General features: G+C 47.6%; 1 long non-coding RNA gene across 1 annotated transcript; it reads right to left on the bottom strand.

Moving 5' to 3' along the window:
- Window positions 1-442: 442 nt before the first annotated feature.
- Window positions 443-32,736, bottom strand: LOC144888331 (uncharacterized). The gene is made up of 3 exons (XR_013620927.1): window positions 32,603-32,736; window positions 32,313-32,445; window positions 443-656 (listed from the first exon to the last, which is right to left on the bottom strand). It is a non-coding gene; the product is annotated as an uncharacterized LOC144888331 (long non-coding RNA).
- Between the last annotated feature and the right edge of the window lie 28,212 nt (window positions 32,737-60,948).

Genomic DNA, 60,948 nt, shown 5'->3' with positions numbered 1-60,948 from the left:
GTGAAATATCTCATAAAATGCCCTTACTACAAGTTATCTTTTGTTTTCTTTGTGTAGCCCCCACCTCGAGTGGCCTTCTGGCTTTGTGGCAGGCAATATACCATAAAAAAGGCTTTTTATCTAATATGACCTCTGACCTTTGACCTCAAAATAGAATCAGTTTATCTTTACCTCATTATACATTTACCTGCCCAAAATTTGACTAAGATCCCTTCAGCTGTTCTCAAGTTAAAACCTATCACGGACGGACAGCCGGACGGACAACAGAGGCATAAAAACTACAACATAATACGACTCCCCAACAGGATATAGATCAACTTGTAACTTTATTTTGCAATTTATTAAACTCTAACTTCCTGCCAGTCTTCATGTGTATATAATGAGCATTTCTGAGGTTTCACTTTATTGCGACACCTCTTGTTTCCCCTTTTCCTTTCGTGTTTCTGGTAAAAAAAAATGAATGCCTCGAATGACGTGTTTTAACATGGCAGTCAACCAGTAAAACATAGTTATTAAAACATCGACAATGGCAAACGTGACACTAGCTAAGAAAAGCCAGACAGAGCATTCCAGTTTCTCTGGAAAACCCTCCCACTTCAACATTTTCTTTTCCGGCACATCCTCGAAGAACAGCAAATCATCTTCCTGGTCCAATTCTAGAGATCAGTTGTGGGGTGAGTGACAAACAAAGACAAAATAAATATAAAATGAACACGTGATACTGCTGAATACGCTGCTCAAACTATCGTATTTGTCATATAAATATGTAACAGTATGTTGATGAATCGATCCATAACAGCAGGTGAGTCCTCAAAACGTGTTTATTTCGCAAAATCAGCCAAAAAGGTACGGCACACATAACTCAAGACCCATCCCCTTATAATACAGGATGTTTTGAAATTAACAATGCACTTTATAAAATGCTTAAGTTTGATGTTTGTTGATCTTAAAATTAAAATGTACTAGCAACGGTACCCGCCCTACGGCGGGGCTTGAATTGGGAGGCCCAAATGAAAAGGAAAAAATATCAGAAATTGAAGGCTTTTTTATTTTTAACGATTTATATAAACATATCACACGCAAATCATCAAAATATAAACAGTATTTGTAGAATTTCAATAAAAGCCACATCACTGTTCATATCGGCAAATATTATTCCATCGTGTTTGGAAAAACTGGAAAATTGGGAAAACAATACAGCCTATTTTACTCCAGGTGGTCCCAGGATTACCCACCCAAAATTTCGTTGCGATCGGTTCAGCCGTTTTTGCGGTACCTGGGAACGGACGGACAGACAGACAGACGGACATTTGGTGAATTATAGTGAGATGCTTGTTTACTTGCAAGTATCATTGACTCGCTCAAGTAATATATTCACCATGCCTTTGTTGTATTTGACAATAAATACTCTTCTCTGAAAGACTTGTCTTTTTGCACAAGAGATGTGAAGTTTCTACTGCACTACTTCTTGGGAAACACCATGTATATATACCATATTTTTTGGCGTATAAGTCGATACTTGTTTTGCTTAAAGTCACTGCCTCGATTTATACTCAGAATTGACTAATCTATGTTTTAAGACATCGAATTGCATCAGTGAAAAAAAAAATTGCAGTGTTGTATTTTCTGAAATAAATTGTATAATTGTTAATTTAAAACACACCATAGCAAGTGTGTCATGGACACGTCCCTAGAAAGTGCAACGTTAAGTAGACGAGATATTCCCATGTGCGCAATATTATAATAGGGGGAGAGGGGTGTGTTACCAAGGCACATTTTCGGTCACCCTAACATACTGCAGCTTTAACCTCACTTAACTACATATTGGAGACGATTATTAAACAGATCAATAAAGAACAAAGTAAACAAGTACAGATACAACACCAGTCAAAAGTTTTAGAACACCTCAATTTTTCCAGTTTTTATTGAAATTTAAGCAATTCAATTCCAGTGAACAACCTGAAATGGTACAAAGGTAAGCAGTAAACTGCTCGAGGTAAAAAAAAAAAGTTTAGGTTAGCAAAAACGGGAAAACAATGTAAATTGCACAGTTATATTGTTAAAAAAAGGCCTACTTCAGGGAACAAGTAATGGTTTAATGGGTTAACAACTTACAGCTGTTCTGCAGCAATGTAAGTAAATTAAGCCTTGAAAGTTGATGCAAACAATTCCTACAAGTGTCCCAACCTCTGCTGATTACTTGATTACAAACCCCCTGTCTGTATAAAAGCACTATTGGAACAGACTGTTATTACACCCTCCGAAGCATTATTTGAACAATATTGCACTGCAGGAAGTAGTATATTGGAAAATGGAGGAAACTCTGACAGGAAGAGGTCTGGAAGACCCAAAGCTACAACAGAATCAGAAGACAAGTTTCTGAGAGTCAACAGCTTGCATGATAGGCGGCTCACAGGACAACAGCTTCAAGCACAGCTTAACACTGGTCGAAGTAAGCAAGTCTCAGTTTCAACTGTGAAGAGAAGACTTCGAGCTGAAGGTTTGACAGGTCGAGTGGCAGTAAGAAAGCCATTGCTAAGATGGCAAAATGAGAAAAAGAGGCTTGCCTGGGCCATGAAGCACCGCCAGTGGACTACTGAAGACTGGAAGAAGATTTTATGGACCGATGAATCAAAATTTGAAATCTTTGGTTCATCACGCAGGGTTTTTGTACGCCGTCGAGTAGGCGAAAGGATGGTTCCTCAGTGTGTAACATCAACTGTCAAACATGGAGGAGGAAGCATGATGGTCTGGGGCTCTTTTGCTGGATCCAGATTCGGCGACTTGCACAGAGTGACTGGCACGCTGAACCAAAAGGGCGACAACAACATTTTGCAGCGCCATGCAATACCCTCTGGTATACGCCCAGTTGGACAGGGGTTCATCCTACAGCAAGATAATGACCCTAAACACACATCCAGGCTATGTCAAGACTACCTTCGAGGAAAAGCACAAGATGGTAGACTTCAAATCATGGAATGGCCAGCACAGTCTCCAGACTTAAACCCCATCGAGCTGGTTTGGGATGAACTGGACAGAAGGGTGAAAGCAAAGCAACCTACAAGTGCAACACATTTGTGGGAACTTCTGCAACAGTGTTGGGCAGAACTTTCCGAACAATATTTGATTTCCATTGTAGAAAGAATGCCACGAGTGTGTTCGGCGGTTATATCTACAAAAGGTGGCTACTTTGCTGGGTCAAAAAATTAAATTAAATTTTGTTAAGCAAAATGATTCCATGATTTCTTTTTTATCTCCAATTGTTTATTTGTTCTATGCTTAATTTCAGAGTACATCGAGACATTAAACTATGTAAATTTCAATAAAAACTGGAAAAATTGAGGTGTTCTAAAACTTTTGACCAGTAGTGTACATTCACAGTACCACCGCCCCCATGCCAAATAAATGAATATCCTCCAGCGCCCGGCGATACCGCCGTGCAGCACATAAAGACGGTATTGGGAGGGAGAGTTTTATAATAATTGATTGATTAATTGCATATGTTACGTGCTCCTCCCCAGACCCCAGTCACGGTGTACCTCCGAGCCCCGAGAGGAGTCACGGCAGAAAGATGTGTTATTCTGTCAAAGATCAATGGTGAAACCACACCAATTGTTACCAACAAACAAATATTGTATTAAGGTCACACAAGAATAACAACACAACAACAATAGTAATCAATTGTACAACCAATATATATCTCTTATGATGGTACCATCAGGTTCGTACAATATAACTCACTGTGCTCCAAGTGAGCGAAAAGAAGAACATTCCCAATGTCTCTAATCCCCGGCTTCAAGCCAAAGTTGGTTCCGGTTTCAAGCCAAAGTCGATCCGCTCCAGCGATCGTCAAAACGATGTCCAATCGAGACCAGAATCCCGTTGGATTGGCAGTTACAGTCCCGCTGCCAAAGCTGCGCAAAGGCGACCGGGAAATCACACCATCGGGTATGGACGTTCCACGGCTCACAGTCGGCGAACCGCAAATTAACCTTCAAAATCCACGTTACACACACACACACCAGATAAACGTCTGAATGTGGTGAAAATGGTTTGAAGCGAAGTGCAAAACCTTGAACGATGCGCAAAGCGCGCGAGTCAAAATGGCCGACAGCCCATTCTCGAGGCGTAACGGCACGACGATGATTCTCCTCGGAATCGACCGCCAAAACCTGACACGCAGGTTGATCTGTCACAGCGATAACAACTCTGTCGCAAGAATCTATTTCCCGGGAAACCCGAAGTTCGCTAGTGACCTCCGTTCGTCAACGTTTGCTCCAGACCTCGAAGCAGCTAGGCTTCTTCCCCGACTCACTCGCTCCGCCTTCTTCTCCTCCTCTTCCTCTTCGTCGTCGTCCGGTTCCGGTTTCATTTAAAACATTGACTTTTTTACCTTTTGAAAATAGTAACCTCTATCTCCCTTAAACGACAACAATAATAGTACATGGAATCAAAAATGTTTACAGTAGATGAAAACCACAACAACGGAAGTGACGAATCCGTAACACTCCCCCCCCCCCCCCCCCCCTCAAGAAAGAAAGTTTGAACATAGTGAAAACTTTCTTTGCAGGCAAAAACTCTTTTAACAAACAAAAGTAAAACTCACACCCAAATCATCAATTCCCGTGAGCAACGACAATTAATATTACCCAAAATAAAGCAACAAAACTTCCAAACAACCTACAGAAATTTCCAAAGTTAGTTCACTCTGGACAAAGCATCAGCAATGACATTGTTCCTGCCCTTTACATGCTCAATTTCCAAGTTGAACTCCTGCAAAGCCAAACTCCATCTCATCAACCTCTGATTTTTATTTTTCATTTTTTGAATGACGGTTAAGGAGTTGTGATCAAAAATCCAAAGCAAAGCAAATCAATAGCACTTTTTGAAGGAGGCCGAGCTGAGAGCCAGGTTTCATGGTGGTTAGGTGGTGAGGCCTGGAAGTATTCACTGCATGGACGCATTTAGGAACATGGAGTTCACGAGTTAATCCGTGTAGGAATCTTGGCTCGGCTGCTCCTGAGCACTCAGTGCTTCCAACTCTTCTCTTGATCATAAAAATCATAATCACAGTTGTAGAGTCGGGTGCTGTAGTCCCGTGAGTAGCGGTCCCCATCTCGGCTACCACCGTAATAGTCATCCCGTCGAGAGTTGCCAAAACTGCGCTGCTGCTGATGGGAGCCTCCGTAGTAATCACGACTGCGGCCGCCACCAAAACTACTACTCCCACCCCAGGAGCCATAGCCACCCCTGAAACTACCTCCACGTTTTCCTCCTCTGTAGCCCACTCGACGCCCATGGTCTGCCTTCTCTACTGTTATGGTCCGACCATCCAAATCCTTGCCATTCAAATCCTTTTCTGCATCTTTGGCGTCCTTTGTGTTTTCAAACGTGACAAAGCCAAACCCTCTCGACTTTTGCGTCTCCCTGTCTTTTATCAGCAGCACTTCCAAGAGTGGTCCATATTTGCCAAAGATAGAGTCCAGAACATCTTCACTTGTATCAAAGTTCAGTCCACCTACAAAGAGCTTGCCAACATTGCCTCCATCCATGACTTGTGTGTGCTGACACTTAGTTTCAGACTTTCAGGGTACTCGACAAGAAGTGCCTGTGCAAAGCGTGATGTCAGTACCTTCTCCTTCTCTTCAGAGCACTTCCTACCCAAAGCACGAGCCGCGGCACAGGATGGAAAGATACCCGGAATCTCCTGCTCTAACTGTGCGGTGTTATTTTCCATACTGGGCTTTTCAACAAACATCGGATTACCAGAAACTTGACCACCGACCAAATCATTTCCGATAACAAAAGAAATTCCCTTTACAGGAAGAGTGGCTTGAAAACCTACGGTGACCGGTCCTGACACCAAATCAGACTTCAAATGGATGACATGAAGTGGAGCTTCAACATAGCCACCAACCCCCTGTAAAAGAACACTAACACCAGTTGCCGTCTTCTCTGACAATGGCAAAATGCCTTCAAGCATCAAAGATTGATGTGCTCCTGTGTCCCTCAATACCCTAACAGGTCTCCGATTCGTTAGGTCTCCATCCAGTGACACAAACCCCTCTGAGATAAAAGGTTTGTAACCCTCTTGAACAAGGTCGTTCTGTGATGCCGTAACTTTGGCATGGGAACCTTCACAAGGCACTGTCCTCCATGGACGATTTCTCGCATTTGCCAATGCATTCGGAGTTGTACTAGTCTGACTCCGCTCCTGATTTTTCCTTTTCAGGGCGTAACATTGAGACATCAAATGCCCATGTTTCTTGCAAAAAGCGCAAGTAGGCCCGGAGGAAAAACTCGTGGTCTGCCTCGGGCCCCCCGGAAGATAAGTCTGTCTTGGAACTGTAGTCTTCTGATCCCTAAAAATCGCGGAATCAGATTTGTCCCCATAGTCATCTCTAGGCCGCCTCCATGAATATTTGTTCTCCGCACCTGATTTACCATAACTCCCCTCGCCAACTCTAGGCGGGAAGTTAGGTTTGTGGAACCCCATCCTGTGTGTCAAGGCATCGTGATCTGCCACGGTTGCTGCCTCATACAACTCTGGTACTTTCTTTTCATCCAGATGTACTTCAATGTCCGTGTGGACACACTGCTTGAATTCCTCCACCAAGATCAATTGTCGTAGCAGGTTGAAGTCTTTCCCAATCCCCTTCGAGTCACACCACCAATCAAACATGGTTTCCTTCATTCTGGCAAACTCCACATGGGTCTCACTCTCCCTCATCCTGGCATTCCTGAATTTTTGCCGGTAAGCTTCAGGGACCAATTCATAGGCTTTGAGAATGGTTTTCTTCACTATCTCATAATCTGCACATTGGTCAATCGGTAAAGCCGAATAGATATCTTGAGCTTTACCCATCAGAACAATTTGCACTAACATAGTCTAGGACCCCACAGGCCATTTTAGCATTTGAGCCACTTTTTCAAAGTGTAAAAAAAACTTGGCAACCTCCTTTTCATTGAATGGTGGAACTAGCCTCACATGCCAACCAACATCCCAAGTGTTCTGACTAGTTGTCGAACTGGCCAGCATGGGTACTACTTCTCTCCGTTCTCCCATTAATTCCAGCTCCTTGAGTTTAAGTTCCTTCTGATACTCCATGTCACGTTCCTTTAACTCCCTCTTGGCTCTCCTTTCCTCTGCTCTTCTTTCTTCTTCAGCTCTCCTTTCCTCTGCTCTTCTCTCCTCGAGTTCTCGTTCCTGTTCCACTCTTCTTTCCTCAAGTTCCCTTTCAGCTCTCCTTTCCTCGGCTCTTCTCTCCTCGAGTTCTCGTTCCTGTTCTGCTCTTTCCTTTTCTGCTTTCCTTTCCTCTGCTTTTAACCTTTCCTGGCTCTGTAGTTGCATCTCCATTTTCCAGAGCTCCACATTTTCTTTTTCCTCGGGTAACCAATCCAAGGCTACCTCTTTCCATGTTCCTTGTCTCACCAGAGATTCTACCACCAATGTCTGCATCTCTGCTTTCTTCATATGAACTCGGACCTCCAAGTTAAAATATTTGGCCAATATCAAGAGTTCCGATCTTTTTAACGCTTGGAACTGTGCCTCATTAGGGGACGCCGCAAACTTTTCTGCATCAAACACCATGGTGACTATCAGTTAACACCTGTTAACCTTCACACAAAAAATTTCAATTTTTTTTTTTGAAAAATTTGGGAATGTTAGAAAAATTCCAAATTTGGGAATTTTGGGAATGTTAGGGAATTCTATCCCAGATGAGGATGTTAGGGAATTCTATCCTGGATGAGGATGTTAGGGAATTCTATCCCGGAAGAGATTTTTGTCAGCAAAGACGAACCCCCAATTTCTCCAATTTGGGCCCCAATCCCGGACGAGATTTAGGGAATTTAATCAGCAAAAACGAGCCCCCAAATTCTCAGACGAGCCCCCAATTTCTATTTAGGCCAATTTTTGACGAGCCCCCAATTTCTGTTACGTGCTTCTCCCCAGACCCCGGTCACGGTGTACCTCCGAGCCCCGAGAGGAGTCACGGCAGAAAGATGTGTTGTTCTGTGTCAAAGATCAATGGTGAAACCACACCAATTGTTACCAACAAACAAATATTGTATTAAGGTCACACAAGAATAACAACACAACAACAATAGTAATCAATTGTACAACCAATATATATCTCCTATGACGGTACCATCAGGTTCGTACAATATAACTCACTGTGCTCCAAGTGAGCAAAAAGAAGAACATTCCCAATGTCTCTAATCCCCGGCTTCAAGCCAAAGTTGGTTCCGGTTTCAAGCCAAAGTCGATCCGCTCCAGCGATCGTCAGAACGATGTCCAATCGAGACCAGAATCCCGTTGGGTTGGCAGTTACAGTCCCGCTGCAAAAGCTGCGCAAAGGCGCCCTCAAGGCGACCGGGAAATCACACCCTCAGTATGGACATTCCACGGCTCACAGTCGGCGAACCGCAAATTAACCTTCAAAATCCACGTTACACACACACACACCAGATAAACGTCTGAATGTGGTGAAAATGGTTTGAAGCGAAGTGAAAAACCTTGAACGATGCGCAAAGCGAGTGAGTCAAAATGGCCGACGGCCCGTTCTCGAGGCGTAACGGCACGACGATGATTCTCCTCGGAATCAACCGCCAAAACCTGACACACAGGTTGATCTGTCACAGCGAGAACAACTCTGTCGCAAGAATCCATTTCCCGGGAAACCCGAAGTTCGCTAGTGACCTCCGTTCGTCAACGTTTGCTCCAGACCTCGAAGCAGCTAGGCTTCTTCCCCGACTCACTCGCTCCGCCTTCTTCTCCTCCTCTTCCTCTTCGTCGTCGTCCGGTTCCGGTTTCATTTAAAACATTGACTTTTTTACATTTTGAAAATAGTAACCTCTATCTCCCTTAAACGACAACAATAACAGTACAAGGAATCAAAAATGTTTACAGTGGATGAAAACCACAACAACGGAAGTGACGAATCCGTAACACAATTAAAATCAACAAATAGTAATCGTAAAATAATTTCTTAACCAATTGGCTAATAGCACTTTTTGAAAATTAAATAAAGCATTAATCGAGAATTTTATTTTTTATTGATTAATCAATAAATTATAAATCAAATAATTGATTAATCAATAAATCAAAAATATCCTTTATAGCCACATCACTTGGTCACTGTCATGTCCAAATATCAGCTTCCTAGCTCAAATGGTGCCTGAGATATTGCCCAGATGAGAAAGAAAATAAATGTGATTAATAATGAAAATAAATAAATAATAATGGTAAAATAATTAAATTAGTAATCAATTTGGCTAATATAATACCTTTTCCACCATCGTTTCATCCGAATCTGTAACTAAAAAAATAAAAATTAAGGCATTAGTCAAATAATTAAATAATTAATCGATTAATCAATTAATCAATAACTCAAAAATACGATTTTTGTCAAAGCACGTGCTCACTACTGTGCTGAAATTTCAGTTTCCTAGCTCAAAGGATGGCTGAGATATCGCCCGGACAAACAAGAAAGAAAAAAGAAAACAAGGTTTTTGTTTTTGAACATTTTTTTTCTTTGATCCAATATGGCTGCCAGACCACCTGAGTGAAAACTGAGTAAAACTAGATGGTATTACCCTGCGCAGTCAGCTTGTTGCGAACCAACTCTTCTGTTTTTGAACATTTTTTTTCTTTGATCCAATATGGCTACCAGACCACGTAAGCGATGACATCATAAATTTATATTCTCTAATAAAATTGTTGCATAGATCACGCTCAATACATTTCAAACTGATCAGACTAAGCGTTGTCCCTGTCGAATTATGACATCATAATTATGGAACCAATGACGTTATTTTTAACAAACATATTCCCCATATGGAGTTCTTTACAATGAGCCATATTTCAATTTTTTCCATGCAGCGGTTTTGGAGATATAGAGGTGCAACATTTTTCGGTTTTTCCAAGATGGCGCCTGTACCACATGACCGATGACTTCATGATTATCATTAAAATATCCAAAAGGGGGAGGCGTTCCCTTGGTGAAAATTTCGTGTCCATCAGACCAACAGTTGCTGAAAAAATAATAAGAATGATCGGATGAATAAGTGTTGTATTTGTCGAGTTATGACGTCATAACAAAGGCACCGATGACATCATCATTAACACATCTTATTCCCCATGGGGAGTAGTTGACAATGAGCCAGGTCTCAATTTTTTTCCATGGAGTGATTTCAGAGATATAGAGGTGCGAAGTTTTTCCAAGATGGTGCCTGTACCACATGATCATGACGTCATAATGATCATTAAAATATTCGACAGGAGGAGGCCCTCTTATGGTGAAAATGTCCTGTCAATCGGACCAACGGTTGCCGAGAAAATTTATTTTTAAAATGCAGACACGTACGGCACACGGCACAAGTATGTACCTGAATGCTTAACCCCGCTTTTCGCTTCGCGAGCTCAGGGTAATAATTTCTTAATCAATTGGCTAATAGCATACCTCAACCAACCACCAGTGTTTCATTTGAAGCTGTAACTTTTTGAAAATTAATTACATAAGTAATTGATCGAAAAATAATTAATTCATTGAATAATCAATAAATAATAAATCGATTAATTAATTCATCAATAAATCAAAAATACCATTTACAGCCAAATCACTTGGTCATTGTCATGTGCAAATATCAGCTTCCTAGCTCAAAATGTGCCTGAGATATTGCCCAAGTGACAAAGGAAATAAATACAGTCACGTGAAAAAGTAAGTACACCCCATGTAAAGTTGACTTTTTCAACATATTTCAACATACAGCTATTTGATCTTCATTTCAACAATATTGATAGATAAAGGTGATGTAATATAACAAATATCATGAAACATTTACATTTTGTAGTCCATTGTATATTGTATAATTTAAATAAACATAAATGCAAATTTCACGTGTGGAAAAAGTAAGTATACCCCGACATTTATCACTACTTCAAATACCTAAAATTAGAATCAGGTGCACCAGCTCGGGTGCAAATGATTAGAACATCGTCAGAGAGGATCTTGGAGGAACCTGTCTAATTTAAACCTCAGACATTTAGTTTGGTTTGCTCTTTGTTTGTTTAGTTCTGGTGTTGGGCTAGCGGCTAGGGTGCCAGCTTAGGATACCTAGGATCCTGGGTTCGAATCCTGGTCGATCGCTGAATTAACGCCAGGGGGGTTGACTCAGCCTGTCATCCTTCCGAGGTCGGCTAATTGAGTACCAGTTCACTGGTAATTCCCTGTGTGTCGTAAAAAGGTGACAAACAGGGTTGGCGGCAGGAAGGGCATCCGGCCGTAAAACATTGCTTCAAAAAGGGGACCAAAAAACAACAACAACCACGGTCCCTGAAAAAGGCCAAACCCCGCTTGCGGGGAAAAATGGCCTCTGAAGGTGGTTTTTTTTTTGGTTTTTTTTTGTTGTTGAAGTGTGCAGCGTCACCATGCCTAGATCAAAAGAGCTCTCTGAGGCCTTCAGAAAGAAGGTTATAGATGCCAACGAGTCTGGGAAGGGATTTAAAAACATCTCCAAACAATTTGAAATCAATCAGTCGACTGTCCGGAAGATCATCTACAAGTGGAGAAGATTCCCAACAACTGCCAACTTGTTCAGGCCAGGCCGCCCCAGCAAGTTCAGCCCGAGAGTAGACCGCAAGATGCTGAAAGAAGTCTCTAAGAACCCCAGAATGTCATCACGGGACCTACAGGTAGCTCTTGCCACTGTTGATGTCAAAGTGCACGAGTCTACCATTAGAAAGAGGCTGCACAAATTTGATCTACGTGGGAGGTGTGCCAGGAGGAAACCTTTGCTGTCCAGAAAGAACATCAGGGCAAGACTAAAGTTTGCCAATGAACACCTAGGCAAAGACCAGCACTTCTGGAACAATGTGCTCTGGACAGATGAGTCAAAGGTAGAGCTATTTGGCCACAATACCAGAAGACATGTTTGGCGAAAACCAAAGACAGCATTTGACCACAAGAACCTGATACCAACTGTAAAGCATGGTGGTGGAAATATTATGGTTTGGGGCAGCTTTGCTGCATCAGGGCCTGGGCAGCTCACCATCATAGAATCCACTATGAATTCTTCATTGTACCGGAGGGTGCTTGAGGATAATGTGAGGCCATCTGTCGGAAAGTTGAAGCTCAACCGAAGGTGGACCTTGCAACATGACAATGACCCTAAACACACCAGTAAATCCACCAAGGAATGGCTGAAAAGAAAGAAATGGAGGGTTCTGGAATGGCCAAGTCAAAGCCCGGATCTAAATCCCATCGAGATGTTGTGGGGGGATTTGAAACGAGCTGTGCATGCAAGAAACCCCTCGAACATTGCACAGCTGAAAGAATTCTGCATGGAGGAGTGGGCAAAAATTTCTCCCAGTCGATGTCAGAGACTGGTAGACAGTTATAAGAACCGCCTACTTGAGGTTGTTTCTGCCAAAGGGGGCAATACCACCTATTAGAGCCAAGGGTGTACTTACTTTTTCCACATGCGAAATTTGCATTTATGTTTATTTAAATGATACAATGGACTACAAAATGTAAATGTTTCATGATATTTGTTATATTATATCACCTTTATCTATCAATATTGTTGAAATGAAGATCAAATAGCTGTATGTTGAAATATGTTGAAAAAGTCAAAACTTTACATGGGGTGTACTTACTTTTTCACGTGACTGTAAGTACTTAATTGATCGATAATAATTAAGTAACTAATCAATTAATTGATTAATCAAAAAACAAAAAATATCGTTTTTGTCAAAGCACTTGCTATTTCAGATTCCTAGCTCAAAGGATGGCTGAGATATCGCCAGACAAACAAACAAGAAACAACAGGCATTTTAAGGCCATTTTCCCTGCAAGAGCGGGGGTTAGCCTTGCAGTCCCCATGACAATCTTCTCCATCTTGCCCTATTTTCTGCATCTCTCCTTGTTAACCCCCTTGCCCGCATTTCTTCTTCCACCATCTTTAGCCAAGTCTTTCTCGGTCTTCCCCGTCCTCTACTTCCTTCTACATTCATTTCCATCACTTCTCAACCAGTCACTTTCATCCTTCCTCAACACATGACCAAACCATCTCAACCTGTTCCTCTTCACAGCATCAATCACAGGCTCTATTCCCATCATCTTTTGCAATTCATCATTTGTCTTCCTCTCTCTCAACGATACTCCGCACATCCACTGAACCATTCGCATTTCCACCCTTTTCACCCTTTCCACAACAAGGGAATGATAAAAGAAAATAAATTGTTAGTTGGCCGGCACTCAGCTTGCTCAACAAGATCGTTGAATACAGAGCGGCCAAGTCCAACGCTTCCCACGCCTGAGCGCCCAATATGGCGCCGAGCCGAAGAAGGTGATGCGCACAGAGCCATTGAGCGAGCTGTGAAGACGGCCCTCTTTTTGCTCTATCTATCTCCATCTGAAGCGCCAAGAGCCCTGCAAACCGCCGCCTTATTACTCCTCTTCACGATCGCAAAAGTGCCATAAAAGCTCCGAAAAGTTCTCTTCACAAGCGCACCCGAGACAAGAGCGACCGCCAGGGACAAAAGCCAGTCCGAGAGAGAGATGTCTCTTTCGCGTCCACAGTACATGACACTACTATACAATCTGATATACTACTATACCACAGTCCACATGATACTACTACCTCCACTATGGTAATTCATCATCTACCCCCACAAACGTCACAATAGTTATACAACAACAACACACAACAGGCATTTTAAGGCAATTTTCCCTGCTAGAGCAGGGGTTAGCGAAAAATAGTTATACAGTACAAGTTAATACAGGGTGTTCCAAAAAGATCCGGACAATTTTGGTTATTCATATATTTAGAACCACAAACGATACAACGATACCCTTTGGTTTTTATGATACAGAAACACAAAGTTTTGTGCACATCATCAATGCACTTCAAAGTGAGCTCTGTTTGTCACGCGCAAGACATCAAGGCGATACACGAGTTCATGCTATGTTCAGCTCAGCATGTTTGTGTCCACCAGTGTGCATGCAGCTGTGATCCGAGACCGAAAATCCTGCAGGTTTGCCACCTTGGTGTTGTCAACAACATCTTTGACAAATCCTCACAGAAAAAAAAATCAAGGAAGGTTATGTCTGTTGATCGTGGGGGCCAGGCAGTTGGTCTGTCTCGGCCAATAGAGCATCCTATAAATTTTTCATTCAGGACGGCTTGAACGACTAAGGCCTAATGACGGGCAGCACCATCCTGTTGAAAAATGATATCGGGTTGCAGGTTTTCAATCTGTGGGAAGGCAAATCCTTCCAACATGTTCATACAAATTGTTGAGGTCATTGTATCCTGCGCAAAGAAAAACGGACCCACCAAGTGGTCATGGAGAAGGCCACACCACACATTGACCTTTAGACTGTCGTGTATGTGTTCAATGACCACGTGGGAGTTTTCAGAGCCCCAGATCCTTAGGCTCCTGTCACACATAGGCGGATATTTTGGCGACTACTTGCGACTGCCGGCGATCAAGATTTTTCGGCGACTACTGGCGATTTTGGGCGGTCAAATATGGTCAGGCGGCAGTATGGCAACTGCAGGCGGCCACATTGCGACTGCATTGCGATGAAGCACTGACCTCGCCCCGAGTGGGATGGCGACTGTTGAAGATCGACTACGACTGCATTGCGGATGCACGGCGACAGCGTGGCGACAGTCTGGCGGCTAGATTACGACTGATGGCGGATCGCGGCGACTGCATTGGGCCCGGATGGCGGTTTACTCTGACGTCCGCAAGACTGCAATAAGACCGCCGGCGATTGGAGATGATTCACACATGATGATTGTGTGATCACACACAATCATTCACACATGATTCACACATCAAGAGACGATGTCTACACCGAACCTGCCACCAGCTGACGATGATGATGACTCTGGCAGTCAGGATTATTGACACATTAGTGATTACTTGTGGATATTTGTGCTATTGGATACTTGTGCTATGAACATTGTGATTCATTATTGGATACTTGTGCTATGAACAAATTTGTATTTAATATGAACAAATAAATTTGTTTGTATTAAATATAAATTTCAAAAATCACTGTTTCGACCTCGCTACAGGCACTCATCAGACGGCTAAAGCTACCGTTACAGTGTTTCTATTTTGCTTTTTTTTTTTTTTTAATCTTTATTTCTCTTTTACATTTCACTTTATTCATTTCAAAGATGTATGACATGAAGCATAAAGATGTTTGATGTACAATAAGAAAGTTAATAAAGATGTATCATTGTAATGTAATAATCAAACTTTTCTGCAGGGAAGAGAATGGAAATAAAGTCCAACAAATTATTTCCACTGGTCCCAAGTCCCATAAATAAAGTTTCCAAAGGGCCAAAGTCCCAAAAATAAAGTTCCCAAAAGTCCCAAGTCCAAACAATAAAGCCATATCCTTGTCGGCACCACAGGACCTCACTCCACGGAGACCCTCACACCATCCTGTCTTGCCATGGAATGGAGCCGGCAGGGGAGTTGTAGTAGGTCTTGAGGTAGTTCCTCTGGTCCTTGGCTACACGGGTGTGCACGTTCCCTCTAACCCCCCGTTCTTCCATGTCGGCCAGCTGCGTACCTTCCCTCCAGGAGCCTGGGATGACGTTGTGGTCATTGTCTTCATGGTCCATCACCTCGTTCTGCTGAGCTGGATAATGCAGACGCATAAGGTTGTGGAGACAAACGGTGGCCAGGATGATACTATCGATTGTCTCTGGTGTCTGGGCCATGGTTGTGAGTAGACAGCGGAACCGGTTGGATAGGATCCCAAAAGCGTTTTCCACGATGCGCCTTGCTCTAGACAAGCGGTAGTTGAAGATCCTTTCCTGGTGGTCCAAGTTCCTCCTGCCATATGGCTTCATCATCCAGGTCTTCAACGCAAAGGCCTCATCGCCGATGATGAAGTACGGCACGTCTCGGGCATCATGAGGCAGAGGGTCTGGTTCTGGCAAGCCGATGGCATGATCTTCAACAGCCAACTTCAGATCGCACTGATTCCAGATCTGGGCATCTGATGACGATCCGTTCGCTCCCATGTTCACCCAGATGAACTGGAAGTTGGCATCAACCAGCCCCATCAGGATTATGGAGTAGAACTTCTTGTAGTTGAAAAAAACGGACCCAGACTTCTTCGGTGCTTTAATGCGGATGTGTTTGCCATCGAGTGCTCCTAGGGCATGGTGCATCTGCCACCTCAGTCCAAATTGCTCAGCTACTGTCTTCCACTCTTCTGGTGTAGAGGGAGTGTTGACGACCTCCTCCAGGTATTCATCGACGATGGCCTGGCAGACATCCCGTACAATGAGGGCGATGGTGTTGTGGACCACTCGGAAGTTGTACTGCAGGGACATGTAGCTATCCCCTGACGCAAGGTACCTCAGGGTGATTGCCAGTCTCAGACCTGGTTCTATTGGTTCACGCCAAAATGTGAGCTGCTTAGCGATTCGAGGACCGAGACGCTCTAGCAGCTCGTCAAACAGGGCTGGCTCCATCCTGGTGAAGTTCTTGTAGCCCTGCACGTCTTCGCCCCTGAGCTCTACCATGAGCTGCTCATACTGCCCTAGAGCTGGTCGTCGCAGGAGCCACGGCCTCACCCAATGTCTTCTCTCCCTACGTTGTCCTCTTTCTTGATGCTGCTCCTCAGCATGAGCCAGCAGTAGGTCATTCGCAGCAATATCTTGGTCGAGTGCTGCCAAGTCATTCAGAAGGACCAGCTTCATCCTATGTTCATCATCCATGATAGATGTTGGTAGAGAGACCCTTGGTAGACCTTGACCATAGAACATACTGCAGTGAGCTGAAATGTCCACCCCTATTTATACCTGCCCAGAAAATCGTGGTATGTCGTAATGCAGTCGCCAGGCAGTCGTAGCTCTGTCGCCAATGGCCGTAACTCGGCCGCCACTAGTCCTACTGCTGTCGTCGTCAGTCTCCCATAGCCGCAGGGGAGACGTGACAGTTCTTCTGTACTCGATATGCAGCCGCAACAGTGTCGGCCCGTAGTCGGGAAGATGCCGCAGGAAGGCAGTATGGCATTCGCATCTCTGCCGTGCTAGCTGGTGGGGCGATGCTGGGGCGATTGCGGAAGACTATGAGCGACTGGGTTGCGGCCGCTTTATGGTCTTATTACGGATACCGATGACAGCATGGCAGTTCCATCACGACAGCATGGCGGATTCTTTTTGAGGACGACTGAGCGCACCGTTTTTAAACATTTAAAAAAATATTTGGCCCCTTTGCGGTTCTTGCCGACTGCAGCAGACCTGGAGAGGATAACCACGACTACAGAAGACCGTCCATTACGGTTTCATTACGATTGTCGGCGGGTGGTGGCGATTTTTTCAGTCGCCAGTAGTCGCCGACAAATCCGCCTATGTGTGACAGGGGCTTTACATTGGGCCTGTTGACCTTCCCAGTTGACCTGTCTGTGAACATGACCTTTCTCAGGTCAATCTTGATCATCTTCTATGCGACTGAGCATTTCCAAGGCTTGCATTTGGGTCTGTCATTGGTTTGAGTTCCTGAAGAATCTGCACATTATAGGTATAAAGCTTCAGTGTTTTATGCAAAATCCTGTGTACAGTGGTGGTGCTTGGTAGTCCGAGTTCTCTGGATACGGGTTGGATTAATTTTCTGGGACTTGTTGAAATGATTCACGCACTCGTTCAACATCTGCTGCACTTGTGCTTCGTCGACCAGTACTTTTCTGTTTCTGACAACTTCCAGTCTCCTTAAACCTCTAGTACCACTCACTTATACTAGTCCGCGATGGCGGATTCCTTCCATACCTTGTACGGAAATTACCCTGAACTTGCATGTCGGATCTCGTCTCGATGAACCATTTTATGCATTGAGCTTTCTCCTGTGGAGTCACCATATTCTTTTATATTGTTACGTCGGTGAAGTAGTGATATGTAGAGTCAGGTAGATATGTGTAGGTAACATACTCCGACCGTCGTGAAGAAGAAGAACCACCACCATGTAATAAGTAGAGGCCCTGTTTAGCCCGGATGTCAGATTAAGGTGCATCTTCGTCCCCATTACGAGGAATGGGGCATGCTAACTGGTTATAGGGATTATGTTAATTCCCCTGTTCGTCAAACCTCAGTGATCTATCATTTATCCTTTATGGCAACACACCATGGACACAAGTTAGAATTGCCATTAAACTACACCAAATAACAATAAAAACCAACCAGAAGCCAGACATCAAGCACTAGGGCTAACAATCCCGCCTGGCAGACACACATCGCTCAGGCAGGCCGAGAGACACGCCCAGGACAGTGATTGGGCGGGGGTTGGCCAACGGGAAGGTAGGGGTAGGGAGGTACTCGCTGATTGGTGAAGGAAGGACAAGGAGGAAGTAGCGCGCTGATTGGCACGATTCGACTGATGATGTCAGAAGCGGACTGCGTGTGGATTGATGGAGAGCTGAGCATACGGTGGTGGCCTGCGGGCATTGGTGGAGAGGCACAGATGACCGATAAAAGAACGCGCTGACCGAAATCTTACCCCCCTCGGTATCGGACTTTGGTGAAAGACAGGTGAGCGCTGACGATTCTCCCCCCTGTCTTGACGCTCTGGACCTCAGTTCTGGCAGAAGCGGTTGTGGGCCGGCAAAAATCCTCGTTTCATGTGGGTATCCTCGTTCCCCTGTTCGTCTGACATGAGGAGGAAGAGCCGCAGACGGAGAGCTGCAGTTTTGGCAGGCAGAAGAATCGACGCGTGGACGAACACTCGGGCCTGTGCGCTTGAGGCCTGGTTCCGTGCACGGACTTCGCTCCAAAGCGTGTTCGCGCGCAGGGACATCCGGGGCCGTTCGTAGACTGACAAGATCCCACCAGTGATCGGAGCGAAGTTACACACCACAAAATTATTTTCAGTATCCTTCCCTTTCGTCTGTTTCCAAGTCTGTTTGTCGGGGATGTCCCATTTAGGAACATTATTTATTATCACGCGTTTTATTTTGTATTACCAGCATTCCGTTTAATAAACCCCTTCGTTATTTTCTGTACATTTTAAACCGTGTTCCCGTTTGAGTTAATTCTTTGCAGGCTTTGTGACTGCCGGCAATCGCAACAGGTAAGCTTCACCTTCCCCTCCCATTTCTTCCCCCGCATATATAAAATCCGCATTTGGGCATCGCCTCAAAGTTAAAGCTCGCTATTGGCTATTCGTGATCTCTGTGGTGTTCACCAAAGGAATCACACGACAATATTAAACCACCAGACCCAAAAATAAAGAAAACTTTATCAGTTTCTGTATTATACAAAAGTAAGGGTATCATTGCATCATTTGCGGTACTAAATATATTAACAACCAAAGTTGTCCAGGCCTTTTTGAAACAACATGTATGTCACGTATACCATGTATAAATCTCAATCGTGCATGTGTATGTGGAAATCAAGATTCACGTACAGTCACGTGAAAAAGTAAGTACACCCCATGTAAAGTTTTGACTTTTTCAACATATTTCAACATACAGCTATTTGATCTTCATTTCAACAACATTGATAGATAACGGTGATATTTTAGGAGTCGCGGAAGGCGAGAGAACGAGGCCATTCGTAGGGTTTGAAGATGGTTTATTGTAACAGCAAGATCCAGCACACTAAACTCGAACGGAAGTCAGCATGCTTATATAAAGCCAAAAGCCCTCTTCGGAGGGCGTGGCTCCGGCAACCGCGCGTGCGTCACGTCCGCACAACCACAAGTCCAACAGGCCCGTGCACGTGTATTATGCCCAAATAAGGTAATCACATAAGGTAACCGCCACATGCGGTTACCTGCACATAAGGTAACCGCCACAATATAATATAACAAATATCATGAAACATTTACATTTTGTAGTCCATTGTATAATTTAAATAAACATCAATGCAAATTTCGCATATGGAAAAAGTAAGTACACCCCTACATTTATCACTACTTCAAATACCTAAAATTATAATCAGGTGCTCCAGCTCAGGTGCAAATGATTAGAACATCGTTAGAGAGGATCTTGGAAGAACCTGTCTTATTTAAACCTCAGACATTTAGTTTGGTTTGCTCTTTGTTGTTGAAGTGTGCGGCGTCACCATGCCTAGATCAAAAGAGCTCTCTGAGGCCTTCAGTAAGAAGGTTATAGATGCCTACGAGTCTGGGAAGGGATTTAAAAAGATCTCCAAACAATTTGAAATCAATCATTCGACTGTCCGGAAGATCATCTACAAGTGGAGAAGATTCCCAACAACTGCCAACTTGTTCAGGCCAGGCCGCCCCAGCAAGTTCAGCCCGAGAGTAGACCGCAAGATGCTGAAAGAAGTCTCTAAGAACCCCAGAATGTCATCACGGGACCAACAGGTTGCTCTTGCCACTGTTGATGTCAAAGTGCACGATTGGAAAGAAAGAGGCTGCACAAATTTGATCTACATGGGAGGTGTGCCAGGAGGAAACCTTTGCTGTCTAGAAAGAACACCAGGGCAAGACTAAAGTTTGCCAATGAACACCGAGGCAAAGACCAGCACTTCTGGAACAATGTGCTCTGGACAGATGAGTCAGGCTATTTGGCCACAGTCCCAGAAGACACGTTTGGCGAAAACCAAAGACAGCATTTGACCACAAGAACCTGATACCAACTGTAAAGCATGGTGGTGGAAATATTATGGTTTGGGGCAGCTTTGCTGCATCAGGGCCTGGGCAGCTCACCATCATAGAATCCACTATGAATTCTTCATTGTTCCAGAGGGTGCTTGAGGATAATGTGAGGCCATCTGTCGGAAAGTTGAAACTCAACCGAAGGTGGACCTTGCAGCATGACAATGACCCTAAACGTACCAGTAAATCCACCAAGGAATGGCTGAAAAGAAAGAAATGGAGGGTTCTGGAATGGCCAAGTCAAAGCCCGGATCTAAATCCCATCGAGATGTTGTGGGGGGATTTGAAACGAGCTGAGCATGCAAGAAACCCCTCAAACATCGCACAGCTGAAAGAATTCTGCATGGAGGAGTGGGCAAAAATTTCTCCCAGTCGATGTCAGAGACTGGTAGACAGTTATAAGAAATGCCTACTTGAGGTTGTTTCTGCCAAAGGGGGCAATACCACCTATTAGAGCCAAGGGTGTACTTACTTTTTCCACATGCAAAATTTGCATTTGTGTTTATTTCAAGTATAAAATGGACTACAAAATGTAAATGTTTCATGACATTTGTTATATTATATCACCTTCATCTATCAATATTGTTGAAATGAAGATCAAACAGCTGTATGTTGAATTATGTTGAAAAAGTCAAAACTTTACATGGGTGTACTTACTTTTTCACGTGACTGTATGTGTGCGTGTTTGTGTGTGTGCACGGGCCAATGCCACCAATCATCATCTCCACTCGCGAATATCTAAGACTAAACGGAGCCTTCCTTATCTGTCTCCTTATCTGTGTTCCGTTTCCCCCTTCTCTGTCCCCAAAGTGCCCCCCCGGGGGAAGCCCAGTCTCGGTCTCTCCCTATCTATTTAACCCATCTCGGTCTCATCCCTCCCTAACGGGATAGAGTCGGGTAAAACCCAGGAAGCCACAAAGCAAGTGCAGAACGCCAGGCCGCATGCCAAACGCATGTCGAATGGCGCAACTACAGCCACCCCTTTCCCCCACCAAAGCTAAACGGAGTTCACAGAAAACCCTCCCTCTTTTTGGGCATTGTATAGGCAACGAAGAGCTGCATTGCATGCTCCCGGAAGTTTATGTTTTAGCAATGTAAAAGTAGGGCATGGAGATTGTGAATACAACAGGTTCAACGATGTGTTTGGCCTGAACCCTGAACTGTATGAAAATCAAAATGTGGTGGGTGGAGTCAGACTTCCTACTAATGACGTCGTTGTGGGTGGAGTCCAGCCAGTCGTCCAACCAATGGGCAGAAAGAGAGAAACAGACGGACAGAAAACTGCCGCTACTTTAATATATAGAAGGTGATTAAAGCTGTGCCCTGACCTGACTACACTACGGTTGACCCTCAAATAACACGTGTTCTGATAACACGTTTTCGCTACAGCACACATTTAGTTAATTGCAACTTTCAGCGCAAAATTAAAAAAAAAAATTCAAACAAAATTCACAATTCATAAAAGTCATAACTTTTAAGGACTGTTACCTCTGTCGAACCTTCTCCAGACTTATCAGGGAATGTGATGCAGATGCTGAGCTCAGCATCAAGACATTCTGGCGCCAGTTTAACATCAAGATGGCAATTGATATCACCGACGCTGCCTCGGATGGAGTCACTTATCGGTGCATCAATGGGGCATGAGGAAACTCTGGCCTTAGGCAGTGATTGACTTCATAGGTTTCACGGAGGCCGAAGTCAGCAAAGAAAGGCAACAGATTGTGGACATGGCTGAGCAAGTGGGATTTGAAGAGGTTGACAAAGATGATGTTGAGGATTTGCTTCTCTCCCACAGGAAAGAGCTCAGCAATGAAGATCTTCTGGCTCTGAAGGAGGAGCGCATCAGAGAAGAATCAGAACCAAGTCCTGAGGGGGTAGTGCCTTTTAAAACCCTCACGACAAAGGTCATAGCTAAAGGTTTCAAGTTGGCCGATGAAGCCATGGCCATCTTTGATGAACATGATCCCAACTGCATGAGACGTTCCAAGGTGCGGAGGGAGATGGAGAATGTCCTCAAATGTTACAAGGAGGTCCATGAACAGAAAATGAAAGCAGCCACTCAAGTCTCCATTATGAAGTTCTTCAAAAACTAAGCCTGCCACAAGCAATATGCACTGTGTGCAACCCCAATCATGGTAACACTTGTTAAAAAGGAATTCATTTTAATGTTTACCTCTGCCACCAAAGGTGGATGGAGGTTATGTTTTCACCCCTGTCTGTCTGTTTGTTTGTGAACAAGATGTCTCAAAAAGTTGTGGACGGATTCGGACAAAATTTGGCAGCGATGTAGCGTATGTGACAAGGACGAAATGATTAGATTTTGGTGAAGATCCGGATTCCGCTACTAGTCAGGTTCACTATGTTTTTTCGTTCAAAATTTTGGTAGATTAGCAAAACTATACATTTTTGGAATATTCAGAGCATGAGGAATCCAAAAATTAATGTTTACATTTGCGTAGACACCTTTGCGAAAATGACACTCAGGACAGTGATGAAGGTCTGTAAAAGCATATTCCTGAACGGTATAGACCTCGTAGATCCTGTGTATAGGACTTATAGTTCAATCTGATACTACCTATAACTACCTATAACTTCAAAGGACTTGCAATATCATGTATTATGTAATACAGTTATATCACAAATATAAAGACAATGGTTTTCAATTACCTTTGTTTGTTGCTTTTCTATAATCCTGAGCACTATTTTGAGGCCTTTATTGGATTCCTTGACCCAGAAAACATAGGATTAGCATATTTAATTAAGTCTCCAGGTTGACTAGAAGCCGAGATCGCGCAAAATATGTATTTTATGGCGGCCATTTTCAAAATCAAAAATGGCGGCCATGCAGGTGTCTGTGCAAATGCCAACATTGATTTTCAGATTCTCCATGCTCTGACGATTCCAAAAATGTACAGGTTTGCTAATCCCAAAATTTTGAAAGAAATTATATTGTTGCGAATATGGAATTGGCCTCCATATCCGCTTGTAAATATTCCCCTATTTTCTCCAATACTCCCCAACTTTCCCCGATCCCCCATTCCCTAGTCCCATTGCATGTAAATAACAATCAGTAGAGCCGACCTTCCCCTTATTCCCCCATTAAATGTCGTGCCCAGGTCCACCGCACCACACGTAGACAACTTTCGGACATCTTCCTAGTTATTCTTATTCTATGTCAGTTAAGGCCTCGTCTCCATTAATTATGACTCTTCGTTGCACCAGAATGTGATTATATGGCATCAGTAGTGAGTTTAGGACCTTTCCCATACCTCCTTCCATCTTCTTCCCCAACAATTACAACAACAACAGAGGAGATGGCGGCGGAGCGGGGGAGGATGCGTCCTCACACCGGCTCGATTAGCGCCATAGACCATGCGCTCCACGGGGTTACCACGAAGGGGCTCCTTGTCAGCTCCTCGTCAAGGGCGGAGCCTGGTAAACCCCCCGCACGCACCCAATGAGAAGCAACGTGCCGATTCCACGAGGCGGAGCTAACGAGCCGAGGGCGTGTCACTCCCCGCCGGATATACGCGGCCCCGCGCCGGATGTGACGTGAGATGCGCACCCAGCTTGGAGAAGGAAAGCCACCTGCGAGCGTTGAGTCAGATGCGCACCCAGCTTGGAGAAGGAAAGCCACCTGCGAGCGTTGAGTCAGATGCGCACCCAGCTTGGAGAAGGAAAGCCACCTGCGAGCGCTGAGTCAGATGCGCACCCAGCTTGGAGAAGGAAAGCCACCTGCGAGCGCTGAGTCAGATGCGCCTCAGCTTGGAGAGAGAAGCCACCGCCACCCCCAGCGCGACGATACCTCCCCGCATCTTTGGACCGGACCGGACCGTACTGGACCCTGCTTTGAGCCAAGAGTGCACCTTGAGCCATCGATACCCGCTGTCCTTTTCATCAACCCCCGTGTGAGTCAGCCTTGTCCCGTTTGTCTGTCGTCTGTCCGGGGTTAATATAAGAGTGTGTCTAAGTGCTTGTCTTTCTATGCTGTCCCTCTTGTAGTTGTAATCTAACCTTCCGCCTTAATATAACCTCCTCCGGAGGTCTTGAGAACTGAACCCCTGGTGTCGTATTGTGTTATTGTAATCCAGCCGGGTGTCTTCTTTTTCTTATTGAGCCAGCATCGCGCGGCTTCGTCAACGTTCGAGTACAATCGGGTAATTTGTGCGGACACGACGGCCATTCCGCTCGGCCCACCTTAACATCAAAGTCGTGTCTGTAACAATTGGTTGTCAGGAGTTGGATTCGAACCTGGGACTAAATTTATTTAGCCCAAATTTTGGAACACCAATTGTACTATTAGAGTAACAATTGGTGTCGAGGAGTGAGATTCGGACCCGGGACTAAATTAGTTAGGCCCAAATTTTGGGAGGGAAAATCGAGCCGGAGCGCGGTTACTGCGCTCGACGAAATTATAACAGCAAAATTTGGATTGGTGTTACGAAACTCGAATTTTGAAAGTCGCGCTATGGCGGATCAAGACGGCTGGGGTCCGGTAGGGGAGAGTGAAGCAGGGTCGGTCCAGGACCAAATTGAGGGACGCGAGGAGAGCGAAGCAGTGAGGGCGGCAGGGTCGCAAAATAGCGTTGTCACGCACGAGGTGGCCACGGCGTCCACGCCCGCGGCAGCGCCCCTGGTGGATTCGAACCTTTTCCTCCTGCAAATGAGGGCCCTTATGGAACAAATGGTGGGAATGAGGGCTGATAGTGAGCGGTTGGGAAACCAAATGGGGGTAATGGGGAACCGGATGGATGCTCAGAGTGAGCAATTGGGGGTAATGGGGAACCGGATGGATGCTCAGGGTGAGCGATTGGAGGGCCAAATGGGGGTAATGAGGGACGAAGCGAGGGGTACCAGTGAGGGATTAGACAATAATTTTAAGGGATTAGACAATAATTTTAAGGGATTAGACATGAAATTTGGGAAATTAGACGATAGATTAGGGGAAATACAGGAGGGGTTAACGGGGGTAGAAAACAGAATGGCCGCTCAAGAGAATCAAATGGAAGGGATGCAAAAAGGGTTAGAGGGGTTAGAAAACACCATGGAAGGCAAATTGAGGGACATGAGGGACCAAGCGGAAAGGGAAGTTAACCAAATGGGGCAGCAGATAGAGGGGGTCAGAATGGGGGTAGAAACCAAACTGGATGCTCACAGGGAGGAAATGGAGCAGATGAGGGTGGCATCTGGGCAGGAGATGCAAGTGATGGGAGAAGAGATCAGAAGAGGAGTGAGTGAGGAGGTCGGAGGAGTGCGCGAGGAGGTGAGGCACTGTAAGGAGCACATGGAGAAGGAGGTGAGAAAGGGGACTGTAAAGTTACAAGGGGGCATAGAGGACCTGACGCAGGAGGTGGAACAGCTGACGGAGGGACAAAAAGGACTAACGGAGCAGGTTCAAAGGAACACTGCAGTATTAGGAGGTTTAAAAGCGACACAAAACGACATAAAAAACGACTTAATAGCGACAAAGAGGGAATGTCAGATAGTACGTGAGGGACTGACAACGAGGCTGGACGAGGTGATAGAGGTTATGGAGACGAAGGACCGGCAGGTGAGGACGCACCTGGAAACGGTCAAGGTAGCCTTAGAGGATGAGCTTGAGGAGACGTACCGGGGAATAAAAGAGGTGAAGCACAAATTAGAAGAAGTGGAAGAAGGGGTGAGCGAAATTAAGAAGCGACGGAGAGGGGATAACAAAGAGATAAAAGAGGAGATAAAAGAATTGGTCCAAAGTCTGTGTTTGGATCGTGATGTGCTCGTTAACCGGATGAGGGATTCGCAGGTGATGGAGGAGAAGCGAAGAGGAAGAGGACCCGGTGTAAGTGGTGACCAATATGGTCGTGCGTATGATGCGCCAGGGGATTTAAAAAGCTTGGGGGTCGAGATAGACCCGGGTGTTCGTGAGAGGCCGTTGGTGAAGTGTGCGACAGGTCTGGTGTGCGAAAATGGAGGTGTGCAAGAAAGTCCGACTCTGGGGTGTGTGAGGAAAAAGTGCGTGCCAAGGAGTGAGTGTGCTGGCGAGAGTGAGTCGGTCGTAGCGCGTGTGCGAGGGAGCACGTGGAAGCGCGGGGTGGTGAGTGTTACAGAGGGTGTGACGGGAGAGTGTGCGCAAGAGTGTGCGCGAGAAAGGTGTGTGACGGACAGGTGCATGAGGAAAGAGTGCGCTGTCAGAAGTAAGGAAGAGTGTCCACCTGTGGTGAGTGTTACAGAGGGTGTAACGGGAGAGTGTGCGCGAGAAAGGTGTGTGACGGACAGGTGCATGAGGAAAGAGTGCGCTGTCAGAAGTAAGGAAGAGTGTCCACCTGTGGTGAGTGTTACAGAGGGTGTAACGGGAGAGTGTGCGCGAGAAAGGTGTGTGACGGACAGGTGCATGGGGAAAGAGTGTGCTGTCAAGAGTAAGGGTGAGTGCGTTGTCACGAGTGGAGGTGAAAGTAGTGAGAGTGACATGGAGCGTGAGTTAGTTGTGACAGGTGAGCGAGGATGTACACCTGGGATGGAAGGATGCACACCTGGAATGGTAGAGCGTGAGTGGGAATGCACGCTGGAGTTGGTGGTGAGGCACGTGGTTGGGTGTGCGAATGAGAGCACACCTGTGATTGTCACAGAGGAGGTGACCGAGGAGGGGGCGCGAAGAGGTGTATTGGTGAGGTGTGCGAGCGACGAATGTGTGCCAAAGTGTTCGGTGGTCAGGTGTGTGACCAAGGCTGTGAGTGGAATGAGTGTACCTGGGTGTGTAAGGAAAGGTACGAGGAGCATGGGCACAGCTGGATGTGTGAGCAAGGAACGGGCTGTGGGGTGTAAGCGTCCAGGTGAAGCATCGACGTTACACAGGTTAGAGGTTAGGTCGACTTTTAGCCGAAGCGGGCCCTCGGTGCGTGCCGGGCCTCGCTTTGAACGGCCGCGTCCAGGCTCCACTAGGTGGAGCGGGCAGCTGGATAGGAAGGGTCGTCATGGCGACCACGTTTTGTGGAGACGTGCCGGCAGGTCGAGATCGGGACAGTGGATGGCTCCACGCCGAAGTGGTGCGTGGGATCTCGGCCCGGGTAAGCCCCCGTCCCTGCACCGAGTGCCGGACGCATCCAGCCGCTGGCACAAAACAACCAGCATCCATTGCTTGGCTTCACGAAGCCGGGCTTTGGACAGGGATTGGCGCACCGAGAGGTATTAGTGAGTAGACTGGGTGATGAGGTTAGTGTTTTGGACCCAAAATTAGAGAAAAACAAAATTTGATGATTGGCAAGGGATTGGCAGTAGTGATTGGCAGATGATGGGCAGTGATTGACAAATTTTTAATTTGTTGAAATTCGATGTGCAAAATTGGTAGTGAGAGACCCCCGATGTGGTGGGATGGCAAATCCACCATCCTTCCCATGTGGGGGGCAAAGGAGCAATAGATTATGGGGTGTATGGCAGTGAAAACTAGCCCGGGTGGGTTAGGTTATATTGATAGGGCCCTAGAGATTGACATTAGGTAACGTTAAGTTTAGTTAGTGACTGATACCTGTAGTAGGGACGCAGGTAGATTAGTGTGGATGATAATGACGTGGGAGCGCAATAGTTTAAAGGGACGACTGGGAAGCGCAAGTTTCAGAAGGGAGTAGTTAGCTGAGATGATGCTGTGTGTGTGAGAATTGAACAGGTGTGATTGCACAGGTGTGCAACTGGAGAGGTGTGTGGAGCAGTGTATGAGTAGTGAGTGTCGTGGATCAGCGCGAATGCGCTTGGGGAGAGAAGGGTGCAGGTGGCACCAGGTGTGAGAGCACAGGTGTGCAAGTACAGGTGTGTGGAGAGAGTTGGAGTGAGTGGTACGGAGTGGTGTGCATGGTGCGAAGGTGTGGATGGGGGAAGAGTGGACCCCTTTCACGAGTACCCGGGGCGGGTAGTGTAAGTGTTAGGTAGAGGGTGCAGGTAAATTGTGGTTGGATATTGGCATTTGTGGTGCGGTTGCAGAATGGTGTTGTGAATGGGTGCATTAGTGTTGTGGAAATGGCTGGGCGTGTAGCCTGTTAGTGTGTGTAGTTGGTTGGGCACTCCACCACTGTGAGGATGTCGGCCAGGTGAGGCCGCAGGTGGGCTCTGGGAGCCGGTAGTTGTGAGTGGGTGCCTGAGGATCCCGGGTGTGGATCGGGCAGCCCAGTGCCAGAGAGGGCACGGAGTGGGGAGAGAGCCAGAGGGCCTTCCCCAGGTAGTTAGGTTAGGGTAAGGAGCAGGTAAGCTCGGAGGCAACTGCAGTGGTGGAGGTGTGCAGGTGGGTAGACCCACTGGGAGAGGTACACGCCGCAGCCCAGAAATTGTGCGAGGGCACCGGGAGATGAATCGGGGGAGTGAGACCCCAAATTGAAAAGCACCACAGGTTGGCCAATGGGAATTGGTTTTTAGAACCCATAGAGTAAGAGGGCCAATGGTTTGGCCGGAGAAAGACCCCGGGTAGTGTAAAGTTGTTAAAGTCATTTAGGAAATAGTTAGGATTGAAGAACCTGTCGCACCATACGCAGCCACTTACCTGTGGTGATGATGATGACTCCACACCTGTGTTTTCTTTGTTCTGTGTGCAGGAAATGAGATTGCTGTGGATTTGTGAGACGCATCACGACGTGGATGAGACATTGGGGTGATTCCATCTCTCCCTCCTTAGGAGGGACTGATGATGAATTGGTGATGGCAAATTTTGATGTGCAGTTGGAGATGGCAAATTTTGATGAGAGTTGAAAATGGCAAATTTGATTGGTTAGGAGGGAGAGAAGACGAATTTGGTTTATGGGAGGAACGGGGAAGACAGTAGGGATGTTTGTCGATTTGTAAAGTAGATGTTTATGGGTAGTGTTGTGTTTTGTGGATGCAGTAAGGGGTAAGGGAGGGGCCATGTAGGTTACCTGGTGGGGGGGGGCGTACGATAGGAACGTACCTGTCTCACCTGGTTCCCATGTGCCCCCAGTGTGCATCACCTTACATTGCGTGCACTTTTGCGCCCTTACCACCTTACTCACTTGTTTCTTCTTTTGTCTCCCACCTCCGAGGATCTGGCTTTGGGGTAGAGAGAGAGGAGAGAGAGGTGCTGGCTGCGCAGTTGTGGGCCTGCACTTTCGCTGTTTGCTGCCGGGATCGATACACCATATGGACCGCAATGTTTGTGGCCACCCACAATGGACCGCAGTTCGTTTGCGGCCAAGCACCACCCGGGGATGGACCTATGGGTCAACGTGGCACCTATGCCATACAGGTGAACCACTTTTAGTTACCACCAAGTGCACCACAAGAAGAGCAAGAGACACCTGCAGGGTTAGGGGTTGTCGAATTTATTTTTATTCCAATGAACAATGGTGACTGCACCGATTGGTGGTGGGGTGGTGCTGTTGATGCTCGGGAAGGGTGCTCTGCACGTTATTAAAGGCCGTCGGCCACAGAGCACTCGTGGGTTGGTGTATCGATGTTGGCAAGCGCGCTCTCTCTATGCATAACATCTGCATGTGTTCCTCCAAAAACAGGTCCTGGATCGTAGTGTAAATAGCAGCGTAGTCTTGTAAATAATGCTCCCTACCGGCTGTATGTTTAGTTTGCGAATTCTTTCCGGATTCGGTTATCCTGTGGGTGTGTTTCTGTGAGGAGAAGGGTGCAACGTCGCAGGGGGACATATTTACTCATTTGTGAATATCTGTAAAACTGTCGCACTCAGGGTAGAGTTAATAGTAGAGGGAACTACATTGCGTGCCACACTAAAGTAGGTAAAAATTTATCGGGTCGGGACGCCCCGAGGGTAGAGAAGGGTGCAATGTTGCGAATATGGAATTGGCCTCCATATCCGCTTGTAAATATTCCCCTATTTTCTCCAATACTCCCCAACTTTCCCCGATCCCCCATTCCCTAGTCCCATTGCATGTAAATAACAATCAGTAGAGCCGACCTTCCCCTTATTCCCCCATTAAATGTCGTGCCCAGGTCCACCGCACCACACGTAGACAACTTTCGGACATCTTCCTAGTTATTCTTATTCTATGTCAGTTAAGGCCTCGTCTCCATTAATTATGACTCTTCGTTGCACCAGAATGTGATTATATGGCATCAGTAGTGAGTTTAGGACCTTTCCCATACCTCCTTCCATCTTCTTCCCCAACAATTACAACAACAACAGAGGAGATGGCGGCGGAGCGGGGGAGGATGCGTCCTCACACCGGCTCGATTAGCGCCATAGACCATGCGCTCCACGGGGTTACCACGAAGGGGCTCCTTGTCAGCTCCTCGTCAAGGGCGGAGCCTGGTAAACCCCCCGCACGCACCCAATGAGAAGCAACGTGCCGATTCCACGAGGCGGAGCTAACGAGCCGAGGGCGTGTCACTCCCCGCCGGATATACGCGGCCCCGCGCCGGATGTGACGTGAGATGCGCACCCAGCTTGGAGAAGGAAAGCCACCTGCGAGCGTTGAGTCAGATGCGCACCCAGCTTGGAGAAGGAAAGCCACCTGCGAGCGTTGAGTCAGATGCGCACCCAGCTTGGAGAAGGAAAGCCACCTGCGAGCGCTGAGTCAGATGCGCACCCAGCTTGGAGAAGGAAAGCCACCTGCGAGCGCTGAGTCAGATGCGCCTCAGCTTGGAGAGAGAAGCCACCGCCACCCCCAGCGCGACGATACCTCCCCGCATCTTTGGACCGGACCGGACCGTACTGGACCCTGCTTTGAGCCAAGAGTGCACCTTGAGCCATCGATACCCGCTGTCCTTTTCATCAACCCCCGTGTGAGTCAGCCTTGTCCCGTTTGTCTGTCGTCTGTCCGGGGTTAATATAAGAGTGTGTCTAAGTGCTTGTCTTTCTATGCTGTCCCTCTTGTAGTTGTAATCTAACCTTCCGCCTTAATATAACCTCCTCCGGAGGTCTTGAGAACTGAACCCCTGGTGTCGTATTGTGTTATTGTAATCCAGCCGGGTGTCTTCTTTTTCTTATTGAGCCAGCATCGCGCGGCTTCGTCAACGTTCGAGTACAATCGGGTAATTTGTGCGGACACGACGGCCATTCCGCTCGGCCCACCTTAACATCAAAGTCGTGTCTGTAACAATATTTATTAACATGGTGAACCTGACGATCTTCATCACTGTCCTGAGTGTCATTTTCGCAAAGGTGTCTACGCAAATGTAAACATTAATTTATGGATTCCTCATGCTCTGAATATTCCAAAAATGTATAGTTTTGCTAATCTACCAAAAATTTGAACGAAATTATATTTGTTAACATAGTGAACCTGACTATACTAGAATTTTTAAAGTGATTCTTCACCATTGGGAGATCGGGCCAAAAACGATACACAACAGGATATCTCAAAAAGTTGTGGACGGATTTGGACGAAACTTGGTGGAACGGTTGGGTGTCTGACAAGGAGAAACAGATTCGATTTTGGTGAAGATCTGAATATTGATTCGGACACGAGAATTATTTAATTTTAAAGTGATTCTTCACCATCGTTTTATGTTTTATTTATGCATTATTTACTGCTTTTTTGCGGTTTTTATATACTATATAGGTCTTCAACCTTTAAAATGTTGAAATATTTCCCGTTGGGAACATAACCCCAATGTTTACATGTTAAATATTGCCCTTATAACACGTTTTTGGATAACACAGCGTTTCGCGGGAACGCATCCCCCGCGTTATACGAGGGTCACCTGTACTTACCGTTGACGGCCCATATCACCGGACGTTGGGGTTTATTACTGATCACCCTGTTCATCCCCGGTGTTGTTGCATCTTTTGGCGAACCCCACAAGTGGGGCTCATCTGGCGAGATGCTGTTATCAGGTAAGATCTCCTAGGGAATAAAAATTGGGATGAAATATCAATCGACCAAAAAGGACATTTGGTCCCACCCAGGGTGTAACTTCACCACCCTCCAATATGTCCACCTGCAGCACCTCACACGGTAACATCCCACTCCCACCTTCCCAACCCGTTTACCCTACACGTACCTGTCCATCCTCAGTTCTTTGCTCCCTGTAACGTTCCATTTCAAGTTGCTCCACCCGTCTGACCCACATTGCCTCATGCTTCACCCCTCTAATGAGAGTGAGAAGTACCACGACTTTCATCCTCCACATAATGGTTAATGGCGGTTGCAAAGTCTAATATCGGTCACTCTATTTGACGTCACAATTTTCCGGTATCCATGTGATTATTAATTACAGATACAGTATTTCATTATTTGTCTGCGAATTTTAACAAAACACGTTTACCCACAAAATACATATTTAATGGCATAATCTAAAATTTATTTTACTAGTCTAGTAGGAAGACTAGGTCCCCCTGCACCCCCCGGAGATATACTTCTAATCAGTGTTTCTAGATTGGAAAAAATGTGTAGAAAATGACTAGCTATGGCCCCAAGCTGAAAAAATGTCCCACATACCATTTTCATGCAAATTACTGCTGCAAATTTTATGCAAAATTATGCAAATTTTATGCAAATTTTTGATGAGGAGTAGAGTTGAGGGGTCTTTGAGGGCTTCATCGAGGTGCTCTCGGTTGCAAGACTGGGTCATTCTGAGAAGCACAGCAGGGTCAGAGATCATGATGTTCTCCTCCTCAGTGAATCTCTCCATCAACAGCCTCTCCATTGCCTCACACACTGTTTTGAGGCAAAAGAGGGACTTTGCGTAGGCCTTTCCACTGAGAACACCTTTGAGAGATCCACTTGTTACTAGTTGTGCCTCAAAGAGAATCTCTGCATATCCAGAACCACGCATCTTGTGTCCAGTGAGCATCCCGATGTAGTTCATGGATGTGTGGAAGGGTCCAATCGTTACTACATGACTAGCAAATTCATTTGGCCAGCGCCAGATGATGGGAAGGGCTTTCATGCAGACACCCAGATCAAATGTATTCAGGACCCATCTCTGACCCACCTCAGCAGTTGCTGCCTCGGAACGCTTCAGTAGCTCACGAACAACTGCGTTGTCTGTGATCGGTTGGTGGATAGGCGTGCAGTAGTCGACTGTTGATTTGCTGGGTGGGGGAGAACCAGTTGCAGAGGTGAAACCCCCTAGCCCAGGCACAGGCTGCAGGCCATTGCCATGCCATGCAGGCACCAGGCACAGACCGATCACAGACAACGCAGTTGTTCGTGAGCTACTGAAGCGTTCCGAGGCAGCAACTGCTGAGGTGGGTCAGAGATGGGTCCTGAATACATTTGATCTGGGTGTCTGCATGAAAGCCCTTCCCATCATCTGGCGCTGGCCAAATGAATTTGCTAGTCATGTAGTAACGATTGGACCCTTCCACACATCCATGAACTACATCGGGATGCTCACTGGACACAAGATGCGTGGTTCTGGATATGCAGAGATTCTCTTTGAGGCACAACTAGTAACAAGTGGATCTCTCAAAGGTGTTCTCAGTGGAAAGGCCTACGCAAAGTCCCTCTTTTGCCTCAAAACAGTGTGTGAGGCAATGGAGAGGCTGTTGATGGAGAGATTCACTGAGGAGGAGAACATCATGATCTCTGACCCTGCTGTGCTTCTCAGAATGACCCAGTCTTGCAACCGAGAGCACCTCGATGAAGCCCTCAAAGACCCCTCAACTCTACTCCTCATCAAAAATTTGCATAAAATTTGCATAATTTTGCATAAAATTTGCAGCAGTAATTTGCATAAAAATGGTATGTGGGACATTTTTTCAGCTTGGGGCCATAGCTAGTCATTTTCTACACATTATTTCCAATCTAGAAACACTGATTAGAAGTATATCTCCGGGGGGTGCAGGGGGACCTAGTCTTCCTACTAGACTATACGTCTTTCTCTCCCGGCTCACGATTGATTCACTTGTAACAGGAAGTTCGATGACAACAACTTCCTGTCTGTATTTGGAAGTTTTGAGGGCGATCTACTTTCACGTCAGCATTTAACCTTTACATAAAGTTTTACTCTTTGAAGGCATTCTACCATTTTAATGCCATATAACGGCCGGATTATACACAGAATAGAAAAAAGTATTCACCCCCAACCACAAATACACTCGACGGATTTCTGAGAAATGTGAATGTTCGGTGCATTTTTGGGTAAAAGTTGGGAACCTCACTCTTTAACATAATTAGGGTATGCTGAATTCGATTAACCCGGTTCCCAAGCCGAATTTTGAGTTTTTGACCTTCTAATTAGCATAAACAAAATGGCCGCCAAATTGCCATTTTTGGACAATTTCTTTGAAGAAGCATTTATATATCATGCATATAGACCGATCCGATAAGGATCAGATAAGATAAGACCGATCCGATAAGGACGATCGGGCCCCTCGCCGAAAGGCGGCGATCTTGCGTCCGCCATTACTGGGAGGCGCCCCGATCCAAGGTCGGCGGATAATTCGTTCGGGTAATCGTTCTCAAGTGTTTCTCTATACGTGTTTGACGTCTTGTCGTCATGGGATGGGAAAGACTAAAGAAGGATCAGGAAAGCATTGTGCTGTTGTTGGTTGCAAAACAACAGCAAAAAACTCATAAAGTGGAAACGATCAGAGTGTGGAATTCACATGCCAGCGACTCGCCAAGATTGCCAGTGTCGACAGCCGTACCAAATACATCGCTTTCCAAACGGATCTTCAAACACATCCACTGAAAACTTGAAGCAGTGGCTGAAACATATCAATCGTATCATATCAATATCAATATCATATCAAAGATATTGTTACGGATCGCGGTTAGATGTTATTTCGACCGAGCGGTGGTGTATTACCGCGACCTAACAGTTATTCCCCGACTAGACCCCGATTCCACCCAGACGTTGACCAAATCGCGCTATGCTAAATCAATGATGGAAAGGACACAACGACTGGGATAGATGAAACGACGCAAGGGGTACAGTTCTCAAGACCTCCGGAGGAGGATATAATTATAGTGGTGGAGAAAAGGGGTAGATTACAAGGTAGTGAGGTAAAGGCACAGAAGAGATAGGCACTTAATTACAGTCTTATCTTATCCCAGACAGACCACAGACAAACGGAACAAGGCTGACTTACACAGGGATTGATGGCAGGAAGGGACAGGTAGTCGATAGCACAAGGTGCACCTTGGCTCGGGGACAGGATCAAGCACGGTCCAAGAGATGCAGGGAGGCCTCACAGCGCTCGGAGGTGGCGTCTTTCTTTCTCCAAGCTCAGCGCGCATCTGACGTCACCTCCCTCTTCCTGCGCATGGTCAGCGGGGAGTGACACGCCCTCGGCTGGTTGGCTCCGCCCCAGATGGGACCGGTCCGCCGCTTCCATTGGGTGCGGGGGTTACCGGGCTCCGCCCTTGACGAGGAGCTGACAGGGAGCCCCTATTTGGTAACCCCGTCGAGCACATGTTCGATGGCGGCTCGCTGGGAAGGCCTCATGCCCTCCCAACACCCCTTACCAACCAAGCCGGAGTGAGGACGCGCACTCCCTGTGCACGCCGCCGCCGTTGCTGTTGTTGTTGTTGTTGTTGTTGCTGAACCGTGAGGAAGAGCTGCGGGGAGGTATTGGGAGGTCCTAAACTTCCTAACGGTGCCATACAATCACATTCTGGTGCAACGAAGGGTCAGAATTAATGGAAACGAGTCCTTAACTGACATAGACTAAGAATAACTAGCAAGATGTCCTATAGTTGTCTTACATGAGATGCGGTGAACCTGGGCACGACATTTAATGGGGGAAATAGGGGGAGGTCGGGTCTACAGAGTGTTGTTTACAGAAAATGGGACTAGGGAATGGGGGATTGGGGATAGTTGGGAAGTATTGAGGAAATAGGGGAATATTTACAAGCGGATATGGATGGATGCAAATCCCATATCCGCAACATTGCACCCTTCTCTACCTCGGGGCGTCCCAACCCGATAAATTTTTACCGACTTTAGTGTGGCACTCAGATGTAGTTCCCGCTACTATTAACTCAACCCTGAGTGCGACAGTTTTGCAGATGTTCACAAATGAGTAAATATGTCCCCCTGCGACGTTGCACCCTTCTCCTAACAGAAACACACCCACAGGATAACCGAATCGTGGAAAGCATCCTCAAACTAAACATAAAGCCGGTAGGGAGCATCATTTATACAAGACTGATATTTACACTACGATCCAGGACCTGTTCTTTGAGGAACACATGCAGATGTTATGCATAGAGAGAGAGAGCACGCATGCCAGCATCGATACACCAACCCACGAGTGCCCTGTGGCCCTACGGCCTTTAATAATGTGCAGAGCACCCCGTCCAAGCACCAAAAGCACCACCCCATTATGCAGAGTCAGCACCATCTGGTGCACCAATAAAGTGTTCAATAATAAATGCACAATCAAGTGTCCATGGTCACCGGCGGTGTCGCAGCCGGCCGATGTTCTGCCGCTGGTCTTGCCTTCATGGAGTGCACTTGGCCTTCTGGCTTCTTTAGAAATAAAGAAAGGCGCCAACCGCGTCCATTTCTAAATTGTGGCCGTCAGGGGGGCCAACTAAAAGTGGTTCACCTGTATGGCATAGGTGCCACGTTGACCCAGAGGTCCATCCACGGGTGGTGCCTGACCGCAAAAGAACTGCGGTCCATTGTGGGCGGCCACAAAAATTGCGATCCATATGGTGTATCGATCCAGGCAGCAAGCAGCGGAAGTACAGGCCCACAACTGCGGAGCCAGCACCTCTCTCTCCTCTCTCTCTGCCCCAAAGCCAGATCCTCGGAGGTGGGAGACAAAAGAAGACAAGTGAGTAAGGTGGTAAGGGCGCAAAAGTGCACGCAATTCAAGGTAATGCACACTGGGGGCACATGGGAACCAGGTGAGACAGGTACGTTCCTACCGTACGCCCCCCCCCCCCCCCACCAGGTAACCTACATTGCCCCTCCCTTACCCCTTACTGTATCCACAAAACACAACACTACCCATAAACATCTACTTTACACATCAACAAACGTCCCTACTGTCTTCCCCGTTCCTCCCATCAACCAAATTCGTCTTCTCTCCCTCCTAACCAATCAAATTTGCCATTTGCAACTGTCATCAAAATTTGCCATCTACAACTCAACATCAAAATTTGCCATCACCAATTCATCATCAGTCCCTCCTAAGGAGGGAGAGATGGAATCACCCCAATGTCTCATCCACGTCGTGATGCGTCTCACAAATCCACACAGCAATTCTCCTTTCCTGCAACACAGAACAAAGGAACACAGGTGTGGAGTCATCATCATCACCTCAGGTAAGTGGCTGCGTATGGTGCGACAGGTTCATCAATCCTAACTATTTCCTAAATGACTTTAACAACTTTACATTACCCGGGGTCTTTCCCTGCCAATCCATTGGCCAACTTACACTATGGGTTCTAAAAACCAATTCCCATTGACCAAACTGTGGTGCTTCTCAAGTTGGGGTCTCACTCCCCCGACTCATCACTCACTCGGTGCCCCCGCACAATTTCGGTGGCTGGGTCGTGTGACGCTCCCAGCTGGTCCGCCCACCTGCACACCTCCACCACTGTTGTTGCCTACCGAGCTCACCTGCTCCTCACCCTAACCTAACTAACTGGGGAAGGCCCTCTCGCACTCTCACCCCCTCAGTGCCCTCTCTGGCATGGGCTGCCCGATCCACACCCGGGATCCTCAGGCACTCACTGACACTAACGGCTCCCAGAGCCCACCTGCGGCCTCACCTGGCCGACATCTAACAGTGGCGGAGTGCCCAACCATTCACACTCATACTAACAGGCCACACGACCAGCCAATTTCACCACACCAATGCACCCATCCACAATACCATTCTGCATCCGCACCACAAATGCCAATATCCAACCACAATTTACCTATACCTTCTAACTATTCTTTAAACTACCCTCCCCGGGTACTCGTGAAAAGGGGTCCACTCTTCCCCCATCCACACCTTCGCACCATGCACACCACTCCGTACCACTTACTCCAACTCTCTCCACACCACTCATTCTCCGCTCCATATATTCCACACACCTGTGCTTGCACACCTGTGCTCTCATACTTGGTGCCGCCTGCACCCTTCTCTCCCCCAAGCGCATTCGCGCTAATCCACAACACTCACTACTCACCATGACACTCATCTGCAATGCTCTCTCATTCATCACTTGTACACTCACACACACCTTGGAGCATTGCCTCACCGATGCCTCATTTGAAGCTGCTCACCAGCACTTCCATTCACACTGCATCATCTACTCTGTCTACTCCCTTCTAAAACTCGCGCTCCTCCGTCTTCCCTTACACTCAGCGCTCCCCCGTCATTATCAAACACTAAGCTACTACGTCCCCACTACAGGTATCAGTCACTATCTAAACCTTAACGTTACCTAATGTCATCTTCTAGGGCCCTACACACAATATCCTAACCCACCCGGGCTAGTTTCCACTGCCATACACCCCCTAATCTATAGCGCATTTGCCCCCTTCATGGGAAGGGTGGCAGGGATGCCACCCTTACCCACCGTCATACGGCGCGAGTGGGACCTTGTGGGACCACCTCGTATGTGAGTCGTTGCCCGCCTGCCGGACCCCGTGCGTCGCCCCTTGCGGGGTCAGCGCGGGGCCGAACCGGCTGGGCCCCCACAGTACATTACCCCCAAGGGGCTCCCGTGCCTCCCCTGTCCCTCTAAAAACTACCCCTGTTGGTGTCGATGCATGGGTCACACTTCCGCAACCCGCTACCCATTCCATACCACCACAACCTTGCTCACTCACACCTCGCACCTCTCCCATCACCGGACCCTCTCGCTCGCACCCTCGTTCCATACCCTCCGGACCAGCCATACACCTCACTCTTGGCCTCTTACGAACATCCGGGTCCATCTCGACCCCCAAGCTTATTAAATCACCTGGCGCATCATACGCACGACCATATTGGTCACCACTTACACCGGGTCCTCTTTCTCTTCGCTTCTCCTCCATCACCTGCGAATCCCTCATCCGGTTAATGAGCACATCATCACGATCCGAACACAGACTTTGGACCAATTCTTTTACTTCCTCCTTTATCTCTTTCTTATCCTCTCTCCGTCGCTTCTTAATTTCGCTCACCCCTTCTTCCACTTCTTCTAATTTCTGCTTCACCTCCTTCATCTCCTCGTGCGCCCCCTTAAGTTCTTCCTCTAACTCCACCTTATTTTTTTCTATGTGCTCCCGCACCTCTCGCTCTTTAACCTCCATCACCTCTACCACCTTGTTCATTTTCCTCGTCAGGTCCTCATGTACCGTCTGACACTCTTTTTTAATTACCCCTACTTCCTTTTTCATCTCCTTCTGTGTCGATTTTAAACCCTCTATTACCGCTGTGTTCTTCTTTACCTGGCCCCCAACTCCTTTTGTCCCACTGTCAGTTGTTCTACTCCCAGCGTCAACTCCTCTATACCACCTTGCAATTTTACAGTCCCCTTTCTCACCTCCTTCTCCATGCGCTCCTTACAGTGCCTCACCTCCTCGCGCACTCCTCCGACCTCCTCACTCACACCTCTTCTGATCTCCTCTCCCATCACTTGCATCTCCTGCCCAGATGCCACCCTCATCTGCTCCATTTCCTCCCTGTGAGCATCCAATTTAGTTTCTACCCCCATTCTGACCCCCTCTATCTGCTGCCCCATTTTTTAAACTTCCCTTTCCGCTTGGTCCCTCATGTCCCTCAATTTGCCTTCCATACTGTTTTCTAACCCCTCTAACCCCCTTTTCATCCCTTCCATTTGATTCTCTTGAGCGGCCATTCTGTTTTCTACCCCCGTTAACCCCTCCTGTATTTCCCCTAATCTATTGTCTAATCCCTCTATTCTACTCCCTAACCCTCCGATCTGGGCCCCCATCCTTTGTTCTAACCGTTCCCCCATTTCTCCCATTTTGCCCCCCATTCTGCCCTCCAATCGCTCACTATCAGCCCTCATTTGCTCACTCTGAGCATCCATCCGGTTCCCCATTACCCCCATCATTCTGCTTTCCATTTCTTCGCTATTCTTGTCCATAAGGGCCTTCATTTGTATAAAAAAAAGGTTCACATCCACCAACGGCGCTGCTACGGTCGTGGGCGCGGTCGCCGTAGCCATGTGCGAGGCGCCATTTTGCGCGCCCGTAACCTCGTGCGTGAGGACGCCATTTTGCGAACCTGCCGCCCTCACTGCTTCGCTCTCCTCATGTCCCTCAATTTGGTCCTGGATCGACCCTGCCTCACTCTCCTCTACCGGAACCCAGCCGTCTTGATCTGCCATAGCGCGACTTTCAAAATTCGGGTTTTTTTGTAAAACAAAATCAAATTTCGGTGTCTTTATAATTTTGACCAAATTTTTTCCTAGATGTTTTTTTAAAAATTTGGTTCGGGCCTCGAATCTCACTCCTCGACACCAATTGTTACGGATCGCGGTTAGATGTTATTTCGACCGAGCGGTGGTGTATTACCGCGACCTAACAGTTATTCCCCGACTAGACCCCGATTCCACCCAGACGTTGACCAAATCGCGCTATGCTAAATCAATGATGGAAAGGACACAACGACTGGGATAGATGAAACGACGCAAGGGGTACAGTTCTCAAGACCTCCGGAGGAGGATATAATTACAGTGGTGGAGAAAGGGGTAGATTACAAGGTAGTGAGGTAAAGGCACAGAAGAGATAGGCACTTAATTACAGTCTTATCTTATCCCAGACAGACCACAGACAAACGGAACAAGGCTGACTTACACAGGGATTGATGGCAGGAAGGGACAGGTAGTCGATAGCACAAGGTGCACCTTGGCTCGGGGACAGGATCAAGCACAGTCCAAGAGATGCAGGGAGGCCTCACAGCGCTCGGAGGTGGCGTCTTTCTTTCTCCAAGCTCAGCGCGCATCTGACGTCACCTCCCTCTTCCTGCGCATGCTCAGCGGGGAGTGACACGCCCTCGGCTGGTTGGCTCCGCCCCAGATGGGACCGGTCCGCCGCTTCCATTGGGTGCGGGGGTTACCGGGCTCCGCCCTTGACGAGGAGCTGACAGGGAGCCCCTATTTGGTAATCCCGTCGAGCACATGTTCGATGGCGGCTCGCTGGGAAGGCCTCATGCCCTCCCAACACCCCCTACCAACCAAGCCGGAGTGAGGACGCGCACTCCCTGTGCACGCCGCCGCCGTTGCTGTTGTTGTTGTTGTTGTTGTTGCTGAACCGTGAGGAAGAGCTGCGGGGAGGTATTGGGAGGTCCTAAACTTCCTAACGGTGCCATACAATCACATTCTGGTGCAACGAAGGGTCAGAATTAATGGAAATGAGTCCTTAACTGACATAGACTAAGAATAACTAGCAAGATGTCCTATAGTTGTCTTACATGAGATGCGGTGAACCTGGGCACGACATTTAATGGGGGAAATAGGGGGAGGTCGGGTCTACAGAGTGTTGTTTACAGAAAATGGGACTAGGGAATGGGGGATTGGGGATAGTTGGGAAGTATTGAGGAAATAGGGGAATATTTACAAGCGGATATGGATGGATGCAAATCCCATATCCGCAACAATATCAATCATATCGCTGTCACACCTTGACGTTTTAGCCAGCGTATGCCGACGTATGAAAAATTTGGCTATGTTAAGAGCACGCTGAAGCACGCTGGCAAACGTCGTAGTACGCCGAGCTCGTCGACAAATTTCGTGCATGCACAAAATTTGTCGACGTATGCCAGCGTATGACTCACACCAGCACTCAATTTTGATACGTCGGCATACGCTGGCTAAATCGTCAAGGTGTGACAGCCCAAATGCAAACAGCCGAGTAAGTTTCGTAAAAATAACTTTTTTTTTTAATACTCACTATCATGACTAAATGTGTGCAAAAAAAGAAAGAATAAATGCCAACCAACGCGGCCAGTACCGTAATTTTGTTTTAACTATCAACAAGATAATAAAGCGCGGTGTTACGCGCGCTACTTGTAAGCAAGGAGGAAGCGGACAATGCGGTAATTTGTAAGAGTCTTTATTCAAGAGCTCACTAACACTGAGCTGCTCAGGGCTGCGCGCCCCGTGTATATCGTGAGGCCACGCCTCTCTCCCTGGCGTGGCCCACCTCCACTTGGTGTGCGGGGTGATGTCACCACGTCAGTGCTTTCGTGTCCGCCACAATAATTTCATTTTGAAAGGCAAGGATTTTTCTTATTAAAAATATCAGTAGACGCTAGATGAAGAATGAACACAATTTGCCATTAATGATAATGATATATCCCATGCCCATAGTTTGATACCATCTAAGTGGTAAATCAGGCGCAAGGCAGGGGGTTACATGTGTATCAAACGAGCATGCACCCACTCCTCCCACAAAATATAAGAAATAAATCAAATAAAGCCAAGCCCCTTGCATCTAAACTATTCTGCTTGTGTCTTTTCTGTTATTACCCAGGTGTGCTCAGTTCACTTCTGTGATGAAAGATCAACTTCAGACCATCCATATCCATCTTTGAACATGGGATACAAAAGAGATGTAAGTTTTGAAGAAAAAAAATTGTATGAAAAAAATGTAAATCATAATTGAAGTTCTATTGTGGTTCTTTCTTACCATAATGACTAACAATCCTTCCATGACACTTCATTTTATATTCAATTGTATATCCATTTTCACAGAAGCAGATGACACCATGAAGACCTGCTCCACCGCAGCGTGTCTCCACTCTCACTCTGCATGCAGAAATGGCTAAAGCTGATATTGAAGAACATGAAGAAATTGCAATGGATCACCTTGTTCATACATCTGTCCAGACAAACGAGCCAGAGAAGAACGGTGCAAGCATTCAGTGGTATGATGCCACAATTTGCGATCACAATTATACCAATAAAAATACTGTAATTAGTACTCAATCAAAGTCTGTTCAGACAGATCACTGCCCTGAAATATCAGTACCCTGTTTAGATGATTGTGGAGTCCAATTTTATACTGGATTAAGTACAAAGGTATTTTGGGCTTTTGTGAACTCTTTGCTGATGTGCTTGCCTACACTACCGAAATTCAGACTCGCTATACATGACCAGGTGTTGCTGGTTTTTATGAGATTCAGATTGGGTCTCATGTTCACAGACCTTGGGACAAGATTCAAACTCTCCAGATAAACTGCTTGTGATATCTTTGCAACATGGCTGCCAGTCGTCGCAAAGTACATGAAAGACAATCTCATCTTCTGGCCACCGCGTGACACTTTATCAAGAATACGTCCAAAGTGTTTTGCAACATCTCACTCAAGGGCTGCTTGTATTATTGACTGTACAGAAATATTCGTTCAGCGGCCAGTTAATCTAAAGAAGTGCGCACAAACATATTCAAATTACAAACACCATAACACATGTTGTGAAAATAAACCAAGTCCACAACTTTGTACCATAGGTAGGTTTAATCTCAATCAGATCTTTAGCATCATCCTGCAAAATACAATCATGCAATAGATATCAGGATCTTGGCATCATATAGGGAGGATCGATTATATTAGTCAATGCAAGCAAGCCTAGAATACATGTGCGAGTACGTACCGTTCAGGACTACATGTCATAGTAAAATGTCACAGGAGTGGCTCCGCGTCGTGGACGTCCGAGGTCTAAGAGACGCCCCTCTGCGGTTTAAGTGGGCATCACTCCTGGGTTCAACTTTGATATACATTTTCGCTACATTCTCCCCACCGTTAGAACTACACTGCCGCTAGGCAGGAATCAAGCATGCGTCAGCATTAATTGATTGGGGACGTCATTCCGTGTCAGTCGGTCCATCTGTAGCGGTCAGGGTAGCGAATTACTCTGCCAGCACGGGTCCGGAAACTACCGGGTACGGCCTCCCCAAGCCCAGAGTCCCCTGCATCGGAGTAGCCGCTGGAGGCAGGTGTTGGAGGGGGCACCTCAGGGCCTTCATGCAGGGGTGTATTTGACGAAGGAAGGGACGGCAGATGTTCCATAGAGGAAGCTTCGGGGGAGTCCATAGACTCGTAGATCGGTTCGTCGATATCCCCATAAGGGTCGATGACCCCACATGGGGCGAGATGGCGTACGGAGACAGTTGACTCACGTCCATCTGCCGTCATCACACGAGCATGCTCGGGATTAGCCTGGAGTACCTGCACCTTATCCACTAAGGGGTCGTACTTGCTTGTGCGAACCGCACGTTTGAGATAGGCCGGCCCCGGCTCAGCGAGCCAACTGGGTACAGATCGGATACTACCCGAGCTTCTAGGGTGGTGGAACAGTCTCTCGTGAGGAGTCTGGTTGGTGGCCGTACATAGTAGAGCCCTGATGAGTTCAGCGCCGCAGGTAGCGACCAAGCCCATTTATCGAGGCCACGGCCGAGGGTCCTGAGACTTAGCATGATGGCCCTCCATATAATCCCATTGAAGCGTTCGACCTGCCCATTCGCCTGGGGCCTGTACGGTGTGGTGTAACTCGAAGCGACATTATTGTGAAGCAAGTAACCCCTCACGTCCTGGGACAGGAACACCGCACCCCGATCGGTATGCACGTAGGCCGGATACCCGAACATAGAAAACAAATTCTGCAGGCACCGTATGACCGTGGCAGCCGTCATATCCACGCACGTGTAAGCAAAAGGGAATCGCGAGTACTCATCAACGATAGTGAGCAGCTAACGAGTTACTCGACACTGGCAGCGGCCCTTTGAAATCCATTGCCAATCTCTCCCACGGTCTAGTAGCCCTAACCAGTGTCCCCATGGGAGGGTTGTAAAAACGCGGTTTGAGTTCCGCACATATAGCGCAGTCGCGGCAGATCCGGCGGATGTCCTCAATCGAGTACGGCAGATTACCACTACGCACAAAATGAGCGAAACGCGTCACCCCAGGATGACACATAGTGCCGTGCAAAGCGCGCAGACCCTCCAGAGTTACGATACCCGCGCACGTAGCCGGCCTCGATAAGGCGTCGGCGACCAGGTTATCCTTCCCCGGGCGATATTTGATGGTGTAGCAGAAGTCGGCGAGTTCGATACGCCAGCGTGTGATTTTCTCATTCTTAATGCGTTGAGCATGTAGGGTGTCGTACATGAATGCTACGCTTTGTTGGTCCGTGATGATTTGGAAGCATCGCCTGAGTAAGTACGGTCGCCATCGCCGAAGCGACTCAACGATGGCGTACGCTTCCTTTTCGACAGACGAATGCCTCCGCTCAGCGGAGGTGAGAGTCCGCAAAAAGAAAGCCACCAGGCGCCCCCCCCCCCCCCCCCCCCCCAGGGAGAGTGTCGCCGCTATCGCATGATCCGAGGCATCACTTTCTAAGACGAAAGATTCGCTCTCGTCGATCATCGCCACAGCGGCGCCAGCGATGTCGGCCTTAAGGCCCCCGAAGGCTGCCAAGGCAGCTGGGCCCATGGGGAACGCGTCGCAGGCCACAAGGGGGCGGAGCTTCACGGAGAAATTTTGCACCCACTTCGAATAGTGGGCGAACAGCCCGAGAGCGCGCTTCAGCGAAGCTCGATCGCTAGGCGGAGCCATATCGAGCAAAGGTCGCAGACGCTCCTTATCTGGAGAGACAGAGCCATGGGTCACGGTGTACCCCAGAAGATCTATCATGCGTAGAGGGTAACGACACTTAGCCTCATTCATGGTTAGGCGATACCTCTGCGTGACCTCGAGGAAGCGCTTCAGATTAGCATCATGATGCCCCTGGTCATACCCACAAACCGTAAGATTGTCCAGATACACAAAGACATCTGTCAAGTTCTCCTTAGTAACGAGGTCGTCCATAGCCCTCTGAAAACAGGAGACCCCGTTCGTTACCCCAAAAGGTAATCGGGTGAACTGGTATAACCTTTGACCCGATTCAAAGGCGGTATAGATGCGATCAGCCCTAGAGATGGGGATCTGATGATACGCACTACGCAGATCGAGAGTGCTGTAGACTGAGTACTGGGCCACCTGTCGTACCAGCGCGTCCATCCCCGGTAACGGGTAGGCGTCCAGCTGTGTAAAGCGATTAACCGTCTGTGAATAGTCGATTACCATGCATCGGCGATGGGCTTCACTTCGCACCACTAAGACCTGGGCCCGCCACTGCCCCCGGCTAGGTTCTATGATACCCTCCTTTAAGAGCTGGGCCATTTCTTCCGCAATGAATTGCGCGTCCGCTCGTGAGTAGCGCCGTGATTTCACCACTACAGGAGTGCAGTCAGTGGTCAGGTTGGGGAACAGCGAAAGAGGCTCAATTTCCATTTTCGCGAGTGCACACACAGCAAGCGTGTCAGTCCCACCGAATTCCATTTCCAAACGTCCATGCCGCTTAAGAAAATCGTGTCCTAACAGAATGTCGGCACATAAAGCAGGCAAGACCATGAGATGTACATCTGGAAACATGCGTCCCTTTATCACAAGTTTCAATCGACATTCCCCTTTTGTGCTGAGCCGAAGCCCCTGGGAGGCCATGAAGATCCGTCGTGTTGTCCCGAGGACCAGCCACCCATGTTTACGCAGCAGTCGTTGATCGATAAAACTATCCGTAGACCCCGTGTCGACTAAAGCCTGCGCAAAAATGCCTTCGACCATGAGTGGAATAATGGCCTGAGCAAGGCCGGAAGATCCGGCAGGTATTGAGCCATCCGGGCGAAAAGATCGCGCCTCACGTGTGGAGCCCACGCCGGCTGCAGTTTTCCAGTCGTTTGAGCGGCCTCCGGAGGGCCCTCGTGTCAAAGGCATAGTTGGAGCTTCAGGAGCTTGTAGTCCGTACAAGCAGCCGTCAGAGGGCGCTCGTGTCACGCGAGGAGGATCGCAGCCATCTGGAGTTTCATGTGCTGAGGCAAGAGCATGTAGTTCGTACGTGCTGCCGTCAGAGGGCACTCGTGTCACATGCATTGTTTGCGTCAAAGCGGGAGCTTGTCGTTTGTTTGAATTGCCTTTGGAGGGCGTTCGGATTCCAGTCAAGGACGGTCGCTCCGCGGTCGGTCGTGTTCGCGCCATTTGTTTTGGCGGCCCGATGTATCTCACCAATGTCGAGCGTGCAGCCAGGGGCCCACGAGGAGGAGGACCGCTCATCAAAGTCGGGTGAGGCGCCCCGCTCTGTGCTCGGTCCGTTGGCTCGGCGATAAGCCCATTCAAGGTCGCGCGAGTTCGTGCGCCCCGCGTGGTCTTCTGACAGACTTTTGCAAAATGTCCTTTAGTCGAACACAAATGGCATATTGCTTCCCGAGCCGGACACGCTGACCTGGGATGCTGTCGGTTGCCACAGAAGTAACACGTTGCATTTCGTACAGGCCTTGGCCTGGCCGCCGTAGCCGCAGCCAAGCCGGAATCCGAGTCCACCTCGGGAGCGGCCAAGGGCTCCGCTAGCATGGTCGGGTCCGCTCCCGTATCCTTGGCGGTAGCCCTCTCCGGTCGCGCGAGTTGAGAAGTCCCCGCGACGACCCGTGTGTGGTCATAGGCGGTAGATTGTTCCTGGGCCTCAGTGTAGACGTGAGCCACACGTAGAGCCTCCGCGAACGTCAGGTCAGCTGTCTCCAAAAGTCTGAGCCTGAGAGCAGGAGAGCCGATCCCAGAGATGAAAGCGTCTCGGACAAGATCGTCCTGGACTTGCTCGTGAGTGCGGACCTCTTGGGTACTGTCCACTAGTAGTTGTCGTAGCCCCTGGGCGAAGCGGTCTATCGACCCAGTGGGCTGTTGCCGCCGTGATGAGAGCAGATACCTGGTGTATACCACGCTCCGTTTCTTAATGTAAATACGCTTTAGCTCCGCCACAGCGGCATCGTACGTCGTACATTGTCCAATGCTCCGGTAGACGTGGTGGTCCACTTTAGTCTGCAGAACGTCCAGTTTCGTTTCAGCAGTGGGAACGGTCTCCTGGGCTTTGAACTGGTTCTCCAGTGTTCTGAGCCAGTGAGTTAACTCCGAGCCTGAATCCGCAGCTTGTGGGTCAGCGCTGAAGGTCGGTACATGTATCATCCTGTGTCCCGCCATTTCCGTAGATCTTGATTGAGATTAAATGTTGTGAAAATAAACCAAGTCCACAACTTTGTACCATAGGTAGGTTTAATCTCAATCAGATCTTTAGCATCATCCTGCAAAATACAATCATGCAATAGATATCAGGATCTTGGCATCATATCGGGAGGATCGATTATATTAGTCAATGCAAGCAAGCCTAGAATACGTGTGCGAGTACGTACCGTTCAGGACTACATGTCATAGTAAAATGTCACAGGAGTGGCTCCGCGTCGCGGACGTCCGAGGTCTTATAGACGCCCCTCTGCGGTTTAAGTGGGCATCACTCCTGGGTTCAACTTTGATATACATTTTCACTACAACACATACAAGGCATTGTATTGTATTGCTGCAAATGGTTTCGTGACATATGCGTCAAAACTATTTGGTGGCCGAGCCAGTGACACATTTATATCTATCAACAACACAACAACATGCATTTTAAGGCCATTTTCCCTGCTAGAGCGGGGGTTAGCCTTGCGGTCCCCATGACAATCTTCTCCATTTTGCCCTATTTTCTGCATCTCTCCTTGTTAACCCCCTTGCCCGCATTTCTTCTTCCACCATCTTTAGCCAAGTCTTTCTCGGTCTTCCCCGTCCTCTACTTCCTTCTACATTCATTTCCATCACTCTTCTCAACCAGTCACTTTCATCCTTCCTCAACACATGACCAAACCATCTCAACCTGTTCCTCTTCACAGCATCAATCACAGGCTCTATTCCCATCATCTTTCACAATTCATCATTTGTCTTCCTCTCTCTCAACGATACTCCGCACATCCACCGAACCATTCGCATTTCCACCCTTTCCAGCCTTCGTTGCTGCTCTACACATTTATATCCAATAACTCAGGATTTGGTGAACACTTGTTTCCAGGTGATGAAGTATTGGCAGATCGTGGATTTACCATTGCAGACATTCTGCCTCCTGGTGTGAAACTATCGATTCCAGCTTTTACGAAAGGGTTTAAGGACAGGAAATTACCCGAGGAATGTGTAACTGAAACTAGACACAGCAAATGTTCGCATCCATGTAGAGAGGGCTATCAGACGACTTAAGTGCTTTAAAATCTTGACCAATGTAATACCAGGTAGTGTAAAGAATGTTGATGACATTTTGATTGCATGTGCAGGATTATGTAATTTACAACCATGCTTGATCAATGAAGGGAACGATGGTGACTCTGGAAATGATGAAGATGAAGTTGTACCAGTGGATGTGGACTTGGCACTAGATGATGATGATATGGAATGGTGAAGTCACATGTTTGAGTTTGAAGAGCTTGAAATATATTCTTGTAATATGAGTCTTGTAATGCAGATATGCATTCTCATGTAAATGTGAGATGGCTTTGAAAAAAAAGGTGTATTAGGAATGCAATTGAATGAATAAGTATGAATAAAAGTCATGAAAACAAAAGTTTGTATATCCTGTCCTCAATTTCTCACAATTCTCTCTCGGTCTATCACAAAATGTCACATTTATATTTGTATATAAATGCAACACTCCTGTTCTCAATTTCTCGTAATCTTTTCTCAGTCCATCACAAAATATCACATTCCACACGCTTTCATCCGCTCAGGCTCCTTCAAATAAAACACAAAAGAAAGTAAAATTATACATTTTGAATGTGTATTTCTACATGTACTTCCACCTCCATGTATAGCTTACAGTTTATGGAATGGCTTGACAACTTTGAGTTCTCCAGAACAGATAGAATCTGCGAGTGCTGGGAGCAAATGCTTTAAGTAAAATCTACGGAGATGTGTCATCCTCTCACGAACCCACACAGCATCCAAGTTCACGTCAATAATTAAGTAGTCTTTTGGTGACCACACCATAAATTTACACTTTGAACGTCGAGAACAAAATCATAGCTAGCTGTACTTGTGTGTGGTACCCACTCGCTGCTGTTGTTTGGCGAAGGAAATATTGACCATCCTTGAGACGAACGTCGCATGTTCCACTCTCCACTAGTCCCTTAACGGTACCCCCATGTTTTGCTAGCTTTTGTTCAGTTGGACATTTAATTTCGAGTATGGTCTCATGGTCGACGATTCCATCAAGACTTGCACCAAGCCAACTCTCTTCCGGAGGAACAACTAGCCATGTCGTGCTAACTTTTCTTCCTGCAACTTTCTCAAACTGCTCGCGAGCATGTGCCTCATGTTCCTGTCCATACTTTGTTGCGGCATTGCCTTTGAAGGTTGGATTAATGTGGTTTGCAACCCATTTCGCGGAGTCTGCTTTGTTCGGTACACTAGCTGCTGTGCTACTGGTGATTCTTATTTTTCTTTGTGATGTCCATAAGGCAGAGTTCTGGTTTGTGGTTTGTGAGGCTAGCTCAGTGGCCTCCCATCTTGTTAGCTTAACATGATCCTTGGACGTGGCTTTGCAGGGTTCACACACAAGTTCACTGCTGTGATCTCCATGTTCAGGCATCCTGGTTGTCTTTCGCTTTTTAGCTGGGGGCTTTGCCGACAGTATGTGGTTGAGCATTGTGCCTGGAATGGCAGAAAGTACTTGCAAATATGGCTGATCAAGATGTTCCTGTAAACTCTTGTCTGTTTCAAATGCGAGTACATTGTTGGCCGTAAACTTGTTGCTATTACCACAAATGTTCTTGTCCACGGTAAGTTCAACATTGTGGTAACTATTGATCATCTGAGAATATCGAACTTGAGCTCTCAAAGTGATGATGTTCTTGTCTGTTGAACAAAATCGATGTTGAACAACACCAATCCATCCTGAAGGAAGATAATTCATCCCTTCGCCGATGCTGCGCAAGTTCTGTTTGGCTGGTCATCGCATGCCGGCGCACTGACAAAATACTCGTAAATATCTGAAAATGAGATTAATGAGAAAAAAAATCATTACGTTTTATCTCAGTAAAACATTACAAATAATACACAATACACGAATACGAGCACATGGGACTACACGACATAAGATGGTTCATGGTACAAACATGACATATAAGTTGCGTTTCATCATCAAATAATAAAATACATACTTTGAAATTGCAGCCTAGGCCACTCACAAACGTCATCAGTCCACGATTCCATCTTCTCCGATGAATCTAACAAACAAATATATTTTGTATCGATATGCTTTGGGCAAAGTGAACTGTGACCGGGAACTGCATGTAATCTGAGCAAGCGGCATGAAGCGGACGCCCCCCAGCTATGGCGGCGTCTATAGAGGGCGCCCGTCCATTGAACCCTCCGTCGGATCGGTCTATACATGCAGCTTTTACTTTAACTTTACAACTTTTACCCCAAAATGCACCCAGCAGCTTATACATGGCATTTTTTTCATAAATCCGCCTCGTCTATATGATGGTTGGCGACATATTTTCCACTATGAAGTGGGAAATGGTTTTAAGAAGACAATGTTTCATACAACCATTTATTCTAAAATTAAGTATACATGGCCATGAAGCACAAACATTCAGGAATGTCACACATGTTGTTTTGCCAAACTACATCAAATTCATACAAGTGATCATCACTCTGTTGCTGTCAGGCACACATTGATGTGCACCTCAACTCTGAATAGCGACATTTGCAGCGTCGAGTCTTGCATTGCTTCTGGCATGCACAACAAATCATCTCGAGGCAACTTTCTGGGATTAGACTCAGTGACATCAGAATAGGCTCTCGTCCTGAATCACCACGTTTCCATCCCATTTCCGCAGGTGCAGGAAGGTCAGGTATGGCACAATGAGCATTTCTCCATACTATGGCTTGATAGTGTACTCGCATCAAATGGAAATGAAGAGCATCACTTGTCGGTGACATTGCTTCTGGTTTACCAGTCTTGGAGAACAACATATGTCGTGCTGAATCAACAGGTTGTTCTGTGCACATTATATATTGTTGTGGATTTGAGAATTGTTGTGTTTTTGTATTGTTGTAAGTGTAATGAATTGTTGTAAAATATCACGCTCCGTGTATAAAGGTCAAAGGTCGTCCTCCTAGTTAAGCCATATACATACACGTAGCCAATCATATACCCTCTTAAGTAGTTATCTCCTTATTCTATGTAGTTGAAGGCTCTGTTCCCACTAGTTGACACTGCATTGCACCAGATGACATAAGGTAGCTCTCTTCCATTCCCACAGCCCCCATTCCCAAAGCCTCCGTTGCCAACTGCATCGGGCGGTTTTCAGCATTTGCCGCCATTGGCCATGTGCTCCGTCTCGGGGAAGAAGGGCGTTGCCCTCCACTCGTCACGAGAAGGTGGAGCCCAGCGAGCCCCCACCAGCCAATCAGGGCTGGTGAGACACCATCACGGGCGTGGCGCGGCTTGATCGCGACGGGCCTTATAAAAGGGTGTGGGGAAGGATTTCAAGGAGATGCGTCAGAGAGCAAACCCGTGACGCCACGCCCCCACGAGCGAGAGACAATTTTGAGAGAAGTCCTTGGAGAGCACGCGAAGCACCAGCACGCAGGAGCTTTGGAACCATCGCAGCTTTGAACGATCGCAGCTTGAACCACCACAGCTTCGGGGCTTTGACGGCAGTTTCGAGCGTGGCCGCGAAGGAACGGCGGCTGCTGAACGCGCCGATCGAGAAAGGGCGGCGGCTGCTCATTCCCGGCCCGACCGTGCTCCGGTTCCAGAGGAACCTTCCTCTCCCTCCAGCCATCCACCTCCTGCCATTCCTGTCATCATCCCCCGTGTAAGTGTGCTCGTAGTCTGTCTTTTGTCTTGTCCCTGGGGTTAAGTAAGACTGCCATAGTTAAGCTAGCGTTGCACTGTGTCCTTCTGGTCCGTCCCTCTTTCTGCATTTATTTTATTATCCTTCCTTCTCCTTGGTTTCTTTAATTGTGTACATATTAGTAATAAATCATATTTGTATTTCCTACCTTTGTTCATCTTTCCTTTACATCCGTTTCGTCCTTGTCTTTTCCCTCATTGAATACCTGCGGCACGATTTGGCCAACGTTTAGGAATCAGGTCTAGTCTCTTGTTAATAGTTCGTGCCGCGGTTGCTAAAACCGCTCGGCAATTAACATCTGTCCACAGTACGAACGAGGTTGTGCACCTGCCTCTTCGGGGGTAGCTGCGCAGCGTCAGGGACCACGTCGGTCAGTAATAGACGAGGGGATTAATCCCCCCTCGATAAGGGGAACAGAGACCGACGTTGGGTTCTGCAACATTTGGTGTCGGGAGCGAGATTCGGACCTGAAGCGCTTAGCGCGCTCAAATTACGAGTGGCCCACAATTTTATTTAACATCCTAAATTTAAAATCGTGCTATGGATGGTCAAGGTGATCGGATGCCGGTTGGGGAGTTAGAGGGGGTAGAGTCGACCCAGGACCCCAGGGAAATGTATGTGGGAGAAATGGAGGAGGAGAGAAATGAGGATGTGGTTGAGGGGGCTTCAGGTGCACAAGATGGCGCCCTCGTGCATGTGGTTGGGGAGACACAAAATGGCACCCTCGCGCACGAGGTTGCAGCGGCACCAAATTTCGCCGCGCCCGTGACCGTAGCAGCGCCGCCGGTAAATTTGAACCTCTTCATGGTGCAAATGGAGGCCCTCATGCTAAAGATGGGTGAGCGATTAGAAAGTAAAATAGACACCCAGAGGGATGAAGTGCGGGGTACCAGCGCCCAAATTGGGAAGTTAGACAAAAAACTTGAGGGTTTAGACAACAAATTTGGTGGTTTAGACAATCAATTTGAGGGTTTAGTCAAGAAATTTGAGGGTTTAGACAATAACTTTGAGGGTTTAGACAAGAAATTTGAGGGTTTAGACAATAGATTTGAGGGTTTAGACAATAAATTTGAGGGGTTAGACAATAAATTTGAGGGGTTAGACAACGGGATAAAAGGGGTGAAGAATGGGTTAACGGGGCTAGAAGACAGGATGGAAGGCAAATTGAGGGAAATAGGGGAGCAATCCGCCCGGGAAATCAAACTGATGGGGAACCAGATAGAGGAGGTGAAAGTCGGGTTGGAAGGTAAATTGGATGCTCAGAGGAATGAATTGGAACAGATGAGGGCGGCATCTACCAAAGAGATGGGAGAAATGGGGGAGGAGATCAGACGAGGTGTGAGCGAGGAGTTCGCGGGGGTACGCGAGGAGGTAAAGCGAGGTGAGGAGCGTATGGAGAAAGAGGTGAGAACTAGTACGGCTAGCTAACAGGGGGGCATAGAAGATCTAACGAGGGGAGTAGAACAGCTGACGGTGGGACAGAGGGAATTAGTGGATCAAGATCAAGTGGAGAAGAACACTGCGATAATCGGGGGGTTAAAGGCGACCCAGAAGGACATCAAGAAGGAACTTATAGCGACAAAGAGGGAATGTCAGATGGTACGTGAGGGGTTGACAAAGCGTTTGGACGAGGTGACAGAGGCAATAGAGACGAAGGACCGGGAGGTGAGGATGCATATAGAAACGGTCAAGGTGGCCTTAGAGGACGAAATTGAGGAGACGCACCGGGAAATAAAAGAGGTGAAGCAAAAGTTAGAGGATGTGGAAGAGGGGGTGAGTGAAATGAAGAAGAGACGGAGGGAAACTACGAGGGAGATAAAGGAGGAGGTGATGGAATATGTACAAGGTCGGTGCTCAAATCGTGATGGTATGCTTGCTAACCAAATAGAGTTTGCAGGTGGCGTAGGAAGAACGGAGACGAGGTGCCAAGGTGAGTGGCGATATACTCGGAAATGTATATGGTGTGAGGGGAGATTCAGTCGGCTTGGGGGTTGGTTTGGACCCGGGTGTTCGTGAGAGGCCGCTGGTGAAGTGTGCGACAGGTACAGAGTGTGAAGGAGGAGGTGTGCGAGGATGTCCGACGATGGGGTGTGTGAGGAAAAAGTGCGCACCGAGGAGTGAGTGTGCTGTCGAGAGTGAGTTGGTGTTGGCGCGTGTGCGGGGGGGGGGGGGGCACATTGAAGCGCGTGATGGGGAGTGTTACAGGGGAAGTAACGAAAGAGTGCACACCTGTGGTGAGTGTTACGGAGGGTGTAACGGGAGAGTGTGCGCAGGAGGATGCGCGGAAAAGGTGTGTAACAGAGGAGTGCATGATAACAGAGTGCGCTGTCAAGAGTAAGGGTGAATGCGCGACCGAGTGTGGTGGTGAAAGTAGTGAGAGTGACATGTAGCGTGAGTTGGTTGTGGCAGGTGAGAGAGAATGTACACCTGGAATGGAAGGATGCACACCTGAGATGGTAGAGCGCGTGTGGGAATGCACACTGGAGTTAGTAGTAAAGCACGTGATTGGGTGTGCAAGTGAGTGCACACCCGTGGTTGTCACCGGGGATGTGACCGAGGAGGGGGCGCGAAGAGGTGTGTTGGTGAGGTGTGCGAACGACGAGTGTGTGCAGGATAGCGGTTAGATCGACTTATAGCCGAAGCGAGCCCTCGGTTCGTGCCAGGCGTTGTGCGCCGCGGGAACCAGCAGGGATCGTAACCACGGCGGTTTCAAAGGAACCGCTGTACGGGATCCACGCCGGGCCTCGCTCCGAACGGTCGCGTCCGTGCTCCGCTAGGCGGAGCGGGCGGCCCCGTCGGAAGGGTCGTCACGGCGACCCCTTGTGGTTGAGATGTCCCGGCAGGGCGAGATCGGGCCATCGGACGGCTCTGTGCAGAGATGGTGCATGGAATCTCGGCCCGAGTAAACCTTCCCTGAACCGAGTGCCGGACGAATCCAACCGCGGGAGACGAACAACCCGCATTCATTGCTCGGCTTTGCGAAGCCGGGCTTTGGAAATGGATCGGCGCACCGAGAGGCTCAAGTGAGTAGACGTGTGAGGGTGGTAGCAGTAGCAAATTGGACAAGCAAAATTGATGATTGGCAACTGATTGGTAGAATGATTGGCAGTGAGTGGCAAATTTTTGATTAGCTGGAATTTGATGAGCAAAATTTATAGTGAGAGATGCCCGATGTGGTGGGATGGCAACTCTGCCATCCCTCACAACGGGGGCAAAGGAGCAATAGTTTTATGGGGTTTATGGCAGTGAAAACTAGCCCGGGAGGGTTTGGATAATGTATAGGGACCTAGAAATGACCATAGGTAACTGTAAGTTTAAGTAGCAACATTGGACAGGTAGTCGGGGACATAGAGAGGTTAGAATGGATGATAATGACGAGGGAGCGCAATAGTTTAAAGGGGCGACTGGGAAGCGCGAGTTTTAGCAGGGCACCAGGTAGATTAGATGATGCCGTGTGAGTGAGAGTATTGATATCGAGCAAATGAGGAATTGCGGGGCAATGCTCGGGAGAGATGTGTGTGTGAGTGTGGGAAAATCTGGGTGCCTGAGGCAATGGTTTTGAGAATCGAAAGTGTATTGAGCAGTGTATGAGTGAGTAATGGTGATTGAGTGTTGTGTTGACCAAATGGTCCAGGGAGGAAGGAGGGTGCAGGAAGCACCAGTAGGAGTGATTGCACAGGTGTGCAACTATAGGTGTATGGAGAATGGTTGTGTGGAATATATGGAGTATGGAATGGATGGTATGGAGTGAGTATGGTGGAAACTGTGGAGTGGAGTGGATGGTGCGAAGGTGTGTATGGGAAGGATGGACCCCATCACGAATACCCGGGGAGGGTAATTTAAGAGTTAGGTAGAGGGAGTAGGTAAATTGTGGTTGGATATTGGCATCTGTGGTGCGTGGTGGAAGAATGGTGTTTGGATGGGTGCATTAGTGACGTGGAAATGGCTGGGCGTGTGGCCTGTTAGTATGTGTAGTTGAATGGGCACTCCACCACTGTGAGGATGTCGGCCAGGTGAGGCCACAGGTGGGCTCTGGGAGCCGTTAGAGTTGTGGATGGGGCCCGAGGATGCGGAGAACGGACCCGGGTAGCCCAGTGCCAGAGAGGGCACCGAGTGGGGAGAGTGCCAGAGGGCCTTCCCCAGTTAGATAGGTTAGGTTAAGGAGCAGGTAAGCTCGGAGGCAACTACAGTGGTGGAGGTGTGCAGGTGGGTAGACCTGCTGGGAGAGCTACACGACTCAGCCCAGAAATTGTGCAAAGGCACAGGGAGTTGAATCGGGGGAGTGAGACCCCAAATTGATGAAGCACCACAGTTTGGTCAATGGGAATTGGTTCTTAAAACCGCATAGAGTAAGATTGCCAATGGATTGGCAGGGAAAGACCCTGGGTAGTGTAAAGTGTATTAAAGTCATTTCGAGGATAGTCAGGATTAAGAATCTCCTCGCACCATCTACATCCACTCACCTGAGGTAACAGGACTCCGCACCATGCCATGGATGTTTTTGATTATTTTTGTTGTGCAAATGTTTGGATTGTGAGATGCATCATGACGTGGGTGTGACATTGTGTGATGTTCCATCTCTCCCTCCTTATGAGGATTGATGATGAATTTGAATGATGGCAAATTTTGGTTAGAGGGATTGTGGGGACGAATTTGGTATAGGTGAGGTATGGGGAAGACGTGCCAGTAGTGACGAATTTGTAAATGTGTAGGTTTTTGTAAATACGGGGTGGGGTAAGGGCAAGGGTAGTGTAGGTAACAGGGGGGGTGACGTACGGTAGGGACGAGCTTTCTCACTTTGCTCTCCGTACGCACCTCGTCTTGCATTACCTTGTTTGATGTGTACCCTTGTGACCTTACCCCTCGCTCACCTGTCTTCTGTTCCCCTGTCTCCCACCCGAGGACTGTGCTGTCTGGGCACCGAGGGGAGTGTGCGGGAGTCCGCCGTTGTGTGCCCGAACTCTCGCAACCACAGCTGCCTGCATCGATGCACCACTTATGGACCACATGTCTGTGGCTGAGCACCAGTCATGGACCACACGGGTTGGGGCATGGCCCCTCTGCTGGAACCGGCCATGATGGCCCGAGATCTTGCTTGCGGACCCGGTGAGGTGGCACCATGCCCACAGGTGAACCACTCATAGTCGGCCCCCCTGTGGGCCATAAATAAAAACAATGGACACGTTTTGTGCTTTTTATGTCCAAATAGGCCGCAACCAAGAAGATAAGAATGACGACATCAGGAATAACATTGGCCAGCAGAGGGAGCCGAAGAGCAAGATACCAACAGGGGTTTGGTTTTTTTATTTGAATTGTGATGACTGTGCACTGGTTGGTGCTTTATGGTGCTTTGGTGCGTTTTTGGTGCTTTATGGTGCGTCGATGCAGCGCTGGCTGTCTCCCCCCAAAAGAACAATCACAGGTCCTGGGTTAGTGTTGTAAATACCAGCGTCAATTGTAAATAATGCTCCCCACCGTAAATGTGTAGTTTGAAGACAATTCCGCAATTCGGTTAGCTGTGGGCGTAAGCCTGTTAGGCAGAGTGCAATGCAGCAGCGGGACATATTTATTTGTGTTTTAAAATTGTCGCACTCAGGGTCAGGTTAATTGTAGAAGGAACTACACCTATGTGCCACACTAAATATCAGTTTTATAGGCCCGAGCTCGTGCCTGGAGGATGAGGGTGCAGTGTTGTGGATTTGAGAATTGTTGTGTTTTTGTATTGTTGTCAGTGTAATGAATTGTTGAAAAATATCACCCTCTGTGTGTAAAGGTCAAAGGTCGTCCTCCTAGTTAAGCCATATACATACACGTAGCCAATCATATACCCTCTTAAGTAGTTATCTCCTTATTCTATGTAGTTGAAGGCTCTGTTCCCACTAGTTGACACTGCATTGCACCAGATGACATAAGGTAGCTCCCATCCATTCCCAAAGCCTCCGTTGCCAACTGCATCGGGCGGTTTTCAGCATTTGCCGCCATTGGCCATGTGCTCCGTCTCGGGGAAGAAGGGCGTTGCCCTCCACTCGTCACGAGAAGGTGGAGCCCAGCGAGCCCCCACCAGCCAATCAGGGCTGGTGAGACACCATCACGGGCGTGGCACGGCTTGATCGCGACGGGCCTTATAAAGGGGTGTGGGGAAGGATTTCAAGGAGATGCGTCAGAGAGCGAACCCGTGACGCCACGCCCCCACGAGCGAGAGACGATTTTGAGAGAAGTCCTTGGAGAGCACGCGAAGCACCAGCATGCAGGAGCTTTGGAACCATCGCAGCTTTGAACGATCGCAGCTTGAACCACCACAGCTTCGGGGCTTTGACGGCAGTTTCGAGCGTGGCCGCGAAGGAACGGCGGCTGCTGAATGCGCCGATCGAGAAAGGGCGGCGGCTGCTCATTCCCGGCCCGACCATGCTCCGGTTCCAGAGGAACCTTCCTCTCCCTCCAGCCATCCACCTCCTGCCATTCCTGTCATCATCCCCTGTGTAACTGTGCTCGTAGTCTGTCTTTTGTCTTGTCCCTGGGGTTAAGTAAGACTGCCATAGTTAAGCTAGCGTTGCACTGTGTCCTTCTGGTCCGTCCCTCTTTCTGCATTTATTTTATTATCCTTCCTTCTCCTTGGTTTCTTTAATTGTGTACATATTAGTAATAAATCATATTTGTATTTCCTACCTTTGTTCGTCTTTCCTTTACATCCGTTTCGTCCTTGTCTTTTCCCTCATTGAATACCTGCGGCACGATTTGGCCAACGTTTAGGAATCGGGTCTAGTCTCTTGTTAATAGTTCTTGCCGGGGTTGCTAAAACCGCTCGGCAATTAACATCTGTCCACAGTACGAACGAGGTTGTGCACCTGCCTCTTCGGGGGTAGCTGCGCAGCGTCAGGGACCACGTCGGTCAGTAATAGACGAGGGGATTAATCCCCCCTCGATAAGGGGAACAGAGGCCGATGTTGGGTTCCGCAACAATATTCTGCAGATGAACGCTTTTGCAGATGTGATTGTCTCCTCTGTGAGTTCACCAATGCCCAAGTTCTTCAGCAGTTTATTCAAAATTCAAAAAAAAACAACTCAAAATTCGGCTTGGGAACCGGGTTACTCGAATTCAGCATACCCTAATTATGTTAAAAAGTGAGGTTCCCAACTTTTACCCAAAAATGCACCTAGAAGCTTATACATGGCCTTTTTCCATAAATCTGTCGTCTACAACTCCTCTCCTTGAAGAGCAACCGAAACGCTCAGACCACCTTTTCGCTAATTTATCCCTTGATACTGTTACATATTTATGTGAATGTATGTGAATTACCATTCAGGTCTTTGCTTATCCATGCGTATTAGATTAAGGGTTGTTGTGGTTGGAGGGTCAGGAGCCCTTCTGAAAAAGTGTCCGGAAACGGAAGTGACCGGAAACGGAAAAAAAAAAAGACACGAGGAAGAAAAGGAACGAGTATTATTCTTCCTCGCCCCGCTCCGACGAAAGGTGGGATCGACCTTGCGCTGCGTGGAAAAGCGGCGTTCCGAAGCCCGTCTGGCGCGAGGAATTACCGGGACGTGTACCTGCCCGGTGGAGACGTCAAGTTGACGTGGGGCCGTGCATCGACCCCGCGTCTGGCACTGTTCGCGGCACCGTCTAAACAGACGCGTGCGGGTCGCACGTTGGGGCCTAACGCGCCTTGCAAGCGGCGTGGGGTTTGGCTTGCTCT

Source organism: Myxine glutinosa, chromosome 11 (assembly GCF_964187855.1).
Source record: "Myxine glutinosa chromosome 11, kmMyxGlut1.1, whole genome shotgun sequence".
Taxonomy (NCBI): domain Eukaryota; kingdom Metazoa; phylum Chordata; class Myxini; order Myxiniformes; family Myxinidae; genus Myxine; species Myxine glutinosa.
Note: the sequence above shows the minus strand (reverse complement) of the source record. Positions and strands in the feature narration are given on the sequence as shown.